This window comes from Siniperca chuatsi, linkage group LG15 (assembly GCF_020085105.1).
Source record: "Siniperca chuatsi isolate FFG_IHB_CAS linkage group LG15, ASM2008510v1, whole genome shotgun sequence".
Lineage (NCBI taxonomy): Eukaryota > Metazoa > Chordata > Actinopteri > Centrarchiformes > Sinipercidae > Siniperca > Siniperca chuatsi.
In genome coordinates, this window is record NC_058056.1 from 15,447,716 (window position 1) to 15,519,804 (window position 72,089).

At 42.4% G+C, this 72,089-nt stretch overlaps 2 protein-coding genes across 7 annotated transcripts; one reads left to right on the top strand and one right to left on the bottom strand.

Moving 5' to 3' along the window:
- The first annotated feature begins 345 nt into the window (after nucleotides 1-345).
- On the top strand, nucleotides 346-45,267 carry kidins220a (kinase D-interacting substrate 220a). 6 transcript variants are annotated; one of them, XM_044166966.1, is made up of 32 exons: nucleotides 346-509; nucleotides 4,808-4,966; nucleotides 6,562-6,660; nucleotides 7,371-7,469; nucleotides 8,758-8,856; nucleotides 9,369-9,467; nucleotides 9,653-9,751; nucleotides 11,238-11,435; nucleotides 11,568-11,666; nucleotides 12,043-12,141; nucleotides 12,540-12,638; nucleotides 12,842-13,019; nucleotides 13,195-13,359; nucleotides 13,606-13,785; nucleotides 14,087-14,252; nucleotides 14,533-14,684; nucleotides 15,171-15,271; nucleotides 15,380-15,565; nucleotides 15,769-15,909; nucleotides 16,939-17,176; nucleotides 17,375-17,466; nucleotides 20,113-20,257; nucleotides 21,029-21,191; nucleotides 33,285-33,463; nucleotides 36,394-36,605; nucleotides 37,142-37,258; nucleotides 37,925-37,984; nucleotides 40,984-41,100; nucleotides 41,234-41,332; nucleotides 42,251-42,469; nucleotides 43,271-43,492; nucleotides 43,709-45,267. In XM_044166966.1, the coding sequence occupies exons 2-32, from the start codon at nucleotides 4,835-4,837 to the stop codon at nucleotides 44,612-44,614; spliced, it is 5,160 nt and encodes a 1,719-aa protein (XP_044022901.1). In that variant the 5' UTR covers nucleotides 346-509; nucleotides 4,808-4,834; the 3' UTR covers nucleotides 44,615-45,267. The 6 variants fall into 6 exon arrangements, with proteins under 6 accessions (XP_044022901.1, XP_044022905.1, XP_044022903.1 ...); XM_044166968.1 differs by lacking the exon at nucleotides 37,925-37,984 and adding an exon at nucleotides 39,748-39,780 and having other exon boundaries at nucleotides 347-509; XM_044166967.1 differs by lacking the exon at nucleotides 346-509 and adding an exon at nucleotides 2,523-2,663.
- A 1,429-nt stretch (nucleotides 45,268-46,696) lies between these two features.
- Nucleotides 46,697-51,182, bottom strand: id2a (inhibitor of DNA binding 2a). Its single transcript, XM_044166973.1, has 3 exons — nucleotides 48,592-51,182; nucleotides 48,239-48,299; nucleotides 46,697-47,328 (listed from the first exon to the last, which is right to left on the bottom strand). The coding sequence occupies exons 1-2, from the start codon at nucleotides 48,943-48,945 to the stop codon at nucleotides 48,243-48,245; spliced, it is 411 nt and encodes a 136-aa protein (XP_044022908.1). The 5' UTR covers nucleotides 48,946-51,182; the 3' UTR covers nucleotides 46,697-47,328; nucleotides 48,239-48,242.
- Between the last annotated feature and the right edge of the window lie 20,907 nt (nucleotides 51,183-72,089).

Sequence of the window (72,089 nt, forward strand, 5' to 3'; positions counted from 1 at the left end):
ATTTTATATTCTCATTAAAGGTTTTTTAAATCTGCATCTGCAAAAATATTATGGTTGTCAAATAAATGCAGTGGAGTAAAAAGTTCAATATTTCTTACTACAACTCAAGTAAAGAACAAGTACCTCACACAGTACAGTATTTAAATATACTTAATTATTAGATACATGGATAGTTGTTATGACAAATCCATTTGGTCCTAATAAGAACACTTTTTTAAAAATCAGTGCGACACCCCAACTGTAAACAGTAATCAGAGGGGGTTCTTCTACTGGACAAAATATTACCCAAGGGGGGGAGGGGGTCCTGACCCCTGCTGCCACATGTTGTAACCACGGATAGTAGGAGGTGGAGCTGTTGGCGTTACTGTAGCAGTCAAGGAGCAGGTTAATGTTGCTGTGAAAAACACACAAGTAAAGAAGCCACAGTATGACCTGAAAAAGCGGTATTTTAGACTATATTCTCCGGACTGGAATCAAAATAGAAACGGTTACAGGGCAGCCCAGCCTAGGTAAGATGACTTCGGGTTGTGCACTTTACTTTTTTCCCTTTTGGAGGTGATAAAAGTAAATAAGGACCTGTTGGAGAGCTAGCCACTCTGAGCTAACGTTAGCCTGTTAGCCGTGGGGAGTTTCGCTAGCGAGTGTTTTGCTTTTGCTTCCTAGTAATACTACTAAACACGGGAAGGCAGTCTGCTTGTAACATCCTTGTTAAAACTCGTCCATTAGAGACCAGAAGAAAACTGTTATGTTATTACTTTACTTTGTGTAGTCCTTTTTGAGGCCACACATGTGATATGCGTGTCTCTGTGTGTGTGTCATCCAGATGTTTACTTTTTTGACAACCCGAAGACAGTAAGAGGGGCTGATGTGCCATACCCGTTGTTGTTAGAAATGTTATTTCAAGTTGCAGATGCAGGCAGGAAACATGCAGCGTAGACCCACAGTATGTTTGTCACCACTATGTTGAAACAGTGTCCTGTTTGGCTATTTGAGAGACGACCTTTAGTTTCTCTCCAGCAGCTGTTGTGACCAGGGATTTGTTCCAAGCAGAACAGAAGGCGTACTTACTTACTTACTTACTTACTTACTTACTTACTTACTTACAGACAGTTATATGGATAACCCTTCAGAGTAAAACCCAGACCCACCTTAAATCTTGACCACAGACTGATGTAAAAGGACCAGTTCCAGGTTTTGCTATTATAGATTTCCAGACAACTCAGTAAACCAGTTTTTTTTTTGTTTTTTGGAGCAAACCCAAGCATGTGTCAGGGAACTGAATCCTCAGCAGTTTCATACCCACATGACAACCCATAAAGAGCTGACTGGTTAAATTTAGAGATCCTGTCCAGCGCTGCTTCCCAAGTTCACATTTGTGTGTGTTCAGATAACAGCACAGCTGCCAAGGAGTTTATTTGAATTTTCAAGATAATTTCATGTGGTCTGTGTTTTAATGTAAATACTGGACCATATCTGACCTGAAAGTAGGCGTTTCTGTTTATTGATATAAATAATATTGATGTGTAGTGAAACCAGACAAGATCTCTTCTGGGATTTGCCCTAAATTTGTGTTTTCCTGCTTAACTTTTATCTAACAAATATTTCTATGTTTATTTTAGTGTTTTAGTGGGAAGGCTGGAAAAAACCGCAAATGCCTCGACCTGTTTGGTCATTGTATCCACTTTACTACTAATTTCCTTTTTTGAACCTTCATCTTGTGTGCCTTCTTATTCTTGTTTGTAAATGTATGCTAAAAGCACTAATACCTTTCTCTATAGAGCTAAAATGATTTGTCAATTAATTTGTAAGTCGATCAACAGAAAATGAATAGGCAACAACTTTGATAATCGACTAATCATTAAGCCAAAATGCCAGAAACTCGCTGGTTTCAGCTTCCTTAAGTGTGAATATTACCTATATAATATAACAGTAATACCTTTATTATGATTTTGGATGATTGGTCAAACAAAACAAGCAACTTGGTTTGGGGAAAATAGTGGCATATTATAGACCAAATGATAAATTGATTAATTGACAAAATAATCGCCAGATATAATGAAAGCAATTGTTAGTTGCAACCCAGCTTTAAAATATATTGCATTTATTTAAGCCTCTAATTTAAAATATTGTGATATTTTTTTAATTTTGCAATATTTCTCAGCCTAACCTGAACATTAAGGGATTTGTTATGGCCAGATGTAGTAGATATTTAAATAAAACTACAGTGTTTCAGGATTAGTTTAACATTTTTGGCTTTAATTGATGAGCAATTGAGTCATTTAAACATAGCCTACTCAAGTGACAAGAGTGATAATCTGCCAGTGACAGCTCCCATTAATATCAACCAAATGTTACTTTATTGCATTACTCATAAAATGAAATCACACAAATCAGGCCATCTTAATTGTCTCTCCCCTTTTATCTGTATCAGTTGGTGCCGAGCCAGTGCATTTAATGAATGAAAATCTGGTCGCGTGTGTCCATTGTGCTGGGAAGAGATGGGCGTAGGCCAGCCCCCTCATCTAATATTCAGCTTTGAGTGAAGGGGGGATGCTGAGCGTGAGCCCGGCAGTGCTTGTTGATATTGTGTGCGAGTGAGCAAGGGATAAAGATTGGTGTTGAATAGCCAAATAAATATAAGCTTCACCCTGGCCTACACCAAGGTAAGGGGTTCTTCTGTTCACCTTTTTAGTCTTTTCTAGAGACCATGTGTCACTCTTTTAATGGCTTTAATCATTTCTTTTAATGGCTTTTACTGTTTTTAATAGGTGTTTTGTCTCTGCGGGTTTTTACTACGTGTGTGTTTTGTTAAAAGGATGTGTGTGAGCTCCCATCTGATCATTGCTCAACAGAGAGAGAGCTAAATGTTTACTGATTGGCTCTTGTTTGGCGTTATCATCCACCCATTGTGCTGAGAGACAAGGAGCTGAGGAGGGTGTGTCAACAGGCTCCCATTGCCTTGTCACTGTAAACAAAGGATTGTTTTTCGTTTGCTTGACACTGTCTGATAAGGGAGAACAGTTGGCAGGTGATCCATGACTAAAGAAACAGGGTCAGACTTTAAAAAAAAAAAAAAAAAATATGCAGTTATTCATTGATTGGCCACTCTGAATTTGACTAAAATGACTGCTTTGGGCCTTTGTACTGACAGCCCAACAGGCATGTGACATTTAAGCATTTATTGACCTGAGCCTGAGCTGCTTGTCTCACAGATTATTGTGAAATATTGAGCAGCATGTTTGCTAGTCTTTATGTGAAACCCATTGCCAAGGCAACTTGCAAGCAATGAATGCTGCTCTTTAATTCTATGTTACTGTGGCAGGAAGTCAGTCTGACCATGATGGAAGAGCCCAACCTGATGAATCATTAATGAGTTTTTCATCGATTGGCTGAATCCTTACTAAAGCAAAAACATCATGTTTTTTAGGGGTTTTTCTTTTGTCAGGTGAAATAATATATGTAATGTCTGGGAAGCTTTGACATTTTACACTATATTACATTTCCAAGGAGATCTTGTCAGTGCAGAATAGTTACAGTTTGTGTCATTTGTGAGTTCTGCTGATGAACTTCATTGTACAAATGGTTAAAATTACTCAGTAACTATTGGAACATGCTAGTCTATGTCTGGGTTTAAAATAATTCTTTAGAATGGTGCAGTCTAATTATAGATAATCTCCCCAAAGTGGGCTGTCTGCATTGATTTTTCAGATGCAATTGTCTAACTGCGTCTTACTGCTATTTTCCCATCAATGCGAAGCAGTTTCAGTAAAATTGTATGTAACTTTGCACCTATTGTACTTTCAGGCACTTAAAACAAGCAGCACTTTTCTTGTTTAGTGTACACAAGTTCCACGAAGTCCAATTTAAGGCAGTGGAGGAGGGTAGGACTGAGGTTGGTCTTGATATAATTGGAGCACACAGTAGAGTGCACCAATTGTCCAAGTCATCATTACATCAAAGGATCAGTGTTTAAAGACTGTTGTTTGTCTTCAGTGGTATTTGATGACTTAGTGAACTTTTGTGAGCCAGAGCATTGTGTTTGCTCTGCCTTCGTTATACTGAGTAGAATTTCAGTTCATGTTTTCAGCATGAGCAGGCAGACTGAACTGAACTGAACCAAGTGCCCCTGTTAGCTTTTGAGCATGTTCTTTGCATTGTCCTGCTTTAACCATACTTTACATTCTGGTTGAAATGGACACAACTGTGTCCTAAAGGTTGAGGAAACTATTTGTGACGGTCCACTTCATTTGTGGAAGTGTGTGCATGTGTGTATGTGCCTGGTATGGAGGTGAAAGCAGACACAGGTGCTTGTACAGCCACATGACACTTTCTGACAATCTGCTTTTACTTTTAAAAGTAAAAAATAAATACAAAAATGCATGGAAACAATGCATATGCAAATACAGGAAAGCGCAAGCCATACTGGTGATAATTTATTCAATAAATCTGTGCAGCAGAATTTCCATGTTTTTTTTTTTTTTCAATAAGACTTGCATGTTTTTTGAAATATGACACCCTCTTTTGTGATTGTATGTTATGATGTTTATAGCTGGGCAAAAAAATGCAGCCTCTGTTTTTTGTTTGTATGGGTGACTTTGCGCGTGTGAGCTAGGTCTGGACAGTACTTGTTTATTTCCCAGCATCACTTCCCACATCAAAGATACACCACACCCAACTTCCTGGCTTCGATTTAACCACTCTGGTTCTCTCTTAGTAGTGTTGTACATTCAGCTGTGCAGGCCAGATAGATACCATTGGCATCTTTAGCCTTCTGTGAATGCTAATCTACTTTCCTCTTGCTCTACAGTGGTGTACGGGTGGTTAGCAGTCAGCCATGGATACCACCACCTCCCTGAAGATGACCTCTCTGGCCGTCCAGAGTCTGTTCAGCTACGTGGAGGAGGAGAACCTGGCTGCCATCAAAGCACATTTGGACAAGTTCAAAGATGTAGACAGCAGGAGTGATGTAAGTCAGAGTATGAAGTAACGAGAGGCGCTTTGAGATCATGTAACAAATGTTTTATGGGTAAAGGGATACTAGAATCTGTTGTGAAGCTGTAATGAAAAAATACTACTAAAACTGTTTGTAAAGACATTTGCAAAGAGAAGGCACAGTATTTGATATTGTGTTTGGATATAGAGGGTTAATATTTTCCTTTACATTGGCCATGCATGAGATATAGTGCCTATTAAAAGTATTCCCCCCTTGGAAGTTTTCATGTTTCATTGTCTTAATTAGTTTAGATCACTTTGTAGAGATCTGATTTCACTTTGACATTGACAAGGGTATTTTTGTGTTGATAAGTGTCAAAACAGCCACCTGATTAAACCACCTTTGATTTAATTACATAAAAGAATAAATCATGAAAACTTCTAAGGGTGGAAAATACTTTTTGTAGATATTAAGTACTCATAGAAAAACTTAACATTGATGTAATGTGCCCTGAAAGAAACAAATGGAGAGTTTAGAGGGGTATAAGGAAAGCCTGGACTACCTCCACACTACCTGTGCACTATTGTGATAAATGTTAGCTTATTATTCTATCTTATTATTCTAAGTCTGTTACCTGTAAATACAGTGTACACATTAGATGGTATGTTATGTTGTCAACAAATCCCATGAAAAGACCAAAACCTACAATGAACTGATCTTACTAACAAGTATTGTCTGTGTATTCAAAGCCTGATATAGCTCTTTCCTGTGTGCCATAGACCTCCATTGTTTTCCAAAAACACATCATGAGCCACACCGTAACATAACCCGTTCGTAACATGACCTGGATGATAGTGCGCATGCGCCAACGTGCATGCTGCCTGTTGCCATAGCTCCGTCTCGTCGTCTTACTAATTTATCTTGCCTGTATTATAGTGCATTATATTTTGATTTGCTTAGAACTTTTATTCCTGTGTGCACTGACGTAAAGGTGAGCTGCTGTAACAAAAGAGTTTCCCCTCGGGGATCAATAAAGTATTTCTGATTCTGATTCATTTCCATGACCATGGGCACTCTAGTTTATTTTCATGTCAGTCCCACATAAACCATCTTGCTGCTGTAAATACTCACTAGTGAACCAAATGCACTATTTATTCCTCTCTGAATAACATTTGTGTTTTAAGGTGTTATAGGGAATTATTCACCCTTTTTAGGTATATTCATGACCTGTTTTTTAAAGATTCATGTCTTCAGTAAGAACGACTGGGCTTGGGGCAGAGAACCACAGACAGGCTGGAGAAGTCAGAAAGCACTGAGAGATGCACTAATGCACTGTTGGTTTTGGTCTTTTCAAGAGATTTGTTGACAGTTAATAACACCATCTTTTTCCTTTTAACCTGACTAATCGAAAAAAAAGACGATAAAAAAACGCTATGTGTAGGCCATGTTCCATTAAGGGATTGATTATCAGGTTGTCTTACAGTATAGGGTTTATTTTAGGAGTTAAATCATCAAATAGTATTGCTGCCTGCCATTTTTCCCTTACTTACAGAGAAAACAGTATTGGCTTGTTGGTGTGTTAAAATCTCTATCACAGTTTCCGTTCCTTCCCTCTCTCCTTTTTTCAGAACGGACAGACTCCCCTGATGGTGGCGGCAGAGCAGGGCAATCTGGAGATAGCACAAGAACTAATTAGGAGAGGAGCCAATGTTAACTTGGATGATGTTGTAAGCATGCACACGCACACACATAACCTCTGTCTAATATGAACACACCCTCGCACACAGGTACACGTGGCGTTACAGAGTGCACTAGGGTCCAGGCACAGGTGAAAAACAATGCGGTCATTTTTAACCACATCATCCACTTGACAAAGAAGACGTAGCTGAACTAGTGGCCTTGATGTTCCATCTTGCTGAACTCACCACACTGAGGCTTAGTCCACAGTTATTATGAGCCATAATGACAACTTATTACACACTTTTACCTTCACTCTTTTGACTAAATGACAGGATCCACTCGCTGGCCAACACCCTGTGCCTTCAGAAGCCAGCCCCCACACACGCATACACTCACACGTGCATATACCCTCCCACTCAGGCACACGCATGCATGCTCACACACCACACCTCTCATTAACATCTCGCGTACATGTAACCTGCTATTACACATGGTACACTCAAACTTGTGCTCACTCTTGCACTAACGCAGAAGAAGAAAGGAAAAGCATTACATACTGTAGTGGCTCTTGTCTTTCACACTTTACTCTCTGTCCATGCCACACTGTGTTCCCATGAGCACCTGGTATGACCAGCTGGTAGGTACTGTGCTTTGACCATTCCCAGGGCGTCCCACATAGAGCTCGGACAGACGCTTGTCCAACTGCTTTTGGAGTCTGATGGGAGTTCCCAGGGTAACAGGTTGTCTGTGTGTGCAGGACTGCTGGACGGCGTTGATCTCGGCAGCTAAGGAGGGCCACATCGAGGTGGTGAGGGAACTGCTGGAGAACAATGCTAACCTGGAACATCGAGACATGGTGAGAATATAGAGTCACTGGAAAGTTTTTCTTCATTTAAATCTGCTAACACTGATTTTCAGTTTGATATATGAAAAACTTAATTGCAACATGCCATTATCCAAAACTGTATACTGTACTATAATAATGATATCATGTTAAAAGAAAATTATCTTAAATTAATGTATCTTCAGTGCCAAAATGACTGACAATTTATGTTTATAGGAAAAGATGCAATAGCTAAACAACATGGAACAATAAGACACCTTGTCAAACTTCTAAATATACCTGATACATTAAACTAAAACTTCAGAGGTTGATTAACAAGCTGCCCAAACTTGTACTGTAAGTTGACTCTTGATAATGTAGCCTTTATACAATTCAAAATACAATAAAGTTATGATGTCTTGATTGTATGTACATTAATGGTTTCTGTAAAATGTAATGACCCCAGTGCTGGTTGAACAGGATGATCCATTAGCCTCGAAATGGACATAAAATGAAATTACTTTATGTGTGATGGCTCCTCTCTAGTAGTAATCCCATTTACTGAGCTCTGGTTGTCTCTGCATGGAGCAGTGATATGATTTAGTCTTGGGATTTAGACTTGTCAGAGGCAGACAGTTGTCTGCAGGCTTGCTGTAGCAGCTATTCTGTATATTCATGAGTGACTAGTGGCAACATGCAGATGAGATACACATATTTATTACCTGGGGCTGAGTGTGTTTGGTATTAGTTGTGATGTAGAAGTCCCAGCTCAAGAGGCAATGTGCATTTCCAGCAGCCAGAAATGCTAAAAATGTCATCCTAATGAGCAGTAACCACCAAAGATTACACTTTTAGTTCCTTCACTATTTTATCATGTATGATGAGACATTTAGAGTTGATTTTTAATCCTTGGCCTCTGTGACTTTATGGAAGCGACTCAGGATATCAGCTGACTCATTGCCATGCAGGACGTGTTTAAGCTGCACAGGACAGATCACAGCCAGTCATCACAGTGGGATTATAATAAACCACACTGTGTGATACTGTTCACTCACTGGAAAGTGTGTCACACCAGCTGTAAATAGCACATTTTCCTACCACAAAATCTGCTTAGATTTGACCTATTGTGTAAGGTTTGAATTTAATACTGTTGTTCCCTTTACACATTATTACAGTAAAATAATACCTATAATTATATGTCCAGAATATTACATATTCTATATGTAGAGCTGTTTTGTAGTCCATTAACAAATCTCTCCTTTCCTATTCTCAATATTTTTCTGTTCAACTCAGCTGTGTTCTGTGCATGTATCCTACTCAGGGAGGTTGGACTGCTCTCATGTGGGCAGCCTATAAAGGTCGTACAGATGTGGCCCAGCTGCTCTTGGAAAAAGGAGCTAACCCCAACATCACTGGTCAGGTACTGAGACACACTGTATTTCTTCTTAGTTTTCCCATAATAGTAGCATCATTGGTTTCTGTTGTTCCTTTATATAATCATTGAAAATTACCCTGATAATAGGTATATTTACAGTACATGTGATTTTTTTCATCTATTGAACTCGAGTTTATACCACTCTTTTCAAACTGAATCTTCTTCTCCGTAAATAGTCCCTGAATGGGGCAGTTTATTTGAAAGAAAGGGTTCACATGATGTGTTTTATTCTGATTGCTTCATATAAATGTAATGCAGTATTTCAGCTCACTAGTTATAAACTAATATGAACATTAGTTGTAAATGTCAGAACTTTAGAGTAACAGAAATGTGACCACAACCACGGGCCCTGCTCTTCACCTGCACAGTGCGATGGGTCCCCATCATCTGCTGTTTCAATCACGTGAGGTGGCTTAAAGCGGTAGTACGACCGCAGGCCTGACACTGATCATTAGTTACTGTCAGCATGACGTCACCCCTCTCCTCTGCCCCAACAGTACAGTGTCTACCCCATTATCTGGGCGGCAGGTCGAGGCCACGCTGAGATCGTCCATCTCCTGCTGCAGCATGGAGCCAAGGTCAACTGCTCAGACAAGGTAACTACATACTGACAGATGTTCATCATTTACTTGTTTGTAATCACACAAAAGATGTAGTTAGTAGTATGAGCTTAAAAAATTCTTCCTTCATAATTATTTACAAGTCCCTGGCTTGCTGACTAAATCATCTCTTGCCATTCATGTCTCAAACACTCTATCATATTTTCTTCTTTTCTTCGCAGTATGGCACCACTCCTTTGATCTGGGCAGCCAGGAAAGGCCACTATGACAGTGTGATGCACCTTCTGGCCAACGGAGCTGATGTGGACCAAGAAGGAGCGGTAAGGAGATTGTAGATTTGTTGTGAATGGTTGTTTACTATTTGTCAGTAGCATTCGATAGAGATCCAACACTATCATGCTTTCATCTAGAAAGACTTCTTAAATTTGACTTTACAAAACCTTATTGGCCTTTTTACACACTATGCATTCTCTGTTGCTGTCTATGTGACTATTAAATTATTTTGATTAATAGTCAAGCTGCAATTAAGTAGAACTACAGTTTACAATTGTAGTTTACATAATTATAAATAATATTGACAAATATTATATTGACAATATTGACAAACTTTTAATTTCAAGTAGAATGTTGTAATATGTTGATTAAGTTTCATCACAATATCTACACAATAATCTAGACTGTAACTGCAGTTTTTATTGTCAGGGTTCTTAGATATGTCTGGAAAGTTTGGAAAGCCTTTGAAAGTCTGGAAATATATGGAAAATTGTTTATTTTAGTTTTGAGTGCCAATAACCATATTACAATGCCTTCTATATGGCTTTGTGCCCCCAATAGTCATTGAATAAAATTTGGCAGTGTTTCAAGAACAGTGTTAATATTTGATTTGGTAGTCTGAACAGGTAGCTTAAAGGGACAGTTCACCCCAAAATCAAAAATACATATTTTTCCTCTTACCTGTAGTGCTATTGATCCATCTAGATTGTATTGGTGTGAGTTGCCGAGTTTTGGAGATATTGGCCGTAGAGATGTCTGCATTTGGGACTATATGGCACTCAGCTTGTGGTGCTCTAAGCGCCAAAAAACACATTTGAAAAATTCAGCAGCAATGTCTCCTTCCAGAAATCATGACCCGGTTGCTCAAAATAATCCATAGATTTGTTGTGAGCAGTTTCATGTAGGAATGATTTCTACCGATAGTTCCTAAGAGACTTTGCTGATAAATAGCACCACAGGTAAGAGGAAAAATATATATTTTTGATTTTGGGGTGAACTGTCCCTTTAACAGCTGAGCAAGTCAGTGTAGTTTTCGCACAATCAAGATTTAATGCTCCCAAGCGCCACTAATGCGTTAGTAAACGGCAATAATAAATAATTGATTGCATCTATGATGCAGCACATCTGTGCTCCTCCGAGTCATGTTGCATCTGTGCTGACACAAACTGAATGATGTGATAGTTTGATATGTAGCATCAATAATCAGATGGAACTATAGTAGCTAATGTTGCAGAGCAGTTAATTTATATGTGATTAAGATACTCCAGTGCCTGGAAAAATATAGAGTTATTGGGCTTGCTAAATTATGTGTCAATAATAAATTGTTATTAAGCCTGTCTCCCAGAGCTGTTGAAATAAACTGACAGCATTTGGGAAACACAATTTGTTAATCTTCATCCGTAAATTATTGAACACCAACTAAAATCTTAACACCCAGTCAAGTAGAGAAGAACATCTGTAATGTTGAAATGTTAGGGTTAGGGGCACCTTCAAATTTGCACATTTAAATTCCTTCTTTCTGTGTCTTTTCAGAACTCAATGACGGCTCTGATTGTGGCCGTGAAAGGTGGATATACAGAGGTTGTTAAGGAGCTGCTGAAGAGGAACCCAAATGTCAACATGACGGACAAGGATGGCAACACAGCCCTGGCCATTGCTGCCAAGGAGGGACACACTGAGATCGTACAGGACCTGCTGGACGCCGGCACCTATGTCAATATCCTTGACAGGGTGAGGCCACCCTACAGCAGCATTACAAGCTTGCTGTTTGAATATGTAGTGTTGTGGTTGATATGAAATACAATTCACATCTTTCTCTGTCTGTTTTTTCTTCCTTACTCTCACATTTCACATCTCTTTCAGAGTGGGGAGACAATGCTGATTGGAGCAGTGAGAGGAGGTCATGTGGAGATAGTCCGAGCTCTGCTGAACAAATACGCTGATATTGACGTCAGGGGCCAGGTAGGAGCTCCTCTTCCACTATCTTTGCACCCTATTTGATGTTAAAAGGCAAATAAGGCCTTCTCTTGTTCTCTGTGTGAAATGTCACACTGCTACTCATTACTGTTAATTTAGCTCTGTTGTTTCTTGGTAAAGTGAACTTTAATGTATGGGTTAGAATTACACAAACATACACAAGTACTATTGCTATATAAACAGACACACTTGGATACCCTATGCATAATGCTACACATCATACATATACAATGCACAATACAAAATAATACACTGCATTCTCAGCTATGCACACTAGTCCATATGCCTTTTTGTATTTCTGACACGGTTTTTTTTTTCTAAGTTAAACAAGTGAGTATTTGCCTTGTCCTTTCCACATCAGGATGGAAAGACTGCCCTCTACTGGGCAGTAGAGAAAGGCAATGCTCCCATGGTGAGAGACATCCTGCAGTGTAACCCTGACACCGAGAGCTGCACTAAGGTACGGCACACTCAGTAGTAAAGGAGAAAAATGCACACTCTGCTATAATTTCCTGATTGTTACTTCTAAAGTATCATGTTCCTCTTTTTATTTCTCCTGATTTCTCATATACAAGTTTAAAAAAAAAATTCTAAAAAAAAAATCTATTCACTTAACAGAAATCTGCTGTTTCCGAAAAATCTGTAAAAATAATGTTGACCAAAAATGCAAAACTATGAATATTGTCTTATAACAGCTTCGTTCATTCTGAAAAATGATTGTGTGTAGGCAGTGGTATCTTTTTCACTTGTGTAGTGTTAATTGTAAATTTAAATGTCCAATGTGTATAGACCTTTGTGTTCACAAAACATTTCAGAATGATATTCATGAAATGTTATGCATATCTATCTGTGTTTTAGGAGGGAGAGACCCCACTTATCAAAGCCACAAAAATGAGGAACATAGAGATAGTGGAACTGCTGCTGGATAAAGGAGCCAAGGTGTCTGCACTGGACAAGGTACATTTAAAAACACTCTTACACATTACACACGCCTGTGCAGAAAAAAAATCTTGTCATAACAAACAAATGTCATAACAGTACTTTCATAGTGTTATTTAGTTTAATGATTTGGAGGTTTCTTTTTTGCCCATTATTTTTGGAGTGTTTTACAGATCTGTCAATAACAGCAATTAGTTAATTCCGTGTTTTTCTACACTCAGAAAGGAGACACGCCGCTCCACATTGCCATCCGAGGGCGAAGCCGAAAGTTGGCTGAACTGCTGCTGAGGAACCCTAAAGATGGCCGCCTGCTTTACCGCCCCAACAAAGCTGGAGAGACACCATACAACATCGATTGTACCCACCAGAAAAGCATCCTCACACAGATATTTGGAGCCAGTATGACCCATTTCTCCCTTTCATTCAGACAAAATTGTGTGACAAAACAAGCTCATAGCCTTGTGGTTCAGAAATCGGAAAAGATTAAACTTCTTTACGTTGTCTTCTCTTATATTTCTCTGCACTGTTTGTTTTTCTCTCTTTACATTTCTCTTTCTCTCTCTTTCTCTCTCAGAGCACCTCTCTCCCTGTGAGTCAGATGGAGACATGTTGGGTTATGACCTGTATAGCAGTGCTCTAGCAGACATCCTTAGTGAGCCCACCATGCAGCCACCTATCTGTGTTGGACTGTACGCTCAGTGGGGCAGTGGAAAGTCTTTCCTTCTTAAGAAACTGGAGGGTACGTACGCCCACAGCATTAAAAACGGTCTCTTAAAGATGAAAAGTACCGAATTGTGGAAATTTGCTTTCTGGACAGTGCCTTTCCTCAGTTTCTTCAACCCTTCTGTAACACTTTAAGTTATGATGTTCAATGGGTTTGTTTTCATATTGCTTCATATCCTCTCATAGTGTCCTATATTTTAATCTCCCTTATTCTTTATTGCAAAATCTGAAATACTTCTTTTTCCTTCCACTTGTCCATCAGATGAGATGAAGACCTTTGCAGGCCAGCAGATAGAGCCGTTGTTCCAGTTTTCTTGGCTGGTGGTCTTCCTCACTCTGCTACTCTGTGGCTCAGTGGCTGCAGTTCTGGGCTTTACTGTTGATCCCAAGCTGGCAATTGCTGTCTCCCTGAGCCTCCTTGCCCTGCTCTACATCTTTTTTGGTGAGGAGATAGATGAGCTAGTCTGATGAGAATTTCTTTTTCATTTCACCTGCTCCACAGGGAGAGCAGCCTTCTTGGAAGTGGTTGAATTACATAATGGCATATTTTTGTATTCTGTTTTCAGGAAAACAAAGGGAGTTCCAAATGGATTAAATAGAGATGCTTATGCATATGTTTATACAAAGCCACCTACAATAATTTTCAGATTATTAGGAAAACAAATATAATACTGTTTTGGCTTGTTACCTCACTAAAAAGGTAAAACAATTCCTCAGTTGACCACCTCTTCTACTGACTTCAGTGTTGGTGTACTTTGGAAGTCGGCGTGAGAGGGAGAGCTGGAACTGGGCGTGGGTCATCAGCACCCGTCTGGCTCGCCAGGTCGGTTACCTGGAGCTGCTGCTCAAACTGATGTTTGTCAACCCCCCTGAACTTCCTGAGCAGACTACCCGCGCACTGCCTGTCAGGTGACAGTGACGGACACACACACACACACACACACACACACTCAGTCACTGATGATTTCTGTCAGTTCCCCAGGTCAAGACAAAAAATGCACCTCACATTTGCAGTCCCACACTGCAATTATTATGAGTTGTAAAATATAACAGGTGGGTTAGTACCAATAACTATTACATCTATTATTGCAATGTTAAAAACATTGTTAAAATGTCCCAGTCCCATCTGCAGTTTGCTGTGTAACTGATTAAATCAAAGCATCATTTCTCTTTCTCACATGTCACACAGGTTCTTGTTCACGGATTATAATCGTCTGTCCAGTGTTGGAGGGGAGACCTCAATGGCTGAGATGATTGCCACACTCTCAGATGCCTGTGAGAGGGAGTTTGGCTTCATGGCCACCAGGCTCTTCAGAGTTTTCAAGAATGATGAGATCCAAGGTGACGTCACTGTCCTTGGTTTTAGATGTCAGTCATGTAATGACCTTTCAGCCAGCACAAAAAGACCTGTTATTGACATAAAAAATTATCTTACATTTGCAATTACGAGCTTGCATTGTTATCGGTCAATGGCTGACAAATTGAAATATGTATGTGCGCTGTGCAGTTTTTGTAGATGGTAAAACCAAAATTGAAAGAAGTGAAACATATCCCTGTTTAATAACACCGTAAACCAGGCCCCCTTAATCAGGTCTCATGGTATTTACTTGATACTATTGAAAGCATAATGGAGCTTAATAAGTTTAACCAGTTCTTAAAATGAACCGTCTTTCTCTATTTACTACATACTTCCTCAAATGATCTTAATATGTGATGGTTGTGGTAATTCCAGTGTGCATAGAAAATATAGTTTTTCTTTTTGATTTCTACTCTTAAGTGCATCTCTCTCACATTATCATTATCCTCTACCTTCCTCTCATACCTCAGGTAAGAAGTGGAAGAAAACATGTTGTGTTCCCTCCTTCGTGCTGTTTGCGTTGACACTGGGATGCCTGATCACTGGTATGGCCCTATTGGCCATCTTTAAGGTGGGTTAGAGCAATGAACCGCGGACCCTGCGTTTTAAACAATATGCGTTCTAACCACTAGATCACTGGACACTCCAGTAATCAGTTTCAATGCTTTCATTTTCCCAGGTGGACCCTGAGAACTTGACAGTAAATGCAGTGCTGATAGCCATGGCCTGTGTGGTGGGCCTGGCCTTACTGCTCAACTGTAGGACCTGGTGGCAGGTGGCCGACTCTGTTCTCAACTCCCAGAGAAAACGGCTGCACAGTGCTGCCAACAACTTGCATAAACTCAAGAGTGAAGGATTTATGAAGGTAGACTAATACACTTAAGTCATTGTACCTAATCAGGGATGAATGGAAATCCTTCGACATCCTGTTGTCATGGCTAAAGAGGAGTTTAATTTGTGTATGAAGTTATGAAGCTGTAGTTCCTAATCCAATCAGTTTCCTTTCTCACATAAACATTGAAAATTAAATTGATTTGAGCCATTGGTTTTTGGCCCGTCTCACACCAGGTTCTGAAGCATGAAGTGGAGCTAATGTCAAAAATGGCCAAAACCATTGATGGCTTTACCCAGAACCAGACACGCATGGCTGTCATCATCGACGGACTGGACGCCTGTGAGCAGGACAAAGTGCTGCAGATGCTGGACACGGTGCGTGTTTGCACATGCTTCCATGCGTGGGCACATTAATGATGAGTGCAGCTTCCTTTTGACTGATAACAAGATAATATGAAGGAATTACATTTCTTTCACTCAAGCAAATTTATAACCATGAGACAGACAGTTGTAGAGCAGCTGCCATGTGGCCCTAACTTTCAATGGGTCTTTCACCTGTGCACACACATCTCCAGTACTGTGCAGCCACCCTGGTGTTCCCAGCTGCCTCAGTTCGCCTCCAAGTTTAGATTCTTCCTCCTTGCTGCTGTAATAGAATTTCCTTTAACCAAATGTTATTATTTGGTGAAATAATCCCAGAGAAGATGGCAACCTCCTGTGTGCTAATGTAATCTTCTCATCTCTGCAAGCACCTCCCAGTCACTCTGAAGGCATCTTCTGTTCAGAGAGATTCAAACACAGCACTCTGAAATCCATTTTTTGTAGTTTACATAAATTACCAAGATTTTTTTTTCCTCAGTCTGTGTACTTTTCCTACTGGATAATGTAAAGAATGCAATTAAAGATGCAGATCATGTGATGGCGCTTTAGTAGATACTGACAGCTGCTGTAGGGACAGAGGTTCATCATCCTGTGGGGCAAGGCTGAGGGTGCTGGCCAGGGGTTAACAAACCATGTATGCATTTAGCACAAATCGATGTCCTGTGACACTTGGACAATGTCCCTTAGTTAGCAGAGTGGAATTCCCCGACACCATGTGCTGTGGACAGTCAGCTCTCACAGGGGCCATTAAGTTTAAGTACTACAGCTGACTGTTGCCTCTAGCTGTCTTATTGTTGATTGATTAGATTGTAAACTACCCATTTTGACATTCAAGTAATAGACACTCCACAGAGGAATCTGCTGTGCTAAAAACTCAGCTTTCACATGACTGAACCAAATCAGCTTAATTACAGTAGTGCAACAGGCTGATATTGTTTGACAAAAATATTTTATGGAATAACAAAAAAAAGGTTGTGAAAAATGTCCTTTACACATTAACTTATGGTTCCTTTCTCATTCCAGGTGAGGGTACTGTTCTCCAAAGGTCCTTTTATTTCCATCTTTGCCAGCGACCCCCATATTATCATCAAAGCCATCAACCAAAACCTCAACAGTGTGCTGAGAGACTCCAACATCAACGGACACGACTACATGAAGAACATCGTTCACCTGCCAGTATTCCTCAACAGCAGAGGCCTCAGTACGGCCAAAAAGCTCTGCATGGTAGCCCCCTCCAATGGAGAGGCATTGCCTGTTGAGGGTAGGGACAAGGGCTAATATACAACATATTGTACTTTATACACATATATGGAGGATTGCACACAGTTTTGTGCCATTTTGGGTTCCCAAGATATAGTTCTCTTTGAATAGAGACATCTAATATTTGGAGTTAATTTTTTTTATTCAAAGGCATTGGTCAGCAGTCATTCTCTTTGTCTCTTCCTCTCTCTCTCTTCAGGATGGCATGAAGACATGGACAGGAAGATGTCTCAGACCAGCCAGGGCCAAGACCAGGCCAAGTTTGGCAGCAAGAATACCCTAAACCGCAGGGTAACAGCTATTCAAGTCAAGTTTATTTGTATAGGCCAATATCACATACAATGTTTTGTTGGGGTTTACAGCCCCACATCAGTGGTTCCCACCTCCACCCAAGCTCTCTAACTTAAGGAGACAAGGATGGATGTGCCTTAGTTCTTCCCTGTCAAAAGACCTTGACAGTTCAAAGAGAGATTCTCCACCCTTCTGAGATGGCTGGGGATGCAGTATGAGTTGTAGGTGGAAGAATGGTAATAATAGACAGGCAATAATATAAATACAAGTCCAAGAGTAGGATTATAGTAAATCCAAATTAGATATACCAAGCTCGATATATCAAGTACTGGATATTCTACTTGTCACCCTAAATAGACACAGTTCACAACCCGCCCTAACCCATAACAACCAAATCAAAAAAGCAGTACAGTAATAACAAATTTCAGAGAAGCTTTGATACAAAATTAAAGTGAAGACAGATGTATTGTTTATAGAACGAGGTAAAATAAATTAGTTTTCCCACCACAGTTGTTCCCACAACACTCATATCTTATCCGGAAATATCATAAAGCTGGAAATGAATGCCTGATGTCCTGACATTATTTGAACAAAATTAAAATGCAGTTAGTTCACCACAACTTCTATAGAAAACATTGGATTAGGGTTAGAGATGCTGCCTTAGAAAGCCTTTGCTGCTCTCTCTTTTCGGCCTCCTCCCTGAAGGGGGGGGGGGGGTATAGGCGTGGTGTTGGCAGGCAGGCAGTGTAGAGGCCAGAGGACAGAAGGAGACACACAGAGACGAAAAGAGAGAGGTGCTCGGTGTGCAGCCAAGGTTCCTGGTGTAATTGATGTAATGACTGTTTATCCTTCCTGCTGCGTTGCCACAGCCTAATGACAAGGCCTAGCAGCAGTGGGTCCCTGTGACAAAACACTGGCACCAGGTCTGCTGGCAGGAGGCTAAGTGACTCTGCTGCTGTCGCTGATGCCTTCCTCCCCCCTGCGAGACCTTCCCCTACCCCTCCTTCCTCCCCGCCTCCCTCTCTTGTTTGTTTGTTTGTTTGACTTTTGTTTGTATCCTAGGTTTATCTAGTACCCTAAATTATTGGTGTTATCTATCTTTTATTATGGGGCGGCATGCCCTTTTTATTTATCTTCCGCCACTAGCTAGGTCTTGGCAGGAGAACCTCTTTCTACAAGTGGAGATTAAAATGAGCGCAGGGGAGGAAAATGAATTAGTGGCTCTCCATTTTCATGTGGCTTCTCAAGTTGTGGATGACATTAGGAGAATCTCTACCATCTTATTTCCATTTATTGGAATTAAATGAATCCCCAGTATAAGGAAAATACGTATTATCTGGAACTCAGCATTCAGTATTTCTAAAAAATAAAGGAACCACCCTCTCAAAGTATAGCCATTTTTCACAGAATGATTGAACAGTGTATCAGCAAGGAGAAGAACCAGTAGAAGTAAGCAAATACAAAAACAATCATCTAAATGAACCAATAAAGCTGTACAACTACAGTAAAAATCAATATATGTTGGAAAGTCAGCCATACAGGGCTGTCTGTATGATAGACCTTTTCAGTTCTCACTGAGTGGTGGCCATATGTTTCATCTCTCTGAGAAAGAGGTCATGAGACTGGCGTTACAACTTCAAAGTCAACCAAAAGCCTCGCCTTGGCTCATGACCATGGCAGCTGTCTGATATCATCACAGATGTTTTCTGGTAGATCTGTGTCAATAGCTCGCCTGTGTGTCATGACTGTTCAGCTTTGGACAGTGGCTCTTTGATTTTTATTTGCAGTCACAAGGAATTATATATTTTTCTTATGAAGAGATAGATGATATAGAAGGGAAGAGAGAAGAAGCTGATCATTAGAGTGACAAAATGAAAGAAAAAATTGCTTTTAATTGGTTTCACTCACACCCCATTCATACGGTTAAGCTGCAAACCTTTGCTGGGTTATCTTTACAGTCAGTGACTGCATGTATGCTACTGAAAAAGTTGTAGTACCATTGATATGCTAAAATAAAATAATTTGATTTTGAATGAGAGCAAAATAGCCCATCAATGTATAATTGGGTTGCATGTAAGTACATTCAAACATGGTTGGGTGCAAAAGGATGTCAAGAACATGAGGCCCTATTCACCCATCTACATGTATTCCTCAATCTTTTCAAGCATAAGGTTTTACAATGACATGGCCTGAGATCACATGGTGGCCCTAAAATGCCTGCTCTCCTGTCTCATGATGCACAAGCTTGCAGCAGTGATGATGCACAACTAATCAAAATCTCTGCAAGGGTCAAGAGCAATACTGTACAGTATATGGCTGTTAAATGTCTTCTGTGGCTGTATTGGTTTTACATCTATGACTGTAAGACAGTTCTTGCTCTTCCTTTCCTGCTGATATACTGCTTTTATTGGCACTGTGACGTGATTTAATTTTTTCCAAAATTCAGATTTGTCAGCATCACTTTCTGTCACTTAATGTTTGCTGCCTTCATCGGATGATACAAGTTGCACATAAAAATGACAGATGAAACATGGTCTTGGAGACATATTAATCTTGTCAAGCCAGCTGGAAACATGATGAATCAAAACGGAAAATTTCTGATCTAATTTGAGTTTCTGTTTTTCTTTGTACATTCGCTCTGTTAAGGACACATACCGGCGTCGGCAGATGCAGAGGACCATCACCAGACAGATGTCCTTTGACCTGACCAAGCTGCTGGTGACAGAGGACTGGTTCAGCGACATCAGCCCACAGACCATGAGGAGGCTGCTCAACATTGTTTCCATCACAGGTAAAGAATAAACCATATTCTGCTTTAGCACCACCCTCATCTCATAATACTAACAAATGACATTTTGTATATAGCAACATCAAAGTTATTTAGCCGTCATTAACTCACTTTAAGGGGATTGATTGGGTGGTTAATTTTAGTCAGCCGTTGGGAAAATACTACTGGGGATGGAGGAGGGGAAAAAACACAAAACAATGGTAGCTGATGGGATTTAATTCTAGACCACTTAGGGTCAGCATTTGTTGCAGAGGCTGTACATTTAACCAGGCATTGTAATGAAGAGTATATTTTGCTTGCAAGTTTAAGCAGGCATTTAAATTTAAAAATAAATATTATTTGCATTTGCAATAATGACAAGGCAGCAAGTTAGGATTTAAAAAATGATGGACACAAATTCGTCTATATATTGATAACAGATTATACAAGGGTAACAGAACCGAGCAGCAGTTTGAGAAACAGTCGACACTAGACGGCAGTTAGACATTGACCAGCTTGTGTGACCATCCGTAGCTAAACTACAATATGTTATACATATCAAATATACTGTAAATACCTGTATAAAATCATCTTAGTGACATGTCTCTGTGATTCAAAGTGATAACTTCACAGTTACAAGCCCACTTCTCTATTCTTAATGCCACAACTTTGGACAGATTATTAATCGACAGAGACGATCAGGAGGATGCTCAATCCTGAGAGGTTTGTTTTCTCAGGCAGACGAGCAGACCAGTGACTTCTAAGGCCTCTAATCTTCTGTACCATTGTTGACAGGTCGTCTGTTGCGGGCCAATCAGATCATCTTCAACTGGGACCGACTGGCGTCATGGATCAACCTGACAGAAGAGTGGCCTTACAGGACATCGTGGATCATCCTGTTTTTGGAAGAGACTGATGGAGTGTCTGACCTGGTGGCTCTCAAGACCATCTATGAGCGGTACACACACACACAGACACAATCACCCTTTCTTTAGTTACTGGTCTATGAGGTACAGGCTTCTTCAGTACACCTGCATAGTTTCTTTCTTTGTTTCATTTTTTAACCTTCTTTCCTTTCTTCTTTCTTGTTTTATTGTATTTCCAACACTCTCTTTCTAACTTGGGGCATGACATTAGCAGACTGAGGCTACCTTTAACACAAGATAAAATTAATGGAAATTAGGTCAAAGCAGTTTAGCTTAAGGAACCAGCATCATCAGTAAAATGCTGAATCCCTGCAGAGTTGCTCCTGTGTCCTGACCTTCCTCAGGAGATCAAGAAGTCAGAACATAATTAAAGAGTTGAAGTCAATAAATAATCATATTTCTTGATATTCTCTCCTCGAAATACTGATATAAGTAACTTTGACCAGCAGGTGGCAGTAGAGGATTTTGTTTTCTGTGTGGGCTGCATTAGTCCACAGTTACTGCCAATGACTGAGAGTGCCACACTAATTGGCAACTGACAGATTTGGTAATTGATCATAATGCACAAGGCAAATGATGATTGTATTATAGCCTAGACTTCTCCAGATTCATGAAGGGACACATTTCCTTAAGACTGGACAAGAGACAATTGATGCTCAGATGTCTTTGAGCCGTAGTTGAGCAGTGAGAGAAACATTTTGTATCTCTGTGTGTGTATACAGTATGACTGCTCATGCCTTTTGTATGTGTGTGGTCACGGATGCTTTTAGGCGTGCTCACCGCAGACAGAGGAGGAGCAGACCGACACAGGCTGAGTCACTGAGTTTGGGTGCTGTTGTGCATCAGTCGCTGGCCTTTAAAGGTTGCACTCTGTCACAATACACTAGTGCCTACAACTCCTGTGGCAGTGAAGTGTCACAGACAGTTACTGTCAGCCAGTCAGCCAGCTAGATTCAGCAGACAACCCTCCCTCCACCATCTCCAAGGCAAACCACTGCCTCATTAGACCAGGTTTTTGCTGTTTGGTTTTCAAAGGACAATCGGCATTACCTTCCTTTTTTTATATAGTGTTACATGGGAGGTGTACAGTATGAGGGGAGGACAGAGTACAAGGTATTAAATGTGAAGCAAGGCTTTAACTCGATCATTTTGCTGGATATGATGATCTCTTCCTTTTGACATCGTTAATTTAGGCGGAATATGTCACCAAACCTCTCTGTTGTATATGTTTATCATGTTTAAGCACAGTGGACACCCTAAAGGAAATGTCCATACTTTTACCATAATTATTGTGGTAACTAAAACTGGGAGAAATAATTATACACTAGGACAGCCATGAAATTTTGCATTGTCTCTACATCGAAAGGCCTGGATTCAAGTGCCTTTACCACAGCACGGGATTGTGCTTACACTGTTCATTAGACCTAATATAGCCATCATCTTGTTTTTGACCAACAGTCCTGTCTTTCTTTATCTTCCTCCTCACTGGCTATCTTTCCAAATGGCTGCTCTGTTCCGCAGTGGCCGTCGGAGAAACAGCCTTAATGATGATGACAGGAAGCCTCAAACAGGCTAAACACAACGCCTTGCCTAGAGGCCTTATCTCTTGCACTAATCTTCTGCTGATAAGACTCAGGCCTCTGTCTGTGTATCTTTTTCTGTCTCTCTGCTTATTTCTTCCTCTTTCTTATCATCTGAGGCTCTTTAGGTCCCTTTTTTGTTATGGATGAGATATTCTGTCTTTTTCCCTTAGCGATGAATGGGCACTTGACTGGCGTCTCAGAACCTTCAGGCCCCTTCTTCCGACTGTCTGTCTGCTTTAGAAATGGATAGCTACTTCTCTTTGCTTTTCTTTTCAGCAGTGTATATGAATATGCAGACGCACAGCACATATGCACACACTCACACATATCACATCTTAGTTCTTGGTTTAAATTCGACCCGTGGTCCATTTCCTGTATCTTATAGTTTGCATCTTTTTTGTTTAATTCTGTTACCACAAGACCAATGTGGTTCAAACCTCATGTGTGTGCTTTGTTTGTGTTGTAGCATGCATACATGCGTACGAGTTGTTGTGCTCAACCATTTTTACACAGCGGAACTGCACATCCTCTGAGCGTTACTAAGTGAATATATTAGTGGTGAAGTGAACGTGGGGGTGAGTCAGCCCCTTATAGGTCAACTGTCGCCCTGCATCTCAGTCACAAGGCAGAATGCGCTTCCTTTCCTCTCCTCTTTGTAAGGCTTGCTACAGCTCAGTAGGCCACAGAGCATTAGAAATATTGTATTCTAGATAAACCATACAGCCGAGGTGGGTCTAAAAAGATGTTTTCAGTTTCCATCTACATCTTTCTAAAGGTAAAAATAAAATGCAGGTTTCATCCTTGCCTTTTTTTTTTTAAATTTGGCTCAGTGTCAAGAGACGGTCTCAGTTTAGACTTTATGCCCTACCTAGCCTTCTAACTGAACCCATACACTACTTAACCATGGGGAAATATTACATGAGTAACATAGAGTGCCTCTTAGTGATGAAGGTGACAGCTACTCTCTATGGCATGTACCTGAACTCCTAAAAAAAAAAGAGAGAAAAATAGAAACACCTTTCCCTCATATCTCACACAAACACACATGCTTTCAAAACGGCTAAAAGCTGTTTTTAGCAACTTGCCTGGCAATAACAAGAGTCCATGAAGGGCTGTGAAGTGTCATTGTAGGACACGGCGTGAAGAGAAACGTGTAGTGCTAATTCCCGTAGCAGGACTGGGCCAGTACAGCCTTCCTAATCTGATGGAGAATGTGTAATCGGTTAATAACCTCAGCAATTTCTATCATTAACGGTAAGAACGGGGGCTGCCCAGACTAATGTAAGGTAGCAGGGGTAAAGAACTGTGTAACAAAAAAGGCACATCTGTAGGAGACATTGGCTCAAAGCAATCAAGCTTACACACACACAAAGCATAACTAAAATGTTTGTTTTACTAGTTCTGCAGGGAAAACTACACATTACACCTTGAGCATTGTGGCCTCCCCAGCACACTGACAGAAACGGAACAGAAAATAAAACAAGAAGTGTTTTGGTCCCGCACTCATATTTGTCGCCGTCAAATTAACAACCCTAAATTGAATGCTGTTTTTTGATCACTACCAAATTGAATTTGGAGCCTGCAGCCTTGTGACTATCATTTTCAGCTTTATCATTTCTTCCTTCTCAGTATCGTCTTTTCTCAGGAGTCAGTTGTTCCTTGTTTTAGCTGCCATTAAAAACTTAATGACTACAGCTAACCTAGCTCTCTCCTGCTTCATGGTTATTGCTTTAAAGCAGCCCTGCCATTTCCAAAGACTGTTAATGGGCTTTTGTATTTTTTATTTCTTTGATGTTGTTTAAAGTCATTACATTACATTTAGCCATCTAGTGGAAGCTCTTCAGTAGAGTGATTTCAAGTGACTGAGCAAGTACAGGTTCTGGATGTTGCTCAAGGACACTCTTGTTGGACACACGACCGTTGTTATGACCGTTGCTATGTTTTTAAAAATCTTCTTTCCTTTATTATTTTTATTCTGTATTTGGATTCCCTTTTGCTTTTGTGGCAAAAGGGGGTCGATAATTATAAATAAAAGATTGTCAGTTGCAGCCCTAGAGACATGTTAGGCAAGACATACTGGAGGAGAGAAAGCTCTGAGAATCAATCACACAGACTAGCATTGAAGTGTCAGTGAATTACTATTTTTTATAATTTTTTGACAGTGGTGATTTGTTTGAAAGAGAAATAGTTCTGTGTTTCAGTTGAGGGGTTAACATATTTGGACCTAATGATGTATGGGGGTGGGCCCCTCAGAGAGTTTATTCCTGGACGCCCAGATCCCGTTTTCAGCTCTAGATAAAAAAAAAGTGTCACTGGTCCACTGAGCAGGTTCCTGCACTGCTCTGACATCTGGTGCCCTGTCTGTGCCAGGATGCCCCTGCCGCACTCAGGAGTGTGTTTCTGGTGCTGCACCTGAATCCTCTGTTCATTACACACGCTCACACATACATACACATAAACTATTGCATTCCATACACTTATAGACACACTTACACACACATTCACAAATTGTGGTAAAATGGAAGCACGTTGTAACTGAAACGAGCACACATGCACTGTTTGCAACTACAAGCATTTGGGATTGAACATTTGCATGCACGCACCTCTGATCACACATAAAACTGGTGCGTGTGGTACACATGCAACACACACACACCTAGCTCTCACACCAGTGCAAGAACATATGTCACCCCCAACTCCTCTGAGAATCAGTGTAATTAATCAGGCCCTGAGATGCAGGCTGTGTTCAACAAACACGCATATGCACACACACACACACACACACACACGCACGTTCACACAATGCAGGAAGCAGAACACAGCAGAGAAATTGTTGTCAGGTAAAATTTTAGTGCTTAAAAGTGCTGTTCACTGCAGTGTTACTGTGTTTACCAGTATTTGTGTGTAAGAAAATCTTCAAATCTTGATGCACTTTATTTTACTTTACTTTTTATGCCACAGCTTGTGAAGAATGAACTGTTCCTCTCATCCCTTCATCCTCTCTTCCCCTCTGTTTTGTTGGCCTGACTCTGCATTCATCCACCAAACAATCCCCCTCTCAGAGACGTGACTAGAGCCAGGCACTTCTCGGACACTTCAAAACTTTTTTTTTTTTCACGAAACGCACTCTGAATGAATATGTAGCCAGGCAATTCAGTCTTAATTAGAGAGACTCTTATCCCAAGTACTGAAACATTAAGATGACGCTCTCTTCATTCAGGATTACTTTAATTGGCACAATTATTGTAATTTGGTTGCAATTATGTGCCGGGATAAAAGTGCTGTTACAAAGCTCGTGCGGGTGATTCCCTTTATGTGGAATCCTTTAATAAGCTCTTAAATATCTTGCTGCAAAAAATGGCGAGATCCTTTTCTTTTCTTATGATGAATACTTTTGAACTTTTCCTGCCCTCAAATGAAAAGTCTTTATTCTTTGCCACGCAGCCTATTGTTCATGTGAATTCCCATCGCATTTGTGACAATTTCTATCATCTAGATGCACGGCAAATGCTCAAAAATGTTTTTTCCCTCTCTCTGTGTCCTCCACAGAGGGAGCCCATTGTCCCCATGCTATATCCCTCCAGGAGGTATTTCAGTGAAAGACGGAGTAAAACTGGTAACGCCATCTCTCATTGCACTGCCATTTGCCAAGAGGCCTGAAGACGTGTGTGAATTTGTAAAGGCTGGTGTGAAGCCACCTATGTCTCACTAGAGTTCTGACTCCATCTCTGATGGGATGGCATTGATTCTTCACACCATTGTGCTGACAGACCACCTGACTGACGAGTAGATAAAGACAGACAGAGACAAAAAAGAAAGTATGGTAGGCGTGAGATAAAGATGGAAAAGGGAGAGGGTTGGTATTAGATAAGAAAGGGCATTAAAAGAGAATCCAGTCTCAGAAGGTAAAATGAGGTAAAGGAATCAAAGTGTGTGAATACTGTAGAGGATCAGACTAGATACCAGCAGGATTACTGCTAGACGAGTTTACCATTGGTGTGTTCACGTCTCAGGTGTATTCAAAGCCTCAGGTGATGCTGCTGCTCAAAGTGAGATAGTCCAGGTGGTGGACACACACAGATTCATGCACATGTCCCCTGGGTCCCACATGGCTGTTTATACGGTGAAACTAGTCCTCTGCTGATTCCATTTGAGTGTGTGTGTGTGTGTGTGTGTGTGTGTGTGTGTGTGTGTGTGTGTGTGTGTGTGTTGGCCTGGCCTGCATTGTCGTCCCTCCATCCCTCAGGTGTTTGGCGGTGGTGACTCAGGCATGAATCAGCCGCAGCCAACTCCACCACCACTCAACCCCCGCTGAGCTGCTCAAAATGTAAAAACAAAACAAAAACCATGGCAGCCACGGCCAGTGTACAGGTGACACAGGAGGAGGTGTGAGTGTGTGTGTAAGTGAGTTTTTGATTGTGTATGCGTGTCAGTGTATATGTGTGCGGAGGCTACAACGTGAGTACGGAAAGAACGTCATGCAGCATTCTTTGTTAGAAAATCCTTAAAGCCCTTTTCATTTCTGCCTGTAAGCCGAGGTTGAAGGATTAGTCTAATTGGTCTGAAACAAGAGAACTGCTCTGTTCCCTTTTTGTACAAAGCATAAAGAATCATTTCAAATGCAATAAAAGCCTCTGCTACTCCTCTGACTGGCCTCTGCTCTTTAGTCATAGTCGTCCATCAGTGACGACAAGGTTGGATTAACATTTAAATGTGACACTGAGATGGAAGGAAAGGAGTGCGGGGCTGAGAAGCAGACATCAGCCTGATAATCTGGTATTTCTGTGGTGTTGAGCATTATTGCTGATCTCTCTCCTGCTCTGCTGTCTCTCTGTGCTGGAAGCTGGAAAGTGGGGGGCTGATTATAAATAGCAGCGCAGGGTTGCAAGAGGGTCAGTGCTGACCTTTAAGTGGACAGCGAGATTTGCCACTCAGCTGCCGCAGGAGCCACTGGCACACTTGATAGTTACACACACACACACAGACACACACACACACACACACACACACACACACATGCACATCCGGCCCTTAACTGATGTTAACATCCTGGCTCTTCAAAAGTCAATGGAGGTCAGGCCCTTTTTAGGGTGTGTGTGCATGTATGTAGAAACCACACTGAAATGGCAAAGAACGACTAGCAAAGCAAGCAAGCCCAAAGAAGGCGAATCTTGATAGGGGTCATGAGTGTACTTTTCTTCCCCATCTTTGCTTTTAAAGCAGCTTTTAATTTGGCACGTGATCGTGCTACCAGCCACTCTATAGCTCAAGGATTTAGCTATTAGATTTGTCTGCTGGGGTTTCGAGCAATATGCTTCAGGTTCTAAAGAAAGTTCATAATAATCAGAAGAGGCTTTTCCTTGCTGCCTCTGACTCAGACACAAATTGGAGTAGAGAAGGTTTTGTAAAAATCTGTTTGCAAACATGCTCTCTTTGTTTAGCTCTTTCTCGCCCATGCTCATGTGCTCATTGACATTCTCCTATCCCTCACTCATCTTATTTCTGATGCACACATCCCACTCTGTGAAGTTAACTGGAGGATTACTGGTTCAGCCTGAGGATCCCAAGCTTTATTTGTCAAATTCATCACTCACTGTATGTATTTTAGTTCCATAACAGACTTCTTCCAGATGTATTATCTGCTGCAGAAGAGCACATTTGTCTTCACTTTTGCAGTCCATCCCACTTAATTCGGCATCATAAAGCCTATCAACTGGCCATTACAGCTATCAAACAACCACATGTGCTGATATGAACTCTGTGGTGCAATTAGTGTCACAATGAACAAACTCTGCCATGGCCCTAGGATGCTCCAAACTCTCCTCTGGAGCATAAATCACCAAGCTGAGGTTTAGTGTTTTACTATTTGTCAAGAATGAGGCCTTAGTAACTCTGAGTGGAGGGTTCAGTTAAGGTTTTTGGGGTCTGGAACAAGGAGGCTCCGTTTCGGCGCTACACATGAGTTTAATCAACATTTCAGGGAACCACTGAAAGTCCTGAGCCTGTCTCAAAGGGAGGCCGCTTGCTCCGAAGCAGCTTGGTTTTTATCAGCATGGTGTGTTTCCCATTAGCCTGCTTGTCTCTGTGGTTTGCTTTGGGATGCACAGGTCCAGCTTAGTACAAGAGAGTTTCAATTATTGGACTAAACTTTGCCACGAATGTGTATGGAAAGCAGACGCTGCCACAAGTTGTCAGTTGGCACTGCCAAGACAAGGAAGCAAGAAAGAGAGAAAGTTAGAGACAGAGAGGAAAGCAGAGACAGAGGGTGTCCACATTACTTGAAGCATTTGATTCAAATCAAGGAAATACGTCTGGATTTTAAGGAGACAAAGAACATGGCGTCATCTAAAGTGAAAACATATTTTTGCTCCCCCCCTCTGCCTTTGGGGTGGTGGAGGCTTTGGCAGCTTCCAGTGTAACAATAACCTCTCTCAGCACTGATGCTGCGAGTCCATGCGCCAGCTTGCTGGTCTGTCTGCCTATCCACTGTTTTCCCAGAGAGGGCCTCGCTGGGTTCATCCACACGCTTGGCAGACACTGTGCCAGCGACTCTGACATGACTCTGACCAGGAGAGGAATGTGGCGGACCTGGGCCTGGTTAACTTCTTCACCCACACACTGTTGTACTGGTCACACAGTGTCTGACATCAAAACTCTTGAGCTTCTCAAACACAATGTGCACAGCCGTTTGTCTGTTCTGCAGACGTCTCTCTCTGTCTTTGGGCCCCTTTATGGAAATGTTTGGCAGCAAGGCCACCTCTTTGTGGCGTGTGTGCGCATGTCATCTGTAAGCACAGAGGGCAGCTGTAAAGGAAAGTCAAGTGGCACATTCATACTTTGAGCGCCCAAATAGCGAATGGAAGGGATAGAGGGTTGAATTCTGCTCATTCCCGTCAGCTGCAGCGTGTGGGAGGTTGAGAGGAGAAGAAAGGCTATACTCCAGTCAGCTTTGGGACCTATTAGCATTTGGATAAGCTCAGAAAGCTCCCAGTGGCCACACCACACAGAGAGTGGTTGGGCCTAAGCGCCTGTCCTGCTGCAGCTATAAGCTGGGTCCTGTCAATGGACCCATTGTGCAGGGATGCCTGACAGCCTTTATCTCACTCGTCCTCGGTCTGCTTGAAAGTAGCACGCTGGTTTTCTTGGCACTCCAACCCGAGCATCCATCTTGTCATTTGGCAACTGATTGCTGATAAGAATGGCTTTGTTCATTTTGTCTCATGTGTTCACTGTGCGGATGACTAAGTCTGACGTGATTTGTGTCAATTACCTAATGCCAAGGCCAACAACTCATCATTAGTTAACTGCTAAAGGATGTCATTTGAAGTGGTCAAACCTCATTGACAAACGGCTGTTGTCATTTAATGGGTACTGTTTGTTCTGTAACACCATGCAGTTCAGCATGTTGGCCAGAATCACTCTAATGGATTATGAGTTGTCAGTATTCCAGTAATTCTGTAATTCTTCCTTCCTTTTTTCTTTTCTACAATTCTGCTTATCAACCATCCATTGTTTGGTGCCCTCCGATCTTTACCAGTGATCTTACAGGGCCAGTGTTGAAGTGTGAGCTCCACTTTGTGTCTGGCCAGCCGCTCCTGCAGACATGTCTGACCAGTCAGCTGAGAACGTCAGGAATGGACCTCTAACTCTCTCGCATGCGCCTTTTTTCTTTTCATCTGTCTGGGTGTAACTCAGTGATGGATGTCCTTGATTTGTTCCTCTCACCAGCTCCTGGTTGTCTTTGGAAGATGTAGCTGTTTGTGCTACTGCGTGTTTGCAGTGTACGACAGCAGGCCAGAGCAAACATGCAGGTCAGCAAAATATGCGCAATTGTAGCTAGTTTCTCGGATTCTCATTGTTGTTAGATGATGTACATGAAGGATTTATGTAGCTCTTGTCATTTCCAAAGGAAACTGACTGTGATAATAAACCAAAAGGATAACTTTTTTCAGTTTTAATTAGCAGTTCTATTATCAACTATAGAACTATTTAGGCTATAATAAATGTATGAAATAAAGAATCTGAAGTAGCCAAAAGTGTCTGATATCTGAGTTTGAGTTTCATTATTATTGTCCATTCTCAGTTTTGGCACAGTAAGACCAGTGTGTGTACACACCATTGAGTTATGTTAGATGGTCCTATAAAAAGACTCAAGATTCCTTAGAAAGTCTTTGGAGGGTGTTCTCGATATAGCAAAAGGAAGTGCCGTGTGTGTGAGTGAGTGTGAGTGAGTCACTGGCTCCTGTTGGTCTGTCTGCAGACCCACAAATAAACAGCAGTAAGCCAGCTGGAAATGGGGAAAAGCACAGGCTTCTCTCAGTCTGTATACGGGTTAATACAGTTCATGGGAAAAGGCACCAAACACCCACACATACTGTACATGCGCAAACACACATTCCACCCCTCATCTGTGCCTTTGAATTTCCCCATCCTCACTGCCCAGGTGTACTCGGTGGACATTACGCACTTGTTTTTGGCGATGTTGTTTGAATGAACACCGGTGCCGCTCACTGTTACTGTTTATGTGTGTGCATGCAGGTAACATCTGTGCCTTCAGAGTCCCACTCATCCTACCCAGCAGAGGTCACATGAGCTGGGGTTCATCTGTGTGCCAACATGGAGCTTCCTTGACCTTTTGGATCTTGTTAAAGGTTTTAATGGAAGAAACACTGAGAGGGCTTTGTCCACTGGAGCCCAGCTGTGCCTCTGTGTCCACCCTGCTCACTGCTCTCTTCTTTCAGTCTGTGTGTCTGTACTGGCAGTTTGGTGGGGACAGTGGGGTTGAGGTGACTCACCTGGGCTGGTCTGCTGAGAAGTGAATCTGTGCAGAAGGATCAAACGGGGAAAGGCGTATGAATGGAGCACAGATGCAAAAATATAAATTTAATGTCAATAATTTAGATTGCACTTCTTCGCCACCTAAAAATTTACAGTGAGACTCTAGGACACACCTCCATCCCTGTATTTCTTGCCAGACTTGTACATTTAGTTAGAGACATCCTATAACCACAAGGTCACTGGTTTGAGCCCTGCAACAGCAGATGTGTCCATCACCAGCCATCTGTCCTGTCAAAATGTCCTTGAACAGAAGGCTGGACCCTTACCTGTTCACTCACTATAAACTGTCTGGATAGGAGTATCAGCTAAAAGCCTAAAATGGAGATGATGTTACTTGTAACTGATTGCAGTGTGCTTCTAGGGTCTTGTTTTTGTCCACCCATCACTCAGGTATGACAACCTCACTGAATTGGACTGACAGGGGACATATCGGCCAGTTAACTGGATTAGGTTATCTGATAGTTTGGATTAGTAGCTAACAGTGTGCTGTGTTGAACCCTTGCCAGATGCTGACCTCACGCTGACTTAGCTAGCGTGCTGCAGCGATGGTACTAATCATCCAATCAAGTTACAGAAAGGCCAGCCTGTGTTCACTCTCAAAAACAGATCAGGCCCAGGGAAAAACCCAACTCATCAGCCTGTGTTCTCAGCAGAGCATACCAGTACACAGACTGGGTGATGTATGGGGAGGAGGGTGAGTTGGGGTTGAACTGGTAGGAGGGAAGGTTAAGCAGGATGTAGGGAGAGAAACGTATCCACTGAGAAAATGAAGGGTTTGGATGACAAATGGAGGCAGAGATGAAAAAAAATGTCTGCTCCCTACTGGAGTCTCCTCATTCATCTGATACGAGTGGCACATTCTGGTAATAAATGGCCAGTGTCATAAGTCACTCAGAGTTTCATATTTTCATGTCTGAATGATGGGATTAACGAGATGTACTGATTGCTCTGGGTTGTTGGCGTTTGCTTTTCTTGTAGCCTCGGCGACATGTTACACTGTCCTTGATTAAACTGATATATTTTTTAACCTTGTGCAGATAAAATTGGATTTCCCACCTCATAACACTTCAGTATTCATGCTCAGTATTCATCATTTCAAAGATGCTGCTGCTGCTTCTACACTACTGGTTTAAGCTACAGGAAACAGGAACAGGAAAAACTATATCACACAGTAATGGAACAATCTCCAAACATGGTGTTTACCTAGGGTCTGTGATAACAAACATCATGTTAACTGTAGCAGTGCATCATGATGTGCTTCTGTCTGCTGCTTGCTAAATTACCCTGATTGTCATCTTCTCAGGTTTCCTCTTCTGCTGAGAAAAGATAACATCCCTCACTCTATCTGTCTTCAAACATCCCCCCTTTCACTATCTTGCCTTCTCTAAATCCAGTTATCTCTCTGTTCTCACGATGATGATGACCGTTGTATATCTCTTCAATCTTAACAGTACTGCTTGCTATTTCCTCTTTTCCCTTTTCATCAGAATGTGATGTTTTGTGTTTTTCACAATGAATCTAGCAGTAATAATTTAGTGTAAACAGACATGTTGACATCTTTGTCATATGCCAATAAGACTGCACTAGTTCCAACAACCAAATAGTTTTGTTCTCCAAATCATTACAACTAATATTTATGAATAATTATCATGTTGAGCAAAACATTAACTCCTGCTGAAGCCCCCATCTCTTTTTCCTCTGAAGAATCTCCAAGAACATCCCCACCACTAAGGACGTGGAACCTCTGCTGGAGATCGATGGAGACATCCGCAGCTTTGAGGTCTTCCTCTCCTCCAGGACGCCCGTCCTCACTGCCAGAGATGTGGAGATGTTCCTGCCCTGCACCGTCAACCTGGACCCCAAACTCAGGGAGATCATAGCAGGTTCATACACACTCACTATTTGTACAGATGGGTGAAAAATTACAGGAAAAACCAGTATAAAATGTCTTAGTAAGGTGTTGGGCCACCATGAGTTGCCAGAACAGCTTCAGTGCACCTTGGCATAGATTCTACAAGTCTCTGGGGCTCTGCTGCAGGGATTAACATTCTTCCAAAAGATTTTTGGTGCTTTGATGATGGTGTTGGAGAGTCCAGTCTGAAACGTCAAAATTTCCCGTAGGTGTTTTATTGGGTTGAGGTCTGGTGTCTGCGAAGACCACACCATATTGAGCATGGTTTATTCTTGACCTTTGAAACAGCAGTTTGACAAAAAAAAAAATCTCAACACAAGGTCCAACTCGATTGTTTTTTCTGAAGCTTTCAAACACATCTCATGGCCTTCTTCAGCGAATGGACTTGCTAAGTTGGTTGTTAACACATGACAACAAAACAACAACTAAACCACCTCCATGACAACAACAAGATGTGGTTTAAAGCCTCAGAAACAACAAATAATTTGGTTGAGTTAAGACCTTGTGCCAAAAAGCCACAGCATATGATTCACATAATTTTTATACTATTAAACCAGTGAGAGACCCGTTTTCAATATAGAAAGATCTATACAGTATATTTGCACTACACTGCCATGTAGTTATAGCCATTTTTACTTACATTTAGCTTTACTGTTCATTTAACCTTACAGAGTAGTCATGGACATGCTTAACCAGATTGACTTTTACTAAGTTCATTGAGTATAGAATTGTTAAGCTTAAAATCTGTAACACAGCCTCCTGCATGTAAATCAGCAGAGGCACATAAACAGCTGTTATTCAAAACTGAGGCATGCCATTCTACAAAAAAAAACTACGTTTGGCAATATAGTTTGTATGCCTATAACACTCTCAGGTCCAGAAACTCTGCAGTTTTAAACTGCATAAAATCTGATGGTGTATTTAGAAAATATTTAAGGTCCCATACATTCAATGCAATGAAAACAGATAGATAGATATTAACTGGTATCTTAACATAATGTTACTTTGTTTCATCAAAAAATACATTTGAGTAAAGACGGTGTAGTCCCTCATTCGTCCAGGAGTGTTCTATCATAGAAAAGGTTTCAGTCGTTGTCATCTGGACACTGTTTTCAGAATCAAGACGTTTCGGCTCCCATCCGGAAGTCATTCTCAATGAGTATTGAGTAAAAAACAATTTTCTTCAGGTTAGCTCAAGATGGCATTGTTCTCAGGCTTTCAATCTGTCATCATGATATGGAGCATGTGCATATATGTGTGTTTGTTTGTGTGTGCGAGAGAGAAAGAGGTTAATGGCACAGTTATGTCATACATAAAAGGGTTGGGTATACAATAGCATGGAGAAACAAAGAACTGTCCTCTATGTGATGTGTTGAATTCATTGCCAGCTCATTTGGCAGTGACATTACTCATAACATTGCAGCAGGGTCTGCTCTAAAATCACCCACTGCAGGGGCTCTCAGAAACCCACAGCTTGCTTCTCATTTCCAAACAATCAAATGTCGAGCAGGTTTCCACTACAGCACTATGGGATCAGGACAATATTTTCACTCGCTGTCACCAATCTGCCTCCAGTGCTGCACCAAATTTCACAGTTTGTAGTTACAATGACGTAATAGTGCATCAGTATTAAACTGTAAGCCAGAGTGGCGCTGTACTTTTGCTACCGTGCGTCAGCGTTCATTCAGCCTATACAGGAGTGTCAATGACGCCGAGTGTGAAGCTGCTGCATCATAGTGTTATGAGACCACAGAAAACACACAAACTCACACACACAAAGTCTGTTCCATTGAGCCAAGTTTGAGTCATGGATGGTGCAGCTGACCAAGCTCTACAACCAGACGTCCAGTCTGCAAGTACTGGACTCCTGTCCTAAAAGTGTGTATCCACGGAGCATGTGTTTATTTGTGTGTGCTCAAAAGTGTGTAGGTGTTTACACCTCCACACATGTCCCCAGGGAGCGGAAGGTGACCAGTGCTCCTACCCAGTCATCCCGCTCCCTCCACTCCCTCCGTGGCCAGTCAGTACTTGGTGCTCAGTGTCCTGTGGCCAGCTAGTGGGCAGTGCTGTCAGTGATACCCGCCCATGAGCCTGACTCACATCATAAGGCCCCCATTGTGTTCGCAGGCTGGATTGGGTCTCACTCAGCATGTCATTCAGCAGCCACTTGTATAACCAGGAGACATTCTGGTGCCTGCTTCTGTTTCTGGTTCGTACTTTCTTGCCAGCCACACAGAGCCACTCTGTTCTGTCTCCGAGCTTATTTAACTTTAATTTGGGAGGTTTTCCCTCCTCAGCTCCTACTCGACTCCTCTCAAAGTCAAATAGAGTTATGTGAAAACAATTGTAGCAAAGTACTTATGCAATAGTGTGTATGAGTTCACGTGGTCTGGTTTGTTTGTTTACTATTTGTCAGGGACAGCAAGGAGCTCCATCATCACGTGGCTGGCATATCATTCGGAAAAGACAGAATATCAGCACGCCTGCTGGTTTGACAGCAAATGGAGTTATAGAAATCATATAGTAGTCATAAATACACAGCCGATGTAGGATTGTTGCAATCATAACATCTGCGCCCGTTTTCTCTCCAGCATTTATTGTTTGATTGTCTTCTATTTTGGATAACGAGAACATGTTCTTGTTGTATTCCCTACAGTGCTTCGAGAAACAAGGAATTTTGCTCTTGTGTACGCCGATTGTTTGATATGTATTTTTCTCTGTGGATTCACAACTGTCTAAACTCTCTTAAGAAGATGAAATAAAGCTAAATTATTGAGGCGTGGGTGGATCTGAAGGGTCTTTATAGTCATAGCCAAGACATGATCATCAGCATCGCAGATAAACACTTCCTTCTCGCTCCCTCTCGTGTTCTTTCTTCCCCCTGGCTCTGTCCTCTCTTAGATGTGCGTGCGGCCAGGGAGCAGATGCACATGGGAGGAGTGACCTATCCCACGCTGCCCCTGCAAGAAGCAGTGCCCCGTCCCCAGTCAGGTTATGGCCAGCACTCTGCCGCCTGCTCCCCGGCAGGCTCCTTCGCCGGACCCCTGCCTCCTCAACCCCACAGTTCCTACTTCAGTGGGATGACTGGCCCTCAGCACCCCTTCTACAACCGGGTGAGACAGGAAAGGGACTTCTTTTTAGATAATCAGTCCTCTACCTACTACTTACTAAGAGTCCATCAGATGTCTGTATTAATGTAGAAGTAGAAGAATGTGTAAGTGACAAAATGATCATCTTGTTCAGTATCTTCACTACTTTAAATAAAACTGGAATCGCTGGCCACTATCTAACAGCGACAGAAGGAACAGTTCCCACCACCTGAGTGACACACAACCACAAACAACCACACTGTTTTTAAAAAGGCCCTTTCTGAATTCAGCTGCTCAGTACGTTACTCTGCACGTTATAATGTAGCATTACATTCACCCACTTGGCAGTGACACCTGATTAAATTGTGCAGTTAACAAGTCTTTGTATGCACCATATGACCATGGTTTTTAAATAACCAGCACTTTACTGAGAAAGAATGAGCAAGTTAAAAATAGTATGTTTTCCCCACAGCATTTTTGTTTATGTGTGCCAGACCTCCCTCATATGATTTTCATTTTATTTTTACCTCCTCTCCACATTCCTTCCTTTCCCCTCATAGCCTTATTTCCCCCATCATGTGTATCACCTGCCACGGCATTACTTCCACCATGTCCCCTCATCCTCGCGCCCCTCCAATAAACAACCCGGTCAACCTAAGGACAACACCAATGGACTTGTAAGTAAAGAAGCACTGCTAGATCCATCTGACATGTGCCTCGTCATAATTACAGCCGCAGGTATGCTAGATGTAGTGGTTTATATTATATATTTATATTATGCAACAACACAAAGTTTAATTAGTTGTTTGATGATTCTCTTTTTCCTCTTAAAAAAATCTAAATTTTTGCGGCTTCTCCCATCTGAATTAGACAGTGTTTCCCAGCAGTACCAGTTAAGGGAGATCTTGTTCCATTTTTATTATTAATTATATAAATATAGTTATACTCACAAAGGCTCAGGATATAGAGCCATTATATCACTCGACGTTTAATATGCTATCAGGTCCATTGTGTCGACCTACTGCATGAACATACCACAAAGTCTGACTTTTTTTAACACTTCCTCTTCTCTCATGTCCCCTTGTCTCCCTTTCCTCAGTGTGATGTCATATGTTTTGCCTTTACATTCTACCTCCTGAAGATTTTAATATCTCCCTGTTTTCACTGCCCCTGTGCCCAACTACTGTCCAGCTCCTGACGCTGGTGGGGGTATTTCTCAGTTTATGTGAGCCCAAAGTGAAGTAAAGCAGTGAAAGGTTATTCCATAAATTGAGTGGTAGTGAACTCAACCTTCATTGGCTTTTCTCTATGCAACCCTTGTCTCCATTCTGTGCCCATGTCAGGATGTTATTGCAGAGGATGCCAGAGAAGGCCTCCCCTCCTGTCCCTCTGAACCTACCATGGTAACATGTAGTTGTCGAGCACTACGGATATGCAAATATGCAACTAGTCCATCATTATCTGCCTTTTGACTTGATGCTTACACCTAATTTGTTATTTCTTGTATTGCATGTATGATATGCACGCCTATATGTTTGACAGACTGCTTATTTTGTTGCTGTGGTTTACAAAAGCAGAGAGAACAAATATAGACTGTCACACTCTGCAGAACTGCAGAATGCTTACAATAAATACTTTCGCTGCATCCGGTGTGCCTATGACCTCCCACTTAACCATCAAGAGAGGCGTATTTTGTCTTAAACTTCAGCATATGTCAATATAATACGCTTAATGAAGTTCACTCTGATGTCGGCACAGTAGCAGTTCCCATTCTCTTATTAATGGACATAAAAGTGTTGTTAACCCACTTCAAGAATGCATGGAGTTTCATTGGCAAGAACTGAATCCCTACACCCAGATATTCACACATTTTTAGAGAAAGCAGCCACTATTAGAACAATTTGAAGATAACACTACTCAGGAGATTTCTGCTCCACAAAGCCACTTATCAGGGCACTGCCAGCAAAATGTTTAAAGGAGCTATATGAAAGATTTAAATATAGATTACTATATAATGTTCCTGCCCTTCTCTGTCTGTATTTTTGTGTCTTTAAATTTTTGCTTCGATCTTCCTCCTTTACTTTAAACCTTCATTGCTGTCTTAAATTTTTACTCCCTTTTTTGTTTTTCATATCTTTCTTTTTGCTTTTATTTCCTTTGCTCCTAAGTATGACTTTTCTCAGTTTCATCCCATTCTGGCTTTTCTATGTACATTAGCCCATCTTATAACTTCTTGGTTCACACTTGATCTCTTTGTGTGGTGTTCACATGTGCCTGTATTTCTGCAAATCTGTGAATGTGGATGTGTGTGTGTACACTCACTCATTTGTGTGAGTATTTGGATATGTAAGCGGGCCTAGCCCAGTGTAATTGCCTAGCTAATATAAGTGTGCGTATGGATTCCTAGGGCTGCCGGGATTATCATCAGAGCAATTGTTGGGGCTGGCAACACGCACACGCACATACACACTGACAATGAGCCCACTGCTGGTAGAGCTTATCTCCTTACCAAGATGCTTCCTCCCTCACAGAGCTCTGTTTCCTCTTCCCCATCCTTCTGCCCAGCCCTGAGCTCAGCCCAGCTGTAATTACAGTCTTATCACACACACACTGGGAGGGTTCACACAAACACACATACACGCAGACATTTACGCTTTCGCTCATGTTCTTAGAACACACGCTTGCCATCTGAAGCGAGGAGTCATATTCAAGGCCTTCCCTGAAATGAAACTTCTGCTTTTTCTGTGCAGAGAGAGAGAGAGAGAGAGACGTCTCATTCTCTTACTGGGTCTTTCTTTCTGTCTCTGCCTCTGTCTCGTCTGCAATCCTTTCTGTCTGCAAAGATTATGACTGTAAAAGCCTGCTGACTCCAGCGAAAACAAAATCTCCTTGTGTAATAATTCTACTTCCAATAGGCTTTTTTTCCAGTCTGACGTGCAGTAAAGGAGCCGTCTCCTGCTCTGTTGTGAGACAGATATATGTCCGTCTGTGTGCTAGTATCTTTCTGCTTGTCTGTCTTTTTTTTTCTGCCTTAATTTCTGCCTCTGCACCCCCCCCCCCCTTTTTTTTTTTTTTTTTTACAGCCCCAGCTTCAAAATGTTTTCTGTCTGCGTGTTTTTTTTGTCTGACTATTTGTCCGTCTGCTTATTTTTGTCTCCTTATCAAGCATTTAAAGTCGCTGCCTTACAATTTAAAGCAGGTACTCCTTTCGTTTCATGGCTACTTTCATCTCTGCATCCAACCCTTTACTCCACCTTCCATGGATCTCTACCTCATTTCTAACACACTAGTTCAATACCACCAAGCATGCTGTAGAAAGAAATATTATAGACTCATCACTTAGAAGTAAATGCAAAACACAACTTCACGTCCTGTAGTAGTTCAGTAGATTCACTAACATAGTTTCATTCTAGAGTAAATCCTCTAATGTGTGGACATAACCAGTTGCTAAACTCCCTTTCATCGTCTTGCCCACCACTACAGAAAATTGGCACCTACTATTGTGTACTGTATTGTGTGAGCTGGTTATTTATTTGTTTAACAACCACTCACAGTCCAACTAAGCTCTGCTCTTCTCTCCCTCGAAACCAGAAACACAGCCGGGGGGCTTAGTCTGAAGCCACGTCTTAATGGTGTTAATAGCCGAGAGAGAGCAGAGATGATGAGGGAGGAGGGAGGAGGAGGAGGGAGAGATGGGGGAGAAACAGAGTGATGGAAAAGAGTGTAGGAGGTCAGTGCAGGAGGCTTAAAGGGGAAGGAATGTGAGAGGAAGGAAGGAAGGGAGGGAGGGAAGGAAGGAAGGAAGGAACAAGAGTGAGGGTTCATATAGACAGGCAGAACCGGGGGGGGGGGTCGAGGAGGGTGGATGAGGTTTGTTAAGTTTTTGTGCCAGCGGGTGGCATGTTGGCTGTGTGTGAGGCCTTAGACAGCGTCAACAGGCCACTGTTATTAGTCACATCAGGCCTTGTGGCTGTTTGGTGTCCGCTGCTTCAATGTGGCCCGGCTCAACACAGACTCACAGACTCCATCCCTTAAGTTTTGTGCACACACTTTACGTAGTTATATATACACTGAGAAAAAGAATAAGAGCAGGTAACAGTGTATTTGGATAGGTTGGCAGCTTTGTTTACTTTTACACTTACACTGTGTGACTAATAGAGAGAATTACTGTGTGGGATAGTGGTTTTGCACCTCTGTGTGCCTCACAGTAACAAGCCTGCATGTCTTTTTGCCAGGAATTGTTGCTCGTTTTGCCCTAATCAATGTGTTAGGAGTGATGAGTTGGTCTAAGAGTGTGCTAAAGGTGCGAGTTTGCTCTGGTAACCTTAACTCACAAAAACACATAAAACACATAAAAAGTTGTTTATATTCTAATTATGTATATGTATTTGTGTGTGTGTAGGTATCTCATGCGGTCATGCTCAGTTCTATGAACACAGATGCAGTGTGTGAGCGTCTCAAACAGATCGATGGAATCGACCCCAACATGCTGCCTCAGTACAACTCCACCATCAAGAAGGTGCGTCTATGACATTCAAAATTTGCCTCCCGATTTGATTGTTTTGTTTTTTGGCCTGATGCAACTTTGCACATGTTAATAAAGTCCATCAATCAGTGAACAAACCAGTCAGTCCTTTCTCTGTCCATTGCAGGCTAATATAAATGGTCGAGTGTTGTCTCAGTGCAACCTGGACGAGCTGAAGAAAGAGATGGAGATGAACTTTGGCGACTGGCAGCTCTTCAGGGGAACGGTGAGTCTACATTTCTCTTCTGGAGCGTTTTTACTTGCCTCACAGCCTGGTTTAATATTGTTGTTATGGGCATCTTACTTGTGATTTATATTTTTTTAAATAGGATCTAAAAAAAGATTTTAGTTTGTTGTTTCAAATCAAAAGAAGTGGGCCATCGGTAGACATAAATGATAAAGAAAGCATCAGTCTACCAACAACAGTAACAACTACTCCTTTATTGCTCTAGTGTAAAGGCCTGAAATAGATTTATAATAGCATATATTCTCCTCACTCTGTGATACTTTGCAGACACTCAGCCCTGCCAGGGCCCTCCTGTTGATATGTGTCATCTCTTGTTTATTCCAAAAAGAAGCAAGACAGCATCTCGTAATACGACATCTTGTGCTGTGCTGAGATATTGGGAAGGAGATTTTATAATCCGTATTATGAGAAGGGCGCTAGTCAGTCAGCCAGGAGTCCAGTCGTCTGAGCTGGGGCTGAAATCACTAACACATGTAGCCGGCTCCACTTCATCAGATGTCAGTCGGTGCTCCTAATACCAATCCAGAGCCCTGGATTGGTCATGTTTTACAGGAGATCCAATGCAGAGCTCACGTAGGAGCAGCTGGACAGTGCAGTGGCCTTACAGCTCCATGTACTAACCAGTGTTGTGTTGCCAGGTCGCAGCGAGCACAGACATCTGGTTCAAGATGGCTGACTGATATCTGAATGAAGGGAGGTTATTGTCAGGGAGGAGTGGACAGATGAATAGCTCTACAGCTCACTCTCACAAGCACATGTTTTTGTTGTTGCTGTTTAACATACTTGTTTTGTATGTCACATGCTTTAAAAAACATGTTTACCATTGACTCTGTGTCCTGAAACAAAAGTCAAATGACTTGTTGATCTGAAATATTGAATTGTGATGTATTTTCCCAGGTTATGGAACAACGTCAGGCTGAAAGCCAGGCTCTGCTTCAGGATGAGTCCCGAGCTGCTAGCGAGCAGGGCAGCAGCATGCACCACGGGGAGCCCAACAGACGCTCAGGGGGGGCCCAGCATGAAGCGGCGGCCTTCAGCCTCAACCTAAGCTTTGAGGAGCTCAGCGGAGTGGGGCTGGAGGAGCCTCCGAGACACAGCAACAACTCACACTGGCCGGTCAGTCTTCCTGTCAGGAGCTAAGTGTAAATGTACCACGACAGCAGATAGGATCAGACATACGTGAACTGCGTGTATGCACATTATACTCATCCATATACACATGCAACTAGATAAGAGGTATCATAGTTGCTGGTGTAAGCGTATGTGTGAGCATGTGACACTTGCAAATGGGATCACAAGGTCACACTACCCAAACTGTCACATGGCCACAAGTCCTCTGCACCAAGCCAGTGTGTTGGTGACATCACTGGTTTCACATTAATGTGGTTTTGAGTGAAAAATGAGTACGGCAGAGGAAGCGTATGGTGCTCTTGAACATGGCAGAATTAAAAATACGCACACACTGCAGCACACCAAAAGTGTCAAGGGGCCCCTTGTTTGTTATTTTCACCTTCCCTATTCCCAATTTACTAAATCTGCAACATGAGCATACACGTACACAGCTGGCTCCACTGCTATTATATATGATCTCCCTTTGTGATCTTTTTCAAATTTATATCATCCAACACTGAAAACACACCACGGCTTTCATTGCCACTCAGTCTGCGGTCTTTGCCAGTAAATTTTTCACTGTATCCACTTCTCACGTTCTGAATATTTGATTGGTTACTGATGTAATTATAACATTTTTAAGTGCTGTTGTAACTGCCACACTTTATATTATAAGCAGGTGTCAATTCAGGTTATCAACCTGCAACCATACACTCTCACTCTGCAGTTACTCTTAATATAAATGTACTTTTCAACAAACTCATGTGGATGTATGCACACCAATCCAACTTTTTCTCGTCTTGTCAGGTGGCAAATCTCCGCACCTCAAGCATGTCCAGCCTCAACTCTCAGGAATCCTCTAATGACATCTGCAAGCTGACAGACAAGCAGCAGGATGAGTATCGTGATGCCTACAGGGAGTACATCGCTCAGATGGCCCAGCTGGAGATGTCTGGCAGTGGGGGAGAGAGGCCCATGCAGCCCCACCCTGGACAATTCCTTCAGGCTGCCAGCTCAGAGGACAAAGGGGTGGGTGGACAGTCACACTGTTGAGTTTTTGTCAGCATATCACTGACAGCATAAATAGTTCAATCAAATCAGTGTAGAAGCTCCCTCTGTCAGATTACAGAAATATACCTTGTGGTAACTGCTGTCACTAACCCTCTTCAGAGGCCTCGCGGCCAATAGCACAGAATACTGTATATTTCCATGTTCTTCTCATTGAATCCCCTTCCCTCTCCTCAGGCCAAGGAAGGAGCTGACCAAGACAGTCGCAAGTCCTTCACCAAGAGAGGCTCCAAGACTAGTGATGCCACAGACTTCCCCTCAGGGAACGATGCCCAGCCCCTAGACCCCATCAGTGAAGAAGATGAGAAGCTGGACCACAGCGCGTCCTCCAGGACTCCAGGCACCAGGAAGAAGGGAGCCGGGGCATTGTACCACAAGCTGCCCAACGATGAAGACTCAGGCCCAGAAGAAGCTGACAACACCACACCTCTCCTCCACAAAGAAGCTGGTGCTCTGTTCTCCCACAGAGGCTCCCAGCCCACTGGGCTGCTGACCAGGCCTGGCTTCCTCACCGAAATCCTCCTGGATAAGAAGGACTCGTCCGACTCAGGGATGCGCTCCAGTGACAGCTCCTCTGACCCTTCCCTGGAGGAGGCTGAAGGAGACGCTGACAGAGAGAGAGAAACACTGAAGTCCAGCCTGATTGAACTGGAGCTGGAGGGCCTGGTGAAGAAGAGAGGCCTCCTCCCCAGCAGCCTGAGCGGCCTGCAGGACGCGGCGGTGGCCCGCATGTCCATCTGCTCCGAGGCTCCGTCCGAGGCTAGCCTAATGGCCAGCAGCCCAGATGAGGGGTGGCTGTCCAGCGGGGTCAGCAACCTCAACCGCACCGACAGCAACACCACCCTCAATAACAACACAAACAGCCCTAACAACACCACCACCAACACCAACACCAACAACAGCCACCAGCAGCCAGGTAACATCACAGGCACAGAGTCCACCACCCCCTCCTCCAGCATCAACGTCTCGCCAGCTGTCATCATCACCCCCGGCAGCAGCACTGCCAACACCACGGCTGCCACCATCCACAACCACAACCTGCGCACCATCAGCCTGGGAGATGAGAGGGAGAGTGTCCTCTGAGAAGCTGGTTGTTATTCTGAGAAGGGTCATGTAGACTGTCGTTCTAGATGTTGTTGGTGACATTATTATACTGTTGGTGTTGTGATGTGTTTCAAAGGATTAGAGTAGATATGTGTTCTACTGTTAGGACGTGTTGCTGTGAATCAAGAGTAGTGCATTCAAAAGCTCCAGTTAGTTGGTTAGTAAAAATAAAAATCACCTTTTTATTTAAAAAATTACAAATCTAAGGACACATTCATAATTACATTAGCAATTTAATGATACCAAAAACGCTTCAGTCAGGTCAAATTGGGATCGCTTTAATTTCTTTTTATGTTACAAGGCCTTTTGCTGTTTAGATGGTTTAAGTGTGATTTCTTTCTCACATGAATGTGGTGCTGTTAAGGAAACAGTGTGTTTAGTGATGAAATGTTACATGTTGTGGACATCATATGTTACTGTTTTTCAGGAAACGACTGAAAAAGCTCAGTGTTACTGAGGACTTCTGTCTCTGAAGTGTTTTGTGCGGTGCTGTGTTATTTAAAAATAGATGGCAATGTAGACAGTGTTGCGGTGTGTTGTTGGCAGTTTCTGTAATAGAAGAAGTGCATGCACTAGTCTGCAAAGTGGTGTTCTGTGAAACAATAAACATTTTGCTACTTGAACCCTTGAAATTAGTTTCATGTTTTCTCTTTTTTTTTTCCAGGAAAATCAGTTATTTGTAGAGTGAAACCTCAGTGGACTTGGATTTAGCTTGTAAATAAACCAGAATAAGTAAACTAAGAGTCTTCTCTACAATTATTTAATATTTTATCTAATGCAGTTTAGGGGGAAAAGGGGTGATATGCAAGGGGGAGGGCCTAATTGACAGGATTTATGTTCTCCGATAGATGGCGCACTCTCCATACAAACGTGCTGCAGGCTGGTGTCACGGACACTGCCTGTCAGTATTTTAAACTACTGAGGGCAACAACTTGAGCTCAGTGACTCAAAGTCGGGTGCGGGGACCTGCAGGGGTCCTTTTGAGAAGGTTTTTGAGCTGTAAACTAAAGAAATCTTAGAGTTAATATATAAATGACTATTGGATTCATGGTTTTCATATGTTGTATCAGGTAAAGAGTGAGTTTTTAAATGCAGCTTGCACACTTGATCAAGAAAGATCCCATAAAGTGGTCCTTGGGATAAGATCATAAAATGTGGGTCCATAGCTTAGTTTGCGGGTCTGTGCTGTTAAAATATTTGCGAAGCTATGCTGGACTGTAGTGATGAGATGACTGACAGTTGGGGTTTCACCCAATAGCCCATCTTAGCCGTGCCTGTCTTTCTTACCACAGTCATCTATAGCTTTGATACCCTCTTTACAGTACAGTGCGCACTGCCTAATAAGACCAGTTCATTTGTCACAATGTGCATGTGTCTCACTACTTTATTCCATCTGGCTGACAAAGTCAAACATTGGACACCAGTGCTTTTTAGTCTGTCACATGACAGGAGAGGTCACCAGTTTTTTTTCGTGTAGTAGGCAAACTTAAAATAAGGCAATAAAGGCCCAAAGAAATTGTTAAAAAACAAAAAAAGACAATTTAAAAAAAAAAAAATGGAATTCCTGCTCCAATCAAGCAATAAGTTGAATATTACTTTTAGAAATCAGTATCGCATCACTGGCCCAGTTTCACCTTGAGTTCAATTTCCATAATTGCCTACTTTTGTTTTAAAACAACAGCCCACTGCTTTAATGGCTCAGGCTGTCACGCTAAACCGTTTAATCCTATTTAACTTACTTTACATAGCATGTGTGAAAGTAAAAGGGCAGTCAGCAGTCAGTAAGCTTTTATGCAACTGTGTGCTGCAGGTCATGTTAGCCTCGGTGAAGCGTTGACGCTGTGTTCAGGTCACTTAGTGCAGCTCTGATAAGGACACTTTGTTGTGGGATTTGTTTGTGAAGTGCATCATATGTTCACTGTACATACAGCGCGGCCATGTCCATATATACATGTGTAGAAACCAGCTGGACGGACAGCTGGGAAACTGGTTTTACGTCTTCTGAACCCCCGAGTCCAACACTGAATTCTCACTCCTCCCCCCAAATGAAACATGTTCAAATTGCGTTTTTGATTTATTTTGTATAAAAAAAAAGGTACAATTTACATTACTTTTATAAAAAGTTTCAGCATAATTAAGTACAACATTACACTTTTGCAGAAATTCCTGCAACTATACAAGATAAACTCCCGATAAGAGTTCACACGGTTTCATTCTTTCATTTTAACTTTTTTTTTTTTTTTTTTTTAAACAACGTCCAGTCCTTCATGTGCCAACAATTCTGACAAGACGAGACTAAACTTTTTACAGTAACTAACCAAGTTGTCTTTTCTATTCACGTTCCCACCTCCGCAAAAAAAGCGAAGACTTCAACAAGGAGAGGGACAAGGGTGGGGGTGGGGGGAATAATCCTTGTGACAATAATCTTGTTTTTCCTCCCACTGTCGGGAATATAACGCGCCTTCCATTTCCAGAAAGGACCCACAAATAAAAAAAGTCTTAAGTTAAATAATAATGAAGTGTCCAAACAGAAAACACATCACATAAGATTGTCCCATAATAAGCAAAAGTCTCTTGATTTCAGCGTCAGAAGAAAAAAGAAAAAAATCCAGGCCTGGAGGACAGAGGTTGGAGGGGGGGGGGAAAGTCCTGCTCCCCAGGTCCTGTGTGTTTTTTGCGTCTTGACCAAACACCTGCAAAAGATTGAGAAAGAGAGGCGTGTTTAGAAAATGCAAACAGGGCAGAGATCCGGACAGACTGGCGCCAGGGAGGAAGCCACAGTTTTTAACATTTAACCAAACACTCCCAATGCTAAGCAAACCCTGCGCTCCAGATGTGTACACACACATACACACACAGAGAGAGAGAAGGGGGGGACTCACACACACTTTTCGCACAACTTCAGCCTACAACCTACAATCTGGGGAAGAATCAGCGTAATTGCCGCTCAGCTGGCGCCTACCCACTTCTTGTACCAATTATATGCAGACATCGTAGTAGCAGTAATCCAAACAGCCATTATTTTCCTGTTGCAGATGCTCTTCATTATAGACACAAGAGGGTATAATACAACTCTAACGACTGCTACTTATATACAGTTACCCAAGCAGCCTGGAGCGAATATCTCCCATTTTATTCCACCAAACACAAAATATGTGCCAGCGAGATGTCTTTGGACACAGCGGTTGAGTCACAGAATGATTTGATTAATCCGGATCACCTTACTGACACACTGAAGTCCTGAAGGAGCAATTGGTGTTACCTTTTTGTTTGAGATGGCTACATTTCTGCTTTAAAGGTTGAGAAAATACATTTAACAAAAAAAAAAAAAAAAATCATATATGATCATATTTGGATTCAAGTCAAGCCAACTATCCGCGCCTCGTCATAACTGACGCCCCCAGTGTTTGCAGCGCATTCTCATGCAAAACATATTGGGACCATTACAGCAACGCGAGACGACAACCACATTAGCAGGGAACAAATGGATTGGTAAATGGTAATTCGAGCCCATTCTGCTCCAGCAGACTGGGAGACAGAATGTAGCGGAGCCTAAAAGCCCTGGACAGAATGCAGCAGCAGACATGAGGACAGCCTACTTACCGCTTTAACGATGCAGAGTCCGGCTGTCATCTGTCATCAGCTCTGATGGCAACTCCGGGGACTGAAAACAAACAAACAAACAGACCAAATGTTAATTCTTTACGCATCATCCGATTGAGGTGTCGGGCGTTGGAACAGTGTTATGTCGGTCGAATCTCTTCCTCGTCTGATTCTGTGCAAAAGAAAAAAAAACATGCCATTTTCTTTTCCAACAAGCCATTTTGTGCGAGTTACGCATAGCCTACAAAAGCGCATTGGCTATGCGCACGAATAAAAAGCGACTAAATATCTTCCACAACACACCAGGCTATCGTTTCCCAATTAAGATGCTTGTTTAGCTACGGTGTAATTACCTGTAATGACAAGATGCTGATATCTGTGTTGAGGGTGGTCAAAGGGGTCCTGGATGGAGCCTGCCCCGGCCGCGCAGGGAGATGCAGGCTGGTTAGTGCGACACTGGAGTCCAGAGCGATCTGCAGGTCCAGGATGTAGTCGATGACATGCTGCAGGATTTCCATCTTGCTGACGTTCTTGTTCTGGGGGATGCTGGGCACCAGCTCCTTCAGCTTGGAGTAGCAGTCGTTCATGTTGTACAGCAGGCTGAGCGGGTCATCCACCGGGGTCTTGCTCCGAGAGATTCCCAAGGAGTGCTCTGATAAATTCGCGTTGTTTTTCCGGAAAGACCGCACGGGGCTTATTGCTTTCATTTTGTCAGTGTTAAGTTAGGCGAGAGGGTTTGTGCGTGTCGATATCTTGCTTCTTTAAAGTCCTGTTTTTGCCAGACGATCAGCGATCAGACTGGATTACCAAGCTGTCAGTGTGGTTTATATAGGCAGCAGGCTGGGCATGCGACGCAGGCGGGTCCAACGCGCTGATTGGTCAGGGACACCGTGTCACTCAACGCCTTTTAGCTCCACTATTGGCTCCTCGTGCTCAAACCCCTCCCCTTCTCCACCGCGTTACCAGTGGCAACGCATGTTGGAGGCGGAACTCAGAGGGCGCTTCAGCAGCTCCGGTGGACAATTTGGAAAATTAAGCCCTTACCTGTTTCTGATCAAGAAAATTAATGATTCGCATGGCTGTCAATTGTGAGTGTGCAAGTGTGAGCACGCGCCGATGCCTTTGCCTAGACGATTTCAGTTTGATCTTGTAGTTTTGTCATGGAGATAAAGCAGAAATGCATTTGGAAAAATGTATTTAAAAATCAAACGGGTTCCAGTCAGAATAAAAATGTATTCATACACGCACGACAGTGTAAGAGTCTGAGTCTGATAACTTTATCTTCCAGACAGAACAATCACGCATTGTCAGCCATCACTCATTCTGAGACATGTGCGGGTTTGGAGGTGTGGAGCAGTGATGATAGGGACCATATCAGGCGCGCCTGATGATTCTTAATTCACTCCAGCCCGGACCGGTGTGAAGGCAAGTTTCTGAGACTGAATAGCAAACAGAGAGAAATGTTTGACTGGCCAAATGAAACAGTTTCCACCAGGAAATCTATTTATTTTTTTAGTGTTTTTACACATGAGAATCTAAAGTTTGGGGATCTATTTGACCTTCTGTGGTAATACTTGTCCAAAATATATGATTCAGTAATTTGACGCACGTTAGAATTGTCTATTATTTATTCACAGTTACCGGCAGTGTCTCAAATTGTGTACAGACTGTGTGATCTTTCAAAATTTTGGAGATGGTGCGCGACAGTACAGATCAGAAAATAAATAAAACAATTAGGAGTTGACGGATAACTTTAAATGCATTGATTTCACAGTTCTGCCTTATAACAAATTGAACAGTTAGTCATTTAAGGCTTTGTGTGTACACGAAATTTCATTTTAAGATGTGTAGTTTTTCCCAACGCAGCCATGTACACCTACGTGTTTATTTGAAGTGGCTGTGCGTATCTATCTAAATGCATCAGTAAAGGTCCGGTGCACTTCAGTGTTAATTGTCACCTGAGTATGTTGTGTGTCAAAGTGCATTTAGTCATGGCCTACAAATGTGGCTTTCATATCTGAGCACGTGAAGAGGTGATTAACTGCTATTGACACTTTAACGTTTTCTGAATGAGCCATTTGTTTGTAGGAATTACACGCTTCATTCTTCAGCTGGAGGTGGGAGGATGTTTGATGCTGCACTAACTAATTGCCCCCGGGAGCATTTGGGGACTGTTGTGATGTGCTTGATTTTTAAAATAAAATCAATGTATTTTTAAAGAGGCGATGGGAGGGCCACTGTTAAAACTCGTTATGGAGAGAGGACTTGCGAGAGGAAAATATTATAATTTTGATGTTTTGCGGTATATTTTAATGACAATTCAGCGGAAAAAAACACAAACAAGGAAATCCTAAAAGCGGAAGTAATCCCAATTGACAAAAAGAGACGCAGTTTGGAGTGCACAGGCTGCAGAGGCATGTAGGGTCTTTATGAAAAGCACAAGCAAGCTGTTCTTACTGTGTGCAGAGAGGGTGAAGAGAAAGAAAGTTGCTTTAGCCTATAATAATCTATTTAGTGATGATTTTGCGTCCGCGATACTAGTCGGAGAAAATGTCAGTGAAATGTTTTGCAGTATTTTACAAAATCCAGCAAAACACCATCTGTGTCATTGTTGTTTTACGCGCGGTTATATTCACCAGACACGGACACCTTCTCCTTCAGCTGTCGGAGGTTCCTGTTTTTATGCATTTCTAATATAATCTGGAACTCCTGCAGTCTGTGTCCACATCTGGTGCAATATGATTTTTCCATTTTCTCCCCGTCTTCCTTTCGCTCCCACAGCTGTGTACATTTCGCACGATGCCCCTGACTGATGCCTGACAGGCAGGTGATGAATTGGCGCAAGAGCACGTCGGTGAAAAGCCGAGCGAACCTCCACTAGCAGCAGCAGCAGCAGCAGCAGCTATAGCAGCAGCAGCAGCCTCACCCCTGCCTCTCTCTTCCTCCTTCTCTCCCCTCTCTCGCTCTGTCTTTGGAGCAGACTCTCTGGCGCCGGCGCCGTGACGTCACCCCATTCACAGCAGCCCTCGAGCCAACCCTCGCGGCGCCGCTGAGGCGGTTTCCATGGAGACGGGGTTTCGGGGTTGTCAATCAGAGGTGGTTCTCAGCTGATCAACCCGGGGGCCGAACCAGGGAGATTTTAACGCCGGGACGGGATTTGGGTCGCGGGATTCTTCTTCGGTGGTGGCCGCCACATTAACTCAAATAGGTCTACTGTACTTAAGTACAAATTTGAGATACTCGTACTTTCCTTGAGTATTTCCATTTCATTAGCCTACAGAGGAAAATATTAGGCCACTTTTGACCCCATCATGTTTGTCTGACAGCTGTAGTTCCTACTTTACATCATTAAGATTTTACATATAAAATATGATCTTATAAAATATAATGCACTGTTATTGGCTACCTAACAGCATGTAGGCCAACACTTATTAAAATGAGCTCCACCTTCACCAGCTACAACAGTAAAATGCTACTTACACCTTAATGCATCAGTAATAAGAATCCATTAGTTTAATATATAACACTCACAGGGGACGTTTTTCTGCATTATGAGTACACCTACTCTACTTTTGATACTTAGTGTATTTAATAGCCTACTAAGTGACATTTTCAATGCAGGACTTTAACTTATAATTGAGTATAGGCTATTTATATATATTGCAGTATTGCTAGGTAAATGATTTGAATACTTCCAACACCAATTCCTTACTTTTAAGTGATAATCTTTACTTTATCGTGCCAAATTAATGGCATCTTCTTTTTGTTTTCTGAAATTAAACCATCAAAAATTTGTCTTTAACCCTGTCAGTCAGTTTGGGTTTGAGAAAGAGTCTTCATTCAGCTTCAAATATCCCTCAAATCAATCCGAGGGATATTTTCATTCATTAATAGATCTATCTCAAGTTAACGTTAGTTTTTACTCAATCTGAGTAGACTCTCAAGCAGACTCGGTCTGCCTATGACATGTTTCCAGATGTGGCAGTATGATGACCAACCTCAGCTAAATTTAACCCTGTATACAGTAACGTTAAGGCTGCCAAAGTTCATGGATGGCCAAGTGAATTTATTTATTTATTCACCATATGCCGTGCAAACTTCAGGGGCGAAACCTAAAAAAAGTTTGTGACCAAACAGCCACACGTTTCCTCTGCAGTCCACGCTTGTGTGGCCACAAGTCATTTTTTAAAGTTTCTCTAAAGTTTCCTTTGCCCCTTCAATTCTCAAATACATTCCTCAGTCGCAGCGAACAAATACATGCCTCCCCCCACCCACCCAACCCCCTTCTCTTCCCGGTCACCAACCTATTAGTTTGGGTTCAGGAGATAAGATTTAGAAAACAAAGCGGAGCTGCCAGCCAGCCGAAGTGCGCCCTGCAGCCCCGGCGTCGGACTGTCTGCGCTCCGGTCAACTTGTTGATCCTCCGCCCTGCAGCTTATTTCTTTGAGTAAATATTAGGCAGATTTGAAATGATTTACCTTTTTTCTCCTTATGCCAAAATAATGTTTATGACAGAAAATGCCTACTAAGAAATTAACTTTTTTGTGTGTGTGTGACCTGTCCTGAAGTTAAAGTCCGGGTAGGTAACGGAGGATATTAAAATAAGATTTCCACAGAATGATGTTTTGTCCGCGGTTTCAACAAGTTAAACGACAAAATATACTGCATAGGAATAACATCATGCAACTAAAGGTCAGAAATTACGACGAACCGTACAGAAAATTAAAAACCACCTTAAAAAACGAGGTGAAGCCTCTTTGAACGTGCTGAGGATCAAAAACCGACATGATGTAAGTCTAAAAGTATTAAATAAGTACAGTCCAGTAGTTTTTCACTTAACTCACTCGCCTTGATTTACACCTTTTATTTCCCAACTTTGACCCTGCATGTACAAACCGCGCACTTTTACACAAAATACATGAATGAATTCCGCTTGTTGCACAGTCCGTGTCCTTCGAAGTATCAGCCGTACACCGTCCCAGAGTGCCGCAAAGTCTCGCACTCTACTCCTCTTCCCTGGGCTGCCACGCGCCTGTCGCGTGGAGGAGTGTACACATCTAACAGTGGTGCAGGAACTCTTGTAGCAGCGTCGACCCTATGGGGCGTGGTCTATACACCCCCAAACAGCAGTGATGTGGTGTCACCTCACCAGGAGCAAATGCAAAAGGGAGGTGAATTGTGATCTCCACTGCGTGAACATGTGGATGGAATACCGCTAGTGCCAACAAAATCTGGAAAATACTTTTATATTACATTCATTTGTGTTAAGATGCTTGCAGTGCAGTCTGGTGCTACAGCTAAGATTATTTTCATTATCAATTAATCAGCCAATTAGTTTTTTGATTGATCAGGTAATCCTTATGTCTATAAATTGTCAGAGAATAGTAAAAAATGCCCATTATAATTTCCAGAGCCCAAGATCGAGTCTTCAGATTCCTTGTTTTATCCAACCAATGCTCCAAACCTCAAACAAATTTAGTTTACTATCATATATGACAAGCAAAAGTGGCATATCCTCATATTTGAGAAGCTGTAATCAGAGACTGTATGACATTTTTGCTTGAACTCAAATTAACTGATTATCAAAATAGTTTCTGATTAATTTTCTGTTGATCGACTTATTGATTATTTGACTAGACAGTTTAGCTCTAATGCAGTCACAAAAAATCTGACAAAAAAGTTATGTAAACTGAGTTTAGCAGTCAGTCAGCATTCATAACTTCATTAGTGTGAAATAATGAAGTTCAGATCTCTGGAAGTAGTCTGAGTTTTATTGGACACATTTTATGATCATTAAAAGCTCTGCCTGAAACAACCACAATCACAGATTTCGCATGAGTTCATCTGTTTGGAATGCGTTTTGAAAATGAAAACGACTGCATCAAGGTAGAAAGTAGTTCTGATGTAACCAGTCTTTGGCCTGGACTAAAATACATCTGGGCTGTCGCTGTCCTCCTCTCTGTCCAGCTCCCGCCTCTCTTCAGTCTCTCCTGTGGTCCAGATGGGACTCTCTCTGCTCTCTGAGCAACAGCCATTGAGGCCTGGCTCTATTGTAACGTGAGAGGTTGCAGCAGGCAAACAGGCAGGCAGGAAGCACTGGGAGAGATGGATGGGAGAGATGAGGTGGCCAGATTGGACTGGGAAACAAAGGCACCATGGCTGTCCGAGTGCCTTCCAGGCTGGTCGTGGAGTGGCCACTCTAAGCCTCCCTGGAGGCCGGCCCTCCTCTGCCCCGCACACACCACTCCTCCACAACATACAGCTGGCTGCAGGAGCTGAGACAGGAGGTAGGAGGTGGACAGCTGAGCCATGGAAATGCGTATTATGCTATACCTTGCAACTATAACGTAGACAACTCAAGCAACTAGTCATCCAAAGTTGTTTAAAAGTCCACTTATTTTCTGTTAAGAGTTGAACCACTCAGATCTTTTGGCCAGCGTGACAACCACCAACCAGTTGGCAGTGTGGAAAAGTTGGCTGCAGTTTAACTTTTGGGCAATATTGCCCGTTGGCATGCAATCACACGTTAACATTGCTGTGTCGCCCACCTATCACTGTGGCACAGCTGTCACTGCAGCTAGCAGTCTGTACCCCAGTAATCAGATATCTGCATATCTCCACTTTCACACAGGGAGTATGACAGTGTGGTTTCTAGTCGAACGTACTGTCACAAGATGATTGTTGGAATCAGATTTTTTGTAGCAGGGAGAACGGAGGTGAGGTGGTGTCTGTGTGTACATCAGGAGTTACCTTAAGTAAGGGAACTTTATCTGTCACAGAGTTATGTTGCAGAAAATGATCAACATTAACATTTGGTGTTAGTGACCACTGAGTCAGTTGCTGTGGGGATGCAACAGGTGCAGTAACAATGTAATGTCATTTCACTGGGCCTTTGCTTGTCAGCTCTAACAGAAGCTTCAGTGAGGAAATTGATGAAATTGGTGTTTCAATCCCAGTGTGCAGGCGGCCAGGTTCCTCTATTCCGAGGGGAATTGAGAATGTATGTGAGACCTGAAACTAGCTTCTGATACCACCTTGGCCTGAGACTTCTTGGATTCTGCGGTAACACGGTTTTGTGTGTGTGTCTTGAAGATGGCGTGTGTCAAACGGTCCACTCTGATGTTGCATTTAATTTCAGGGAACTTCACCCTTGCATATCGTTGATCACTGCCCCTTCACAGTTTTTTATTTTTGCATTTAAGACCAAAAATAAGATTGTTTAAGACTGTTGTGAAGGCAAAGGGTGACATTACTATTATGTGTAAACCAGTTTCATTAAAATCATCATTAATATGTTGCAACAGTGTGTACATTGTTAGACCCCAGGATTGAGATGCACCAGCTATTCGTAAATCCATCCCTAAGTTTGTGCTTCGCTAAGTTCTTAGTAACAACAACAAGCTAGTTTCAAACTCGTGATTCACTAAATCTGGTTGTACAATTTAAAAAAATATTTTAGCTAGTGACGACTTGAGTCGTGTAAATTGGTTGCTAAACATTCATAGCCCTATCCAATCAAAAGCAATCAACTATGTAAACAGGAAGTCACTGTAGCATGACTTCCAAAAATTACAGTTTTAGGAGGCCACATGATATATTTAACTTAACAGGTAACCCTTGCTTAATGTAGGTGTAGATAGAGTGACTTTGTTTTATTCATTATCATACATGGAGAAATGTGTTTTTCCCAGTAAAGTGGGTCAATATCCAATTTTTGCTAACCTAGTTGATGTTAATAGGCTAGCGTAATTGGGGTACTGTAATTTGGTTATTCTAGGTATGTTTTGTTATTATTGTGAAATGTTTTTAGTTTACATCATTGTCAGATCAGATGTGTGACCATATTTCTAATTACCTCTTTTACTCCTCACTCTAAATGGGTCACATGTTAGCAAGCTAACATTAATTTTGTCAGTTAGTTCAGTTACATTAGCTCGGCAACAGCTACACCGGGCAGTTACTGGGTGTAAATATTTAGTAACCGTTAATCTCTACATAAGAACGAGATTGTGTGAAGCACCCTATTTTAATTTAGTGATGCGTAAATCTCTTCTTAGCAAGCACCTACAATATAACTAGTTTGAATGAGTGTTTTGGGTCATGATCCACTATTGTGACCCTCTCCGACCCTTGCAGACACAACAGAGCAGGAACATAAGACGTCAACATTTCGGACTGAGCTCTGCCCTCAACAGAACACTGTTTCCTTCTGCTGTATCTCTTTGTTGCAGCAGATCCCACTTCCTTATTACCCTAAACCCTCTCTGACCACAGTCATCTCGCTCTTACTCAATCTTTATCTATTTATGTAGCACAAAGGGAAGAGAGAGTTAATGTAGGAAACACACTCCTGTGAAAACAGAGAACAGGTCAGTCTTGGCTGATTCATTGCTCTCTGTCCTATGCCATCTCTGACCACCCATGCTAGTGCTATTTCCACTGGGGTAAATCATGTGTCTGGTGTTTGGAGAAAGGCTATTGGAGTTACACGGTGCTGCAATAACACATGTGTTCAGGTGTGGTATGGGTGGTGGAAAAGGCATGCATACATTCATAACTCCTCAAGAACTAGACTAAATGACAGAAGGAGCTACAGTGTCTTTTGATGCTTTTGTGGGCTTTAGTAAACATGGCCATATTAAAGAAATGTCTATACTAATAAAGAGTATGTCACATTTTTCAGTCCCATAAGCATTTTTCTGATCATTCTGTTAAAATCTTCCAGCCACACTGAAATGCCAAAACGATAGAAAAACACTTAAATCTATTCTATTCTAAGCCAACAGCTTAATTGCTGCCAAGATGCTTTCCACTGTCTTTGAAGCGTTACTTACTGTTTACAGAGCAAGTGTGAAAAATGTAGTGCACCAGCAAGTCCAGATTCTCCAAACTGGATCACATGTCAGTGAGACTGGGGCTGTGTCCGAAGTCATTCACTCAATCTCTTATTCACTATTTTACCATTATTATAAAGGCAATTCTGTGTAGAGGACAGGGCCGTAGCCAGGATTTTAGAAATACTGACGTCATAAGTCAAAGTCCCCCCTAGGGCACCCCCACCAGTCACCAAAAGGAAATGCTCTAAATAGTTTTAATTATTTGAATTTATTATATTTTCTGCAAGTTTTATTTAAATGGAGGACGGAGTCTACAAAGTTTTTGCACACCAGAAAATCTCACAGGTGTGTCGGGTCAAAAATGGACTACGAAAGAGCCAAAAAACAAAACAAAAAAACCCCCTGCACATTCTCAATCACTTGAATTTTATTTACAATGTTTTGGTCCTGAAACATCGTAAATAAAGTGAGTGTGAGTGATCAACAGTGTGCAGGATTTTGTGATTGTTTCAGTTGAGGAAATTCCTCTGGAAATCAACAAGTCAACACAACTAAAGTTAAAACAACTGTCTCAGAAGTTTGTCTCTATTCTCCCAGTAATTAGAACCAGATTACATAGCTCTTTCCAGGAAGCTATTGAACCAGTAAAATAAGCTATTGTTGTTTTATTTTCAAACATGAAGGTCCAAACACAGTTTTAATGCCCTCTCCACGCTGCCAGGAATACAATTCTGGTGGGAAAATACTGGATCCTTTATTTATTATGTTGACCTAAAAGCAGTCAAATTTAAAGCTGCAATATTTGTATATTAACAATGTGTATATAAAAAGAGGGTTCACTCGTAGTGACAAACCCACAGAACTATCACCTAACGTCCCTTAACTAATTTTTTTGGTTTTACGGGCCGCAACTTTACTGGTTTGGTTCATTCTCGCCACTCTCATTGCGTCATTTTCATTCACAGCAGGCAGCTGTTTTCAGTGAAAAAGTTCACTGAAAAGAAAAGATTATTTAACTCCACTATAGTTTATAATACTCACTAGAAATATGGTGAATAGTGAATGATTTCAAACAAAGTGCTGTTTTTTCCATTCACACTGCAATGTGACACTTTTACTTCCAGACTTATGCCCTTTTGTAGAGACATTGAAATAAACAGTAGTCAAAAATGTCAAATTTGCCTGAATTGCTGCAGACGTGGCCTTTCATTGGTCGCTCTGTTTTAAAGAGCCGCTGAAGGTGTCTTGTTGTCCCTCGCATGCAGATTGGCTGCTGTAAGCACATTGAAGTGGTCAGGTGGATCATTGAGAGCCAGTGCTTTTAACTGATCACAACAACAAAGGTTCTCACGGCCCTAATCCTCTTTGGCTCTTATCTCTCACCCCTCCTCACCCGTCACCCATCTCATCGGCTCACGTAGGATCAGATCTACCAGCACAGACTTTCGCATGCCTTTCTCTTTTGGGATGCTCTTAACATCCCTATTGCCTTCTCTTTCTCTTTCCTCTCAGATTATCTGTCTCGCGCCATCATCATCTTTTTTTCTGTCTCGGTTTCTTTTCTGCCTCTCACTTTTACCAGTTTGTCTGTTCTTTCCCACCAAGGGCATCTGGGTCTTAAAGGACCCTCTTCACCCTTTTGACTAACAAAAGCTGAGTCACTTTTGAAATAAAGAGTCTTTGAACGACACTTGCTAAGCCCCATTTGAAGAGAAGCTTCAGTCTCTTATCAACAATAGATTCAGCCCTGTGTGTGGACTATGATCAAGCATAAGGCGGTTCATTCAGGATGGTGGGAAACTAAGCAGCAGCGGGAGAGAAAAAGCATTTGAATAACAACTTTCTTCAGCTGTGGTGTCTTTACATCTTTGTGATGTAATTATATTAAATCCTCAAAACCTGCTGTGTTTCATATTGCCACCAGTTTTTACTTCCTCACTATGACAAGCTCCACTACAGTTAGTACCAGCCAACACAGGTTAATGTGGTCATTTACTTTGATATCAGTAGAATGAATCAACCTTTAAAGGCTATTAGTGTTATTAAAAATACCCCAGAGGGAGCAGCTATGGCTTGTGTATTTCCATCGCCTGTGTATGTGTTGCAGTTAGCTTTAGATTATTGGGACTTATTGGAGTAACAAGCTAATGGAATTAAGGTGCTGGATTTCATGCGCCGTTGCCAAGATTCAGCATTAAAAGGATGTGTGCTGAATAAATAGTACTTTAAGTAGATGAGATTCCGACACGGGAGAGATTCGCTTGTCAGAGCAGCATTGTTTGCTTGGCTCCTGAGCCAGTGAAACTGTCAAGTGTGCTAGTGGCCATGGATAGATGGATGGATGGAGGATTCAGAGAGTGGATTTCTCTTCTTAAAGTGCATTTTTAGAAGCTGAAGTTGACAAACTCTTCAAATGCTGAAGGCGAAGAAACTTTCCTCTCATATCTAGTTTACGCATGAAGCAGTTCTGAAAAGAACTGCTGGAAGCACACCTAAAGACACCCTCTTGATGAAAAAGCAAGGATTTCTATACAGTTCTATATTTGCCAGCTAATTACGTACATGAAAAGCAGAATCAAACTGAAATCCAAATATTTACCAAAATAAACTCATGTTTTGTTTCATTTCTCCATCAGCGGTGCCAGAACAGAGTCCTCTCCATTACAGATAATTCATCTGATGTTTGTGTTTGTTGGTGGATTAGCTGGGAGGCGTTGCTGTTGGCCCAGGCTGTAAAACGCTCTCATCTGTATTTTAATGGACTACGAAGCAGTGGGAGGATGTGGCTCCGTGCCACAATTTCACAGTGAAAGAGGGGATCGTATGTAGCAGGTAATCTATTTGTGAGAGTGTTTTATCCGTATAAATGGAATTAGTGGATGGTTTGACGACGCATTAAAAAGGCAACACTGAGCGCGTGTGTATGCGTGTGCTTCCGTGCGCCTCCGTGCTTGAGGAGCCATGTTTGATCGACCCTAATTGAGATTTCTGTGCAAAATGTTTCTTTGCTTTAATGATGCTAGGGATGTGAGGTAAAATAAAAATGAAATTAGAGTGCACACAGACTTGAAGTGGGCGTGGATTCACAAAATACATGGCATGAAATCAACACTGAAAGAGATACAGCTGTATGTAGATGTATGTGTAAAGTACATTAGCTACTATAAGTAAGATAGAAGTGATTATCTTAGGTATTATGATGGTATCTTTTCACAGAAGCGGCTATAAATTTGATTTAAACGCTCAATCATCCCTGCCAGTCTCCTGTTAAGATAAAGAAGCTGGTCACAGAACCTGCAGATGCTTTATTTCCTACATTTCACAGCAAATGTTTCAAAGTGGAAGGCAAAATGACAGCATGCACACACATACGAATACGCACACAGAGCTTGCAGATGGTAGGGTCTCTCTAACCCGGCTCTTTTTAGCCCTTTCACAGTGTGAGTAGAAGAAGAAAAGGCTTGTTTTTTATCAGGCACTGAACACAGCAGTGTTGACATTGGGATGGCACCTAATTAGGTTAGGCCCAGCACAGCATGCATGGTTAACTAGGCTGGCCCAGGCCTCAGGCTCCACAGATCCCAAGGTGAATGCCACACTACAGCTGAGGAATGATACCTACGACTGCTAATGTACTTTTAACGTTATCTATCTTCTAAAAATATGACCACAGGAAATACACACAGCCACAGTTATTTTTCTTCTCCCTCTGCAATTAGCAGTTAAAACTCTTGGTGCTGTCAGAGTTTGATAAATATAGTGGGAGGTGGGATTTAAACCAAAGCCAAGTTTTGTCTGTCAGAGTTACAGTTCCTATTTTGTTAACTTTAGGATTAGAAAAGGCTAAATAATTTACTAAAACTAACTAGTTTTTTAGTAAACGTTACTCAGGAGTAAATTGCATTTGTTTGGGGCTTTTTTAGTTGGGATTTGGTGCTCTAGTGCGTATTTACGGCAGCAGGACAATGTTTGTGGCGTTGGCTCAAAATAAACTACATTGCCCATGTTCATCATAATGACTCACTGTTGGGGTTTTGGACACACAGAGAGGAATAGGCTATAAGCTTATTAAAGCTGTAATAATAAGCTACATCAGCTACACAGACTTGTCCTTTAAATTGTCTGCCAATTTTAAAAGTTGTAGTCAGTTTCACCCTGATAGATAGATAGATAGATGTCTCTAGAGATAAAAATTCATAAAACCACGCATACTAGGGTGCACCAGTTTATAGTCATGTCACTAACAGGGCTGAAAAAAAGTCTTTCATTGCAGTTTCCTATTTGTCCACTGACTAAAGGACCAAGCAGGATAGAGTGAGGCTGACAGAAGCTCTGTTTGGGTTTAGTTTCACAGTCCTCTTACTTCCCCCAAGGGGCTGTGCTTTGTAGCATCATTAACAGTTTCCTTGTGTGGAATCCCCTTCTCTCATTCTATTTCCACTTTATTGCCAGTTTGGCTTCATTGAAGTGAGATGGTCAAGCTGGAAAGGGGATGTGAGCTGAAAAAAGAGGATGTGGTCTGGGAATATCCAATCTTTGTGCTGACATGTGACACTGATGATTAAAAAAAATTCATTTTGACTCATTTCGGCTTCAGTATATAAATGTAATGTATCAGTGTTTATGAGGATGGAGATATTCATGTGTATAATAAGACTGGCAACAGAACATTTCGGCCACTTAAGGTCACATTAGCTCTTTGCAGGTGTCAGGGAATGAAATGAGATCATTTGAATGTCTGAGAGTGGGTAAAAGGAGGAGAGGAGAGTGTCTGGGCCGCATATAAAGAAAGACAGAAGGAGAGAGGAGGAGGAGGAGGAGGAGGAGGAGGGAGAGTAATAGGAAGAAAACAGGAGGGAAGAAGGAGGAGGGGGTGTCCGGTCATGCTCAAGCCCGGCGTCTTTGAAAGACAAGAGGGGAAAGACACAGGGAGAAAGAGGGGAAAAAAGAAAGGAGAGCGCTTTGCAAGCCACCCAGGCTTCATTACCACGTCAATCTGACGAGAGAGAGATAGAGAGGGAGAAACAGGCCGGCCAGGGCCCAGCAGTGGGGCCGGATCCATATGGTGCTGCCGGCTCTGGAATGAATAGTGAATGGAGCGGCTGGGCGCTGGGCTGCTGGAATCTGCCTCCAAGCCTTTGTGAACAGGATGACCAAAGACAAGAGGGAGCTCTGCAGATGGCCCAGGCTATAAATAGGTAGCTAGTCTATCTCCGCGCTGTCACTCTTCTTGTCTATCTGCCTCCCAGCTTCCCCTCACCCCACCCTCACCCCACCCCACGTGCTGCCAGGCCCCTGGACACCACTAAACCCAGGAAATAAAAGCCTATGTTGCATGCCTCTATGATATCGCCACCGGACTGAGAATCTGAGTTGTCCTCTTCCCCCCCTCCCAACCACCCTGCCCCCCATCTTCAAACATTTATCATTTAGATTTGTTACAGATGCAGAGAGGTATGGGCCTCAGTGTGTGGGAAAGAGTGTGAGTGTGGTCTGCAGAGAGACAGATAGAGAGTTGCTAAATTGCTCAAACACAAGCCCGAGGAAGGCAGAGAGATTGTGCAGTTGTGTTTTCAGTCCAAACTTCTCGCAGATGGACTTTAAAGTGAGTGATAAATCCGTGTCCAGATTGAGGGTCCTTTTGTCATTAAACTAAGCCTTAGCACTGCTGTCCATCTGGCTCTGTGTATGTGTGTAAGTGCGTGTGCATGTTTGTAGTGTGTCTTTGTGTGTACACACTGGACATGATCCGGTTGCAGGAAGACCACTTCAAGCCTTCCTTTTAAAGTGTTGCTGACTGTATAACACACTATAAGCTAGCCTTCTGCTCTTACTTCTCATACATTTTCTTTCTCACACACTCACACACACACCTACACACACACACACACACACACACACACACACACACACACACACACACACACACTTTATTCCCAGTTCTTGTAAACATATCTCTAGGCTAACATGTGCTTTGTCTGTAACAGCCCCAGACTCTGAGGTGCTCGAACTGTGAGCTAACACCAAAGATAATTTTTAGGAGTGATGGAGCTCAGAACCAGACCTGTGGAGACAGAGATGACATGTGTGCGTGTGTGTGTGTGTGTGTGTGTGTGTGTGTGTGTGTGTGTGTGTGAGTCTCTCTGTGTAAGAAGTAACCCACTAGTAAACAGAGTGAAGCAACTGGCCTGGATGACTTACGTCTGGACCACACAGAGTAAAAGGCATCAATCAGGCTGGTGCTGCATGAAAACTGTGGCATCACAACCGAGGCTGGGTGGTACCAGACAGACAGAGAGACAGACAGTGAGAGAGAGCTCTTTCCAAATTGACCAGGTTTCTGTACCATCCAATGCATTGTGATGTTCCAAGTTTTATTGTTTTTTCCAGTTGGAGTTGCATATCAGCTGCTGGCTGTGTGTGTGTGTGTTTGTGTGTGTAATGATTGTGTGCCTATGATTGTGCGTCTAAACACCTTTCCGACATGTAATGGCTCTCTTGTGGTGAAAGCAGCCAGGTGCTCACCGCAGGCGACATCACCGGGGTCAGCCTCTGATGTGATGTACTGACTTGGCTTGATGACATCATCACCCTCCGACCAAGCAGCTTGTGTGTGTGTGAGCGCGCGTGCGTGTGCATGTGTGCGCAGTGAAAGCAAATCTTAATTAAGTCATTAAATCTAGTATTGAGAACATTAAAATCATATTTTCCCCAGAACCAATGAAAACAATCTTCCAAAAGCTAATTAGCAGATCATTTCAGTTGTTTCCAATACATATCAAATTGTTTCAAGATTTTCCTGAGGTCAAGTAATATCTCGAACATATTTTCACCCATTTTGATGTGAAACTGTTTTGGAAACAATAACCTCTCCCTAACAGCAGGTTTTGTTCTGCCTCTAAATGAAACCAAGATTTTAAGATATATATGAATATGAGAATAAATGGCTTGTTAAGACAGACATATTTTGCTGTGTTTTTTTGGGGGGGGGGACACACTCTAAAAGGCCTTCCCAGTAGAGGCCCTCCATCTGTTTGAACTCCAGCAGACACCTTGTATCTGTATCTTTACTCCTAGAAGATGGTACAGAGCAGAGACAGATGAATTTGCGCGTGTTATCCAGCCAAACACTCAGATACGCTGCTGTGAAAATAAGAAATACAGTGTTTATCAGCTGGAGTGAGTTTTTTGTTTTGGTGTGTGGCAACGGTCGTTATCCATCACAGTGGTGTTGTGTTGTGTCACAGCAACCCAGAGGTTGTTAAGCGTCTGCTACTATTGCTACGGTGTTCATCTCTGAGAATGTGCTATTATCAAGCATGCTCTACGCAGATGTACATTAAAATATTTGCGCGGTGGCGCCATGACATCACAGACGCTCTATTTGGGTGGGGAAAAGGTCATGTAATTGCAACATACTCTGTCATTAGAAGGCCAGAGTGTCATTATATTACATGAGTTACTGCTGGTGTTTTCCCAGTTTGGAAATGTCTGCGTATGTGTGTATCTGTCTGTCCGTCTGCTATAATCTTCAACCCCCAGCTGGCCAGGGTGAGATTCAGCTCACCTTCGTGCTGTTCAGACTTTGGGACGGTGAGGGACTTGGCAGGTTTAGACCACAGCAAACAGGAGACCACCATAGAGGGAGGGATGAAGGAGATACAGGGAGTTGCGACAAGCAGGACAGATGGGACAGGGATCAAGGCCCTGCGTCCCTCTGTCCGCCTGCCTCTCTGCCACTCTCTTTGACTTGTCTTCTCGTCTTGGTTCAGGTCTTTTAGCCATTATGTGGGACCAGATGACAACCAGCCTGTGAGTCTCTCTCATTATGACCACAGATGTCTTCTCACCGCTGCTCTTAAACTGTTGTCATAATATCATAGAAATAGTAATATAACATTATATTTCTAAGATATTGTTTTCATTTTGCATGCTACTTTGGGCATAAAGGATTTTTCCCAGCAGAGCTTAATCTGGCAACCTGCCTTTCCCATGACCCACCACCACCACTACCACCACCACTGACACATGCACATAGAAAGCACCAGAAAATGACAGACAGTGAGGCAGAAGTTGTTTTTGTCTTTTCCTTTTTCTCCCTCGCTTCCGCATATGGTCATCTGTTCTGCCTGTCTATCTGTCTGTCTGTCATTACAGTAAATCAGAGGGCTCTTCGGCTTTATCCGAGCGTCCTTCTGGCTGGGACGGCTGCAGCAGATGTTGGAGTCTGGGACAAAATGGATTTCCCCCCGCTGAGAGCAGCTTTTCTTGCCCTCCTTAATGGAGGCTCCTTGAAATGCTAATGCCCCACCATTAGTATAGTGGTGGTCTAGCATAGTGATGGTGGGAAAAAAAGGAAAGACCGCAATCCAGACTGAAAAACCTTTGTCGCTGAACAACCCCTGGAAAATATACTTTGCTGATCCAGACAGACAAGCGTCTAGTAGAGGTTTGAGAAAGAGAAAGCAAGAGAGGGAGATATTTGTCCCACCACACACAGAGTTAGGATGTGTGATGGCATCTCATCCACTGGCTTCCTCCCCCTTTCCTCCCCTGTCTTTCAACCCTCTCCATCCCTTCCTCAAAGTTCAGCTCAAAAGAGGGATAATGATAATCGAGCATAAGAATGAAGCAAAAAAACAAACAAAAAAAGAAACAATTTCTACTTTGTACACAGCACTGGCATTTCAAGGATCAGGTGACGATTCCGAAATTAGGAGGCTTAGCTTGTTGAAAAACATTTGATGATCAGCCGCTGCTTGCTGTTATCGGAGGAATCAAACGGCGAAAAAGCAAAGCTGCTTTGCTTGAACAGCATGTACCACATGTTTTCACTCCTGGAGGCGTACTGTGGGTATGGAGGAGGAGGACAGCAGTAGGAATTTATATTTCTGTTTTGTGCAAAGAGGCAGCTTACGAGCAGATGAAAGGTACGAGTGAGGCAAATATTGGTGAAGCAGCTCTAACAAGCATATCAGGCTAACTTCATATTTTCATGCAAATCTGTGACTGTCACTATACAGTGACTTCTGTGTAGCGTGTAAGGCTAGAAGAGGCTTTTTGCTCTTTTGCTATTTCTTTCCTAACCCCACTCCCTTACACACACACATGCTCACAGATTTATCACTCTGGACACTCTTGTCCCCATCAGCAGCTGGCGGGCTGAGTCTTGTTTGAGCTTGTGTGTGCATGAATGCTTGTGCATGAATGTGTGTGTGTGCAGAGCCCCAGTAAAGCCTGCTGCTCTGCTCTGCTGTGCTGGCCAGGCCATGTGGCCACTTTAAAGCTCCTTTCTGAGAGTCCTGTGAAGTTGTTAAGGAGCTCCACTACACTGGCAGTTGGCTCTGGGAATCCCTCTGCCAGCTGTAGCCTGCACACACCCCTCCCTGCTTCACTTCCCTCTCTCTGTCTCTCATGTTCTCCTTTTCATGCTTACACTTGCTCTGTTTCTCTGTGTTCACTCCCATCTCTGTCCACTCTCTCTGTCTGTGTTTGTTTGTCGCCTACTCTCTGTCTCTCTGTCTTTTTCTCGTGTCCTCTTTCTCCCTCTCCCTGTTCCCCTCTCTCTGTCTGTTCCTCATTCTGACCGTGGTATCTGCATAATCTATGTAGTGAAACATCATTGCAGACCTTCTGTCTCTTCTGGCACTGGTCTGGCTGCACATGTTTTCTCCTGTATACCTGCTCAGATCACTGGAAATGCACTTTGGCAACCAACACGGAGCCACGTGTGGCAATGATGGCTATTTAGAAAAAACACTGTGGTGAAGATGAGCTGCAGGGAATAGACTGCAGCACTAATTCTGTAAATAATAGTCTAATAGATATTTACTGTACATATTCAGACTATACATTTACCATAATAGTTCTTGTGTCACTCTCTCACACTTTCAGCTTTTTTCACTGGCTCACACACACTCACACACAAACATTGGAAGGTTGCATCCCTCTCTGAATTTGGCTGACCTTTCATTGAGAGCAGAGAGCAGGTGCACCTGTGTCCTGTTCCCTGGCTTATACTCCCAAGGTCTACAGTGCACATCTGCTTGAGTGCGCTTGCTTGTACACACAAGGAGGACATTTGCTTGTATTGTCATCAACTCCATTTGCGCTGGAAGTCCCTGGCTGCAGGGTTATGGATGAATTGTTGAAGAAGGCCAATGTCTCCAGTATCTATTCGCTGATCTGCTGATATCCACTGAGGGCACTTGTGAACCATTTTTTCCCCCACGGAGGTACTTTTTATTCTGTACTGATCATACAGAAGCTCTCATTCAAAAGAATTCATCACCAAGGCAGACATTACCAATACTTTTATTTATGGCTGTTATGCTCAAGGTTTATGTTCTCAAAGACATCATACAGAAGTGAATCACTGCGAAATCAAACGCAATTAATGCTCAGTACACTATTTATCAACTTAATATGAGGGGTCAGGAGTACGAAATGAAAGATCATTGAAAGAAAGTTGATCTTGAAAAGTAATTTAATGTGTATTTTCAGTACAAGTGACAGAAACTTATCAATTGATGGGATAACCAATAGTTAATTTTTCTGTTTCAAGGGCAGTTATGAAATACAAAGACTATATATTATGATATAAGGTTATGTATTATATGACTTGATTTTGACTTGTTCCCTGAAAAATTTGAGAAGTTGGAAAAGATTTAAAGTTGACTGCCATGTTTACTTCAGGACTCTGTACACGATTGAGCAACTTGTTCAGATTAAACATTTTCATCTCTATCTAAACTAGAGGGACTTCAATTCTAATTATCGGCTGACAGACTAGGTTTGGAGCTCCTGCCGACTCTCCTCCATCCTCCTGCCCGTTCCTCTTCCTCTTCCTACTCCTCTCCTCCTCCCATCCTCTTCTTTCTCCAGAGACGGCCATGCAAGCTGGCGTCCTTTCACTCCACAGATGTCTCTGTTCCTATAGGGCTCTCGCTGCGAGGAGATGTGTTGGCAATCCTGTGAAACACACCTAACACACACGCTCGGGCACACACACACATTCACAGACGCTCGCAGAAACACCCAAACACACGGTGTGATACTGCTGTTGTCGCTGCTGGAGTCGATGTCTTTGCAGACTCTCATCTTCGCTCCCTCACTCTCTTGTTCCTTCCTTTTCCTGTGTGTCTCCGTTCAAAAGAAAGACAGAGAAAAGTGAAGAGAAGAAGCAGAATGTATGTGTGTGCGTGTGTACACACAACACATCCTGCGTGACAACCTGGCATAGCCTAGATCCGCCAGCGCTCTCTCAAGTTGGGTGTGAGAAGGTTGTCACCACATACCTGAGGCTGGCAGCATTAACACCTGTTTTGAGCGTGAGCGTGTCATGTATGTTCATCAATGAGCATCTTGCTGTATTCGTATTCACTGTCGATTTCACATTTTAGGAATTGACCTGAGATTTTATGCAAAGAAACTCGCAATGAATCAGTCAAGCAAGTCTCAGTTCCTTGATTAAACCACAGAAAGAAGTTCTCTGTGGAGTCAAGAGACAATGGATAAAGCTAATACTAATGATGTCTTGTGAAGTGAACTTTGGCATGTCTAATTTTGTTTGCATATTTCATCCATTTTTCCTCAAATGTGCTGCATGTGTGTCCGTGACGCCTGTTTAGGCTAGCACGTTGGTGTGTTTTTCTGTTTTCAGCAGTCATGCTCTGATATGTTCTCTTGCTGGCTGTACTGTTGTGTGTCACTCTCCGTGTGTGTTGCGTGTGTGTGTGAGTTTGTGTGTGTGTGTCCACAGCATGGCAGTCCATCTGTCTCCAGGAGAGCCGCTTCCTGTTCTCTCCCTCTCATCTCTGCCACTGCAGGAACACACAACCTGGTCTGACATCCGCTCACACACACACACATATACACACGCACGCACAAACACACACGTATATATACCTTCTGTCTGTCTATCTGTCTGTCTGTTTGCCGACACACAGTTGTCTGTCTGTCTGTCTGCACACATCCCCATAAAGCTCATCAAAGCCAGTCATCTGCCTTCCTTCTGTCTCTCTGTCTGCCTGCATGTCTGCCCATCTATTTGTCTGTCATCCAAACGGTCACAAATGATGGGGTGGGGCTATGGGGGGGGTGGGAGTTTGGGGGGGTTCACACATGCAATTTGGCATCCCCAGCTGAAGCTCAATAGAGTGCTAAATGGCAGGGACACAAAATGGCTGCAACAAAGTAGCTGCTGCAAAATGGCGACAGATGGGAGGTGTGACATCGAGTCAAAGGTTTTGAGATCTCTCTGGCCTTATCTAAGTTGTGATTATTTTGAAGTCCGAGTGAAGTTCAAGGAGGATGCAACGGCCGTGTTGACTCTCTGTACGAGACGAGCTGATCGATCGCCCTCACTGCTGGCTGCGGTGGTTTACAATGATTGTTCCAAAGATCCTTGTTTGCTGGAGAACAGCGGTGCCGGGGGTGTGTGCGAGCGTGGCATGTGTATGTGGGTGTGTGTGTGTATGTGTGTGTGTCCGAGGGGGACATTGATTGGAGCTATTTCTGCTTTGCCACATGACAGATGCAGCCTGTTCACAGCAGAAACGTCAATGCCCACACCTGCTTGGGTGGTGAATGTGAGGCATCACTAACGATTGCCTCTGTGGAGCCAGGCTGAGAGACTGACAAAGTAGGAGGAAGGACTTTGTTAGGACGCAGATATCTAGTAGAATTCTCACTCTGGCACACCATCAGCACTTTATTAAATAGGTTTCTCTTAAAATCAATCCAAAGAATTGTAAGATGTCAACATTGTCCTGGGCGTGCGACTAACACAGTCACACATGTGATTTCAAATGAGGAGTTGTTTATTGTTGCTATGATTGCAGTGTATAGGCCAAAACAGTGCAATGTTATGAAAATAAATATTTTTGTGTATGACTCTCCTTTAGAAAATTACCGTACGCCGCATGTTGCGCCTTCATTTCCATCCAGTACTATCAGCTTCCAGCTCCGCACCATCGTGGGGCAATCTGTTGACTGTTGATTTAAAGGAAAGATAACCCTATATCATATTATCCCTGCACATATGTGTCAACCACGCAGTTTACAGATTAAAAATACAGAGACAGAAAGAGAGACAGAGAAAATCGTGATGAAGACTTCTCTGGCACATAGAACTGTTTTAAATGAGGTGAAAAAAAAGGGAAAAAAGAGAGCCAGCCCTAAACGTTGGGGCGTGTTTGACGCAGGTAGGATTATAGGCCCTAATAAGTTATAAATGATAGTAATGGCCATCTGTTCGCCTATAGGGAGCTCCTAGCCAGCTCTGATTTGGCACGCTGAGCCGCGGCACGACAGACACTCCTTTGAGCATTGGGCATTTAGAACGCAGCCACCTCGTGCCTGGGCATTTGCTAAATTCAGACGTGACACTCTGACAGCAGATGCTCAAAGTTAGACTTCAAGACGAGGATAAGTAGAGATTTCTCCCTTCTCACAAGGAACATTATGAACACTGTAGTTATGGAACTGTCAAATGTGCCTCCTCCATGGACGATTAATACCAACCAATTAGGAAGTGATAGTTGCAGCATAGGGACAGAAAATCCACACGCCGCAGGAAATACACAGGTCTAAATGAAAAAATGGTATTAAACAGTACAAAAACACCTGAATGTCACATTGCTTAGGCAGTAATCGAGTGACTGCTTTGTCCATGGTAACTGTGGCCTCTCCATCTGTGTGTGTTTGTGCGTCAGGGCTCTGGTCTTAGCCCTGTGGCAGGTGTCTCATCCCAGTGCAGTGTTTGCAGTCTGGCCCCTTTAAGCGCTGTAGCCTGTCTGAGGCAGATTACACACACAAGGAGCAGATGGGTGCAGACCTCAGCACCCACAAATACACAAAGCAAGGCCAGGCCAGCTGAATGCAATGGATCTATATGAGTGTGTGTGTTTGTGTGTGTATATATATGTATATATATATTAAATTATGCATATGCAACATGTGTCTGTTCTTTCATGTGTGCATGTACAGTATCTACATTATGTGTATCAGAGTGTGTATGTATTTGTGTGTGTGTTTCTTGGTTCAGCGTAGCTAAAGACATTAGCGGGTAAACATTCTAATCCTGCTGCCCAGAGATGAGGAGAAGAGTCTCTCCGCTTCTTCCTCTATCTCCCACACACGTCTAGTCCCATATCAAGGCTAGCTTAACTGGCATGGCTGGCTAAGATATTTCTCTCGTCCTCCTCCGGTTCGCTCATATCAAAGCAAGAATTACTAGCATGGCTGGTTAAGATGCTACACTATTGCATCACGTCTTCTCTCTTATCAGACCTTGTGTGGCTGGGATAAAATACTACACCTTGCTAAATGTTAAAGTGCCCAAGGCTAGAACCTCACCAAAGCTTGCTGACACAAGAACATGAGTGGAAATGCTGTTGTGAATCTAGACAGGTATCTTAAGGGTCATATATTCTTAAAGCTACACTAGGCAAGATTGTTATGCTAAAGTACAAAAGTTTGATCAGGGTAATTCACTGTAGCACCAGATTCACCTTATTTCCTACAGTGATTATTTTGGTGCTGCCATTGTGGACAAAACTGGAGGGAAAGCTGGGCTCACAACAAATAAATTAATGTTTGAGAGGAAGACCTTTAGGCTGAAGGAGTGCACAGAAAATGAAACCAGTGTACTTGATTTATGGTTATTGAAGCCTTCAAATGGCCAATTTTGGGCCACTGTAAGTAAAGTTTATTATTATTACTACTGCAGCTACAGTCTGAATGGTTTTCTCATTGATAGTACATTTTTACCAGTTATGAATTGGCAAACATACCCTTATTATTCAGGTGACTTGACCTGACTAATAAAGGTTCCAGCATGTCTGCACCTGAACTGAACCAACTTTCAACTCCAATAATAACAATAACTCTCCAGAGGAGCTTGTACCCCTTGCTTTTAAACAGGAAGCTCCTCCTACAGACTAACCAAAGTTATTTCATAATCAATTAAGACATTCACATGACATTGTAAAAACAATGAAACAACATTGTAA

Excerpts from the sequence above, each read along its gene's own strand:
- kidins220a (XM_044166966.1), top strand. The coding sequence starts at position 4,835 with ATGGATACCACCACCTCCCTGAAGATGACCTCTCTGGCCGTCCAGAGT. Across the intron at positions 36,606-37,141 it reads AGCACCCCTTCTACAACCGG|CCTTATTTCCCCCATCATGT; the intron begins GTGAGACAGGAA and ends TTCCCCTCATAG. Across the intron at positions 41,333-42,250 it reads GGCAGCTCTTCAGGGGAACG|GTTATGGAACAACGTCAGGC; the intron begins GTGAGTCTACAT and ends GTATTTTCCCAG.
- id2a (XM_044166973.1), bottom strand. The coding sequence starts at position 48,945 with ATGAAAGCAATAAGCCCCGTGCGGTCTTTCCGGAAAAACAACGCGAAT. Across the intron at positions 48,300-48,591 it reads TCAGCATCTTGTCATTACAG|TCCCCGGAGTTGCCATCAGA; the intron begins GTAATTACACCG and ends GTTTGTTTTCAG.